The sequence below is a fragment of the Malurus melanocephalus genome, unplaced genomic scaffold, assembly GCF_030028575.1.
Source record: "Malurus melanocephalus ecotype Western Australia unplaced genomic scaffold, MMel_1.1 scaffold_232, whole genome shotgun sequence".
NCBI lineage: Eukaryota > Metazoa > Chordata > Aves > Passeriformes > Maluridae > Malurus > Malurus melanocephalus.
The window spans coordinates 928,019-998,400 of record NW_026623464.1 but is presented as its reverse complement, the minus strand read 5'-3'; the positions used below and the strand labels follow the sequence as shown (position 1 = coordinate 998,400).

Here is a 70,382-nt window from a genome sequence, read left to right as displayed (position 1 = left end):
AACTTCTCTTCCTGCCCTGCTTGGCTAGGGGAAGGAGGCTGACTTGCTACCTGCGGAGGAGAGCTCACCTGCTCTTTTTTGCAGAGACCAGTATCTCTGTTTGTTGGTTCCTGTTTGCCGCACGGTGATCTTCTCCCCTGTGCCTTGCTGGGGATCCCTGCGATCCCAGCTTCAGGGGTTGAGTCCTGCTCCATCCTGTCTCGCAGCTGCGGGATTCTGCTCGTCTCTTTGCCGTCCTGGGGTTTCTTGCTGTCCAGAGGAGCACTGAGATCGGCGTTTCCACTGTGAGTTTGCAGAGGAACTTTTCTCCATCCATCTCTGCCATTTTGTGTCAATCATTGGCGACACAGGAGATCTGAACCAGCCGGGACCCGCGCCACAGTGCTCCCATCAGGCGCCGGGGAGTCATCGCACCTGCCCTGCCCAGCCGGGAGYCAACAGCRCCCCTGCYGRCTGGGACTGTAACTGCACCAAATGGGAGGATGTGTCTCTGTAAGGCTGTCATTGGGTTTGGGACTGGGCTGGTTGTTGCTATTGTTATTGTTACTTGTTTCACCTTGTTCTACATATTAGTAAAAACTGTTATTCCCTTTTACCCATATTCTTGCCTGAAAGCCCGTGATTTTCAAAGCTATAATAATTCGGAGGGAAGGGGGTTCATATCCACCACTCCAAGGGGGATTCCTGCCTTCATTGGCAAACCCCTGTCTTTCAAACCAAGACAGATTTTGGTGCCCAACTATAAAAGTGTGAAGCCAGCTTCCTTCAGAGAAAGTACAAGCATGTATTTGTGTCTCCAAGTGGCTTATGATACTGATGCCTGATGAYTTTTGCTTTTCCTTTTTATGCTTTCTGTACCCTCTATGCATTCCCCTGCACCCCTTAGCCCACATGCTTGTAATTCCTGAAGCTTGATATTCCAGCTTAGTTTAGGAGTTCTGCTAGGCATAGAGACCAAACATCCTGAAGAAGGAGTCAGCGTGCCCTGTGCTATCTTAAACAGAAGGCTCCAGCCTTGGGTGAAGCCTTCTCTCTGGAACATCTTGTGTAAACTGGCCTCTGGCCTCATCGGGGAGGGGGATTCATTAGAATAGGGGGACATTACTGCATTTGTTAAGTTTCTTATTGAGGAATCCTAGATAGATACACTGATTCCTGAAACCTATAAAACTTATATCCGTGCTATACACGGTGTGCATTCTGCCATCAAGTTGTGCACCTGGGATCCCAAATACCGAAGGTAAAACCCTTCTTAACCCCTTAACCGTGTCTGTGTCATTATTAAATGGCATTTCAAGGCAACAACACAAGCAACCTCAGCAGTACCTGAGTTCCCAGACTATGAAAAATCTATGCTTTGGCTAAATTAGATGGTGATGATTGGTGTTGGTGGAAAGGAAAAGTCAAAGGATACTCTATTGTCAGTGGACTGCCTGAGTCTAATATTGAGTGCAAGAGACCTTGGACTTTATCACTGCTAATCTAATATCATTTTCCTTCACAAGAGTGCAGCTGGAATTTCTTATGCCTTCTTTAAAAGAAACTCAATATAAAAATAGAAATTTTTTATTAACCAGAAAAAGGATGCTCACTCTGCTATTTTGTCTTCAATGTAACAGTGAAAAATTTATTTTTATGAGAATATTAAGATAAGGATGGCAACATATTCAGACTTTATGCAGAAAATGACAGGTAGAAGAGAGATGAATGAAACAAAATCACACAAGAAATGTCTGTCAACGTTGAGTTGGGAACTGGAATTCCCTGATACATAACTCTGTACTTGAACTCTATGAAATTCTATCCTGACAAATATTTAGAGCAATCATTTGTGGATACCTGTTGCATATGCAGAACAGGCTTCAAGCTTATGTTGTGTACCTGTCCTGACATTCTTGGTGCTCAGCTGCTTGGACATTTGTGCACCCTGTGTCATAGCTCCACATGTGCCTTGTCCGCACAGCACCAGCTGCCACAAAATCTCATTCTCCCAAAGCACACTCATGTGCTATATATACCTGCACATCAGGAACTGTCAACACGCATTTCAGATTTCTACTTTTAAAGCAAAAATCCCTCTTTATTTTTTTTTTTCCACCTTAAAAAAAGTTAATAGGAAAAAAAGATAGCTAAACCCCTCAATTCAACTAGGGAATTGCCTAGCCCTTCTGTCAGTCCAAAAAAAAGCTATAAAAAAAAACAACCTATGATAAACACATTTCCCAAGAGTTATAGGGCTGCTCTAGCTCTGCACTAGATATGTGAAATTGTAGCACTATCCAGTGACTCCTAATCCCATAAAATGCTTTTGAAAGTAAGACACACTTCTTTCTTTGTCTTCACAAGGAAAGTGTCGGCTTCTTTCTCTCCTTTCCAGTGAGTATGATCTGATCTTTGTTTCTAAATCTGTCACAAACTTGATTTGTGGCCTTTCTAGTCTTTTTCTTCTCTGTACAATGGAGAACAAATATCCCATTATATGGGAGTTTTGTGCAAGTAGAGATTTAAACTAAAAAATCAGAAAAAAAAATTGAAAGCATACTTCATGGATTTCACAGTTCTGGGAAGGGGCTAAAATTATCTAAATTTTTCTTGTATTTTTATAGGCTGAATCTTTTGGAGAATCAGGATTATCATAACATCAGCAAAGAGAGAAGCCCTGTGTAGATTGTGCACACCCTGTGCTCTGCTATCATTTCCAGCAGCAACAACACCCCAACCCATTCCCAATTGTTGACGATGTCCTGCCTATTAATTAAAAAGATGACAATCTCACAGCTTTGGTAACATATCTGCCTCACTGAAATAAATTCCTAAATATCTCTTCTTTTTTTCTTTTTTTTTCCCCTTTTTTTTTTAATTAAAATACAGAGATGAACAGTTAAAATTGGAGAAATATCCATATACAACCACWCAAGCATACTCTTCCCTCGCATGAAAGATATTGTCTTGGCAAAGGATTTTTTTACAACTCCAATTATTATTTTTAATAGTACCTACAAAGGAGTGGAACTGTTTCCTCCATGTTGAAAGGAAGCACTTGCCAGCACAGATGAATTCTTTCCAGTACTGGTGATGATGCAGGTATATTAGCTCAATGCTAGACTGTCAACATAAATTAGGAACCAGAGCACTGAAAATAAAAAAGATACTGGCACACACTACACAGTTTGGCACAGTTATGTGTCTTGTGAGTCAGGATGTGTACTGAATGAAAGATTCAAAAACCAAAACCTTCATTCCGAATGGTTGCATAAAAATGTGTTGCCAAAGGATTAAACTGTATGACACCCGTTAAAGTAAATAGAATTTTAAAGCTTAAATCTTCTGTCCKACATTCAAGACTTTCCTCACTGTAGCATGAGTTTCCTCATACAGAGCAAGAAATAGCATATTTTCCCCTTAAAACCTGAAGTAAAAAAAATGAGGGGTTAATCCATTTGGTTTATGATGCACCACCTGACTCAACTCCTTAGCATCATATAAATAAAAAACAATTATGAAGAGAGGCATTGTTTTCTCAGTTTTGGAGGGGTTTACTTGTGTATTTTGTCTTTTAAGAAAAGAAAGTGAAGAGGAATATAACTGAGCATCATACTTGGTGTGTCATTTTCTTGCATTTTTCACCCCATTTTAACAATTGTCTTGAATCTTCTGAGGTTAGGGAAATGCAGGTGGGGCAATAGCAATGCTACCCYACAAGTTGCTTCTCCCCAAAAGGGCAATTGTAAGACTGTTTAAGATCTCTGAGACCTGGCTCTTGCTCTATTTGCATTGAAGAATTATATCTAGGTCTCACTAAAGATGATACTTCCTTAAATTAACATTTCTCAGTGAAACACTGTCTTTAGAGAACAGTAGGTATCTCCCATGGAGAATGTTTATGTATACTACTGTCTGTCAGTACTTTGCCTGAAGCAAAACCCAATTTTCTTCATTTCTAGGCACAGACTTAAAATCTGTTATACCACATGCTGAATTTCTGAAGTTTTGCCTGGGCAGCACTCAAAACTTCATATATGTCTGTAAATATGCAAAGAGTCAAATCTCAGATTTGTCTTTGGACACATTTGCAGTCTTTAAAGAAATGGTTTCCCATAGCTAAATAATAAATTTTAAATAAAATTAGCTATTCAGTATTATGACTGTGATGAKGAAAGGTCAACAGCATACTCAATCACTCTTCAAGACAGACAAACTTCCTGAGTCAGTTCAGCAGCAGCAAGCAAGCACAGCTAAAAACSAAATGAGTGGCAAATTATTATATTCACTTTGAAGACAGGATACAGCACTAACATTTCCCTCATTTTTTTTTCCAGAGATTATTAACATGCTTTAATAAGAATGTGTTTTATGAATTCAATACATATTGTGAAAATTATTATACACATAAGTGGGGCTTTTTAATGGTATAGGGGATTTGAGAATTGCTCCCTCTAGGCCTAAATTTAGATTATCCAGTCATACATCTCTGTCTTGTTCTAATGCTACATGATTGAGCTGAAATAGTAATTTCATTGCTACTAAAAGAGAGGTCTATCTCCTGTCCCAATCTGTTCCTTTCCTGACTGTACAGCACCTCCTCCCTCCTGCATCTATTATTGCACTCATTTTGTCCTGTGAGGAATCAGTTTGAGTTACAACTTAAGAAAAAAAAATGGAATAAAAGGTGAAGCAGTCTCCAGGGCTAATGAAATGGATCTGTCCATGAAGGTCTGATGAATACGAAAGTGGGCAGGAGTGAAAATAAGAAGATTAAAAAAACCTCCTCCTCCTCTTCACCAAATTGCTAGATTTGTTCAGTTGCTTGTTCAACACATCCCACAACAGGAGTTACAGCTAAGAGTGGTTTGAAGTGCTGCAGAGAATGAGAATTAGATCCCTGTGTCCTTTACACATACAATACAAAGAGATGCAGGATGTGTACACAGTCAGAATGTGATCTGGAGCAGACTCTTCCTGACCTGTGTAGCACTGACACAAGTGTTTTCTGTCCAGCACAGCAGCACAGGCTCAGCTTCTCTGCATTCAAACTGCAAAGACAATTAAGAAAACAAATGTAGATAATTCAACAGTGATTTTTATGTGTGTGTGTGATAAATGCTGGTAGGCTGCTTCTGCAAACTCCAGATACTTCAACAAACTATTGAGTCCTGAAGATTGCTGATTCTGTAAGGGGTGAAAGACAGACACGGAAAGATATAAAATGTAATCGCTGGAAACAGAAGGGAAAAGCTGCTTAAAGAAGCTTAAGAATTCTGATTTGGTTGCTTCTGTTAGTTTTTAATGAATGTTATAAAGTCCAGTGTTTTTTATATGGCTATATGGCCATTTATCTGTACTCCATGTGTTGTCTAATTTTCAGCTACAAATTTACACTGTAAATTATGTAAAAAACCCTAAAGAGACTGGATACTTCTGCAATTGTTTATTTGTACATAATGTATTTTTCATAGAGAGTACTGAATATTTGTAAAGCTGAAAGCAAAATTTCCCGTTTGTTTGGTGGCAGTACAGGTTTAAGCAATTTCTGCTCAGCCCTTCCTTCCTTCCTCTCCATACCACCACATCCATTGTGCCAGCACAGCTGTTTGTGCAGCTTGTGGTGAAAATGGGAACCATCTGAGAAATCCTGGGGCAGTAGAGAGGAATTAAAATAAAAAGGAAGCTTATAAAATTGTGGGAATTAAGATATATGAGAGGCTGACCTTGCATTGTGATGTCTACAGGTCTATGGAGGCCTTGTTGACCATAAAGGATCTGAGACCTGGGGAAAATTTTAGAGTTTCTTATGAAATTTCAAAATATGTCTGAAGAACCCTTTTATTTATCTAATTCAAAACCCCCTTCTCTGTTTGCTGCTTTGAAGATCCTTTATGGGGCAGTATTTAACTTATTTGAAAATAAACCTTCCTGAGGAGTTAAGCTGAACCTTAAGTACAAAATGTTCCATCCCCTTTGCTCTTCTCTCAGAAAGGTAGCTAGACATATGTTTATGTATACATATAGGTACAGGGAATGTGTACATATAATATTTGCAATATTTTTGAAAGCCACTCTAATTTTTTTGTGTGTCAGTAAGCAGTTTGTCTGGTTTCACTGCCTGTGGGAAAGCAGAACATTCATGATGTCTTTATTAAATACAATATCCACGCAGTTATATGGATAACTATGTAATTATAATACATGTAATAAACACAGTTTTATTCAATTTTGTACTTGAATCAAACTGTAGCCAACCAAACATTTCATTTCTGCAGCAACCCACAGACACTGATGTCTCACCTGCCTATCTGGCAGTTTCTCCAGAGTGCCTCAGTTACTCCTTTTTTTAATAACACGGGGTTCTGTCACACTTGAGTCTCACACCAAATGTTGCCCTTTTATAGCCATATAATTTTGGAACACTTCACTATCCAGATGCATTGCATATGGGAGGTTGGGGATCTGGTTTCCATTCTGAGGACCAGGCAGTAAAATGTATATCATTCAGGTGCTTTGAGATTTTGGCTATTTTCAAGTCTGTGAATAATGGTTGGAACTATTAATATCTTTGATGCTAGGCAAATGCCCAAGGGATTTACTAAAATGTTAAATCACAGTAACATGATGGTCTCTAACTCACAGCTTTTAGTCACAAACTCATTTTTCTTCACCTCATATTCTCATACATCTGTGCTTTTAAGTAATTACTTTTTCTTCTTAAATCTTAAATACATGGCAAAATTTTGTTGCTATTTTACCCTGATAGTTTTGTCTTCAAATCAGACAACTAAAATGAAATAATTTTGGAAGGATGTATTTTCTTAACATCTTTTCCCAGAACATCTCAAAAGGAATTATGAAAAATAATCAAGCTCTTCAGTAAGTCAGAGACACTTGAGTACTTAAAGGAAAATTAATTCTGGCACAGCTCAAGTCTTTCTTCACAGCCCAGCATTCTCCTGTCCTGAATCATTCCTCCTCTCTCCTTCCCCTCCTATACTTCTGTTTAACAGCTATATCKTACAGCAGACTATTTCTTCTAAAGGCTTGATTACACCATACTTCACACAGCCATCAAAAYCTGCTTTCCTTCTGAAGTCCTGTTTTTATTCCCCATATCCCTTTATCTTTCTGATCACCGACTACCTATTCAATTTACACTTTGTCATTTATTGACTGAGTCTTATTTCCTCAGTATCTTTTTCGTTCTTTTAATGTGTTCCATTTTAGTTCCACCCCCTTTCATCAATCTTTTGACATGTTTCTTAAGTCCTTATTTGCAAACCTTACTCTTTCTTTGCATGTGTTTCCTTTCTGTTCGAATCAAAATTCTGAAAATCAACTACACTTGCTTTGAAGGAAATTTCTTTTGCCTTTTCACACCATTCTTCTTTTCACAAATCAGTTCAGCTTCTTCCAGTTGAGAGAGCATCTCCTAACTTTGAACTTCTAGTGTTGGAAAACACATTCTTCCTTTTCCACCTGTTGAATTTGGGTTGGACATGAAAGATTCAGAGGACATCACAAAACCAGAAAATTACATGGTACAGTATAAAAAGGGAGAATGTCTATGTCTGTTTTTTCACTGTGTATGTTCTTTATGTTAGCAGCCTGATTTAGACTATGCCATGGGAGCTCTTATCATCATTCTGTGTACTTGGTTGAAAAAAAAACAAAAACCAACAAAGACATGTATTGATGCTGATTTCAGACAGTTAATGTTTTTCACTCCCTTAGTAGTCAGTAATGATGAATACAGTATAAATGGAAGATAAGGTGATTCTGTCATAGCTAGTGAAAAATGCTTTACACCTTCCTTACCAAAAGGGTTTAAAAGTTGCCCAAAGCATGTTTACTTGCTGCACTGCTTTTAAAACAGTACCAGAAATCCCAGTAGCTGCTTTCATCAGAAGCCATTTTGCAGGCTGAAGCCACTTCAGCTTCTGCCCCTTCTCACTATTCCTTGCTACCCACTCCTGGAAACTTTAAGCATTTACTGATGATGGCAGCGAGAAGCACTGAAGTTTTTAATATAATTATCAGTGTTAGCAGTAATATTATAGTCAAGGATTCACTTATTTCACTGATTTGTCAAATAATTAATTTGCTGAATTAAGAAATAAAATTAGTAAGCAATAGGATATTTAAAAAAAAAAAAGTAAAAGCATGTTAGAAAATACTGATTTCAAAATACTGACTCAAGAACTACTGCCTGCTCTCAGACCCCAAAGTATACTACTTGGCAATGGGACACCGACGGCTTGATTTTCCTCTCAATAGCATTAAAGATTCAGGTATTTTGAAAATAACCCAAACATGTATGAAAGCTGCTGAAGGTACAGCTTTGTAAAGCTCTGAGCTTTAACAACACCATGGTCATTCTGAAGAGTCTTGTCTTGATAGAGAATAAAAATACATTATTCTGCCCTTTTCAAAGCTACTGAACCTGCAGACATGATCTATGTGCCCCATCCAGTGGCAAACTACGTAAATTACAGCTTGTATTTAGAATCCTTTTCCTCAAACCATGGAATATGACTAGGCATTTAGATGTTTATATTAGATTTCCTGCATCTTTTTAAAATTCACATAACTGTATTTCTGCTATTTTCTCGAAGTTAGTAGAAGAGAAAGCTTTTTTTGAATACTCTGCATCTCAGCTAACGGGGGCATTTTAGTTTTCCATGGTGGTTAATAAAGTCAAGTATTTTCAGAGTATCTAAAACTCTTTTGCAAGCACGTTTTTTCTTTTTCTCTGCTACTGCTATCACAAGCGTAACTGATTCCTCCCTAGTGTGACAAGACCAGCAGCATGAGGATTCATCAGTTAATTTCTATCTGCTGTTTCCTGATAATAGGGTTATGATAAAATTTTTCCCCTTTTTCATTCTTACATATTTTCCTTTTTTGCCCCCTATTCTCTTTCTTTTCTTCACTGCTTGATACTCTGTAAGGTATCACTAAAATTTTGATCCATCAAAAAAGWCTAAAAACAGGCATCAAAACTGCATGTCTATCTTGCACTTCATTGAATTTGAGAACCTCCATTGAAGAGTATGGGGGTAATGACATGGCCTTCATTTGTGCCACACTGATGGTGACTGATTCTTTTAAATTTCTATAGCAAAATCAGATCCCAAGAAAAATATTGATTAGAGAAAGCTTAGACCTTCTGCAATCAATCATACTGGAAATCTAGTTTCACTTTCCACATGGATGATTATTTTCTTAGGCCATTTCTGATTATGTAAGACTCAATTAGGATTTTAATTTTAAGCATGACTGACTTTTGCAATGATCTTTTCCTTAAACACTCTGCCCCCACCCTGCAAATTAATTGTAGTTGTGACTGACATGACACACAGACATTCCAGTTTTTAAGTAGATAAATATGAAACCTCTTTCTTCTGCCCTCTCTTACTACTTTGCTCCCAAAGTTGAAGTGCCAAAGCAGTGTAAATTCCCTTGGCTTAAGAGCAAATGTACATAAAAAGTTTCACTTTGCTTCAGCAGCTCTTTCATTAATACATAAGAAACTGGATGTTGCACTTTATAGTAATTACTTTTAGGTTTTTTAAACCTGCACACCTAGCTATTTTTTTTGACCACTCGTACTTTTGTAGACTGCGCAGCCTGTGTCTTTYTAAGACCATACTAAGCCAGGCTAAAGAACTTCTGCACTTGAGGGTGTTCAATCATAGTTATTATCAGATTATGAACTGAACATCTGACAGTAGACAGGACATACATTCTGGGCTTTCTCAAGCCTGAAACATTTTATGAAGCTGAGGTGACACGTGAGAACTGGAATTTATAGGAAGCAACCAATTGGGAAGTTGTGGTTTGAATGAGTGGAAAATATTAATACTCATTAAAAGTGTTCAAGTAAAAAGCAAAAGGGCAGACATATATTCTCCAGCAGAATATTCTCCAGCAGTCTGCTAAAGTAAATTAGTCCCCTTTGTCATGCATTAAACAGAAGTAGCTATTGCTCTTTGATAATAAGATCTTGCTCACATCCATTTTAAGAGCTCTTCTGCAGCAGCAAATATTTGACCATGACTTCACACTGAAAACTAGGGTTTATGTAAGTAAAAGCATTTCAGTACAGGAAAATTGTCTGTAAGAACAGAATTCTGCACTCCATGGACTGGGCACAGAGGGATGCACAACAACTATCCCAAACAGTCACTTTAGAAGCCTGATGTGGTATGATGGTGGAAATTTGCTGATAGTCTGCCACACCAGGAGTATTTTGTACATCCTTGCTCTGTGTCTCTAATGCTGATCCATTATGTACATATTAATATTGCCAATTCATCAGTTATAAAAGAACAACCTGCTTCAATTATGCCAGCTCTATCCTCTGTATTCCACTACGTGCATTTTAGAGAACTACTTAAAATGCTTTTTTTATGTGTACAATTTCTATCACATGTAAAATAAGCCTGATAATTATATATAGTTTTTTGTCAACTCACGCTACTAGTTCAACTTTCACATGATTGGAAAATGATTTCAAAAGCTCTCAGGTTAGAAGTGGAAAATTATCTGGGATTACTCTCCTGTGACAAAAGTGTTACCCATAAGGAATTTTATCAAGTTCCAAAAGTGCTTTGGTTTAAGATTTTGGTTATTTCCATTTATTTGACATAGCTTTTCCATAATGACATCCTCAAAACTGTACTCTTGAGACACAAAGCTTCAGTGAAATAATTCTGGTGKTTTTTTTTTTTGATGCTGGGACAATGTAAGTAGGTTCTGTTCTTTGCTTATTACAGGTAGCAAAGTCAGAATTTATGCTGACTTTAAAATACTTTAAGGTAAGGAGCAGATCAGGTACTACTAGCTTCCAGAGTATCCTGCCAGTTTACAATGCTACATCAGCTTCTGTATTCACAGTAAATGTGCCTGTCCAAGAGTTTACCAAGATAACTGATTTAGCACTTCTGGTTTTCAAGATTTTTTAGCATCTCTATTCATCTGATAATTGTCATTCTTTCAGATGGTCCAGATGAGGAAAAAGCAGGCTGTGTTATAATAAGTGTATTAGGATACCACAGAGAAATACCTTATCAATCTCTTTATTTGTAGGTTAAAATGTAATGCCATACAGTTCTTAACAATTACTGACTGAAAAAAATTATCTGCATAAAACAGAAGCAAAACTGAAGGAGACTAATTAAAAAAGCCATCTTGCTTCAACTTTTGAAACGATTACATACAGAATAATATACATATTTACATTACAAGTATATTATATAAATATAATATATATGTAATCTTGTAACCACAATAAATATCAAGGTCTTTTTTAGGCACACAGCATAGAAAAAAATGCAGAATCTGCACAATCCTTAAGATTCTTGGAGTGACTCACTCTAACATTGTTTTCACACTGAAAAAGCAAATATTTTACACAAAATATACAGCCACAGTTTATGCAGTCCCCAGTGAACAGGGAATCTTTGATCATCTTCCTATAAGTCTACTCCTTGATTTTCTAATACTATTGCTCTATACAGCTATTACATAAGAAAATAGTTTGCAGGTTTGTTTTTTACTCAGCTAATAGCCTAAGTAATTATCAGTGCTAATAAAATAAGTACAGCATATCTACATAAGGTATATACAAGTGTTTACACAGATATGGGTTTGATGAACTACTACTGAGCTCACCACTAATAACTGGGAGTTAACCTGAAATTCAGCAGAAAAAAAAAAGGATTTTCAATGATATCACCTCAGAAATATTTTATCATTTGAGTGAGACCTGGGCTTCAGAAATAGAAAGTGTTACCCATTTAAATTTAAAAATTAATTAAAGAATCAAATTCTCAGCTGTGCTGGCAGATGTGGGCTGCCATTGAATTTAACATGTTTCCTCCAGTGCAAATAAAAACACAGAGAATTAATCCAAAGGGAGTTTTCTCAACCAGTAGGTACAGTCTTGACATTTTAAAGACTGTTGCTGTGGAGCACCTGAGATCGCATCCTAGCAAGTGAAGCTGACAACTTCTYGTAGAAGGGCCATGATCAGTGAGAGGAGAACAAACAGCACTTTTTTTGTGTAGTTACAAATCAGACTCTGGCATGTCAGGCATGTCTGCCATCAGGTACCCAATACCATAACGCCCGTTTGGAGCAGTGTCCAGAGTTGGAGATCCAGTCTGTTTTCGATAGATGTTTTTGCCAAAATTTGGAGATGGCACTTCACTTGGACTCTTCCCATGAATCAGACTTGTATTATCTCCCTCCAGATTCACTGGTTCCTTTATTATCCGACCTCTTTTGTAGGATACAGATGCCAAACTACCAGAACTGTCATCGATAAGGTTGCAACGGCGCACCATAAAGACTATTGGGACTGGCARTATGGCCAAGACCATCAAAGATATACAGACAATCATTCCCCATGTGGGATAGCTGTGGAACTCTTCCATAGCCTGAGAAACACAGAAATAGAAAATATATTAACACATCTTTACCTGCAGTCCTCACTGAGCTCTGTAGTTTTCAAGTGCATACTCACCTTTTTGTCAACCTGCACCYACAGTGTGGGCACCACTACAAGATCTCAAACTTGAACAGTCATGGAGATGTAGGATTGCTGACTTTCTGCCAGTGAGCAGGACTAAAATATTGTTGAACAGTTTCTGAGATGTTCAGAGCACTCTAGCAGCACACCAATCAAGATGCTCACTTTATACTTTCTGTTACATTTCTCTGTAGCTGTGCCCTGACCCTTTAAAGGATGTCCAGAACAGACAAGTGTGCAGTGATTCCTGTAACCATGACTGGAAAATTAGCCCTTGTTCTGTAGGCTAATAGCTGGTCTAGAAAGGGACCATCTCAGTTACTGAACCTTGCATAAAYTTCATGTAAACTATAATTCATTTATGGGGGCACCAATTACACCCCACACCTCTACTGCATCCATGCATCACGGACCAACAGGCTCCACTTGTCTAATTTTGTGCTGTTCAGCATTCTAATGTATTTCCARTTTTTGAGGACAGGAATCAAATATAACGAGCATTTCTGAGAATCATGCAGTTGTCTGAATAGAGGCTAACATCTACCTAATAATAAAGCTCACCTCCTGTATTTACCCTTTACCTACCTTTGCTGCAATTTCCCCTAATTTGGACAATTTTCCCAAGATGCATTTCTCTTACATTATGCTGTCTTTCCAGTTTGCATAAACAGCCTGTAGAACTAGCTCATGAGCCTACAACTGGCAGAACTCTTAGGAGTTACCTTGACTGAATTTCTTTTTGAAGCCAAAGCTCAGAACTAACTTGCTGCTCACCCTGACAAGTTCTTATCACAGGCAGGTTCTAATACATCTGCTACCTTCATTGTGACATGTGTTCCCAAAGGAAAAAAAATAGGACATGKCTAAATCTCAGTATTTAATTCCACACAAAAGACCTGATGTGATATCTGAAATTATTTATGCAGCTATCACCTGACTGTTTCCTGGCATAAAATAAGACTTAATGAATGCGAACAACGTCTCCCAACCTTAAGAGTTTCTTCATCATACTTCAACAAACTAAAAGGCACCCACAGCAAAAAGGGTTGTGTCAATCAGTTATATTTTAAAGCAGAACTACTCTAAAATTAAAAAACTGTTGGTTTTACATCAGTTACTTGAGATAAAGGGAACCATGTCATTATTTACACTGATTTACAATTTCTAATTGCAATTTTTCTGTCTGTTCATGCATTTCTCAAGTGCTTCAGATACGAACACTATGATGATGATGGTAGTGTATAAGCATACAAACCATACATACATATTATATACATACCATGTCTTCAATCCAAGCATTGTAACCAGGAGGACTTAACCCCATCTGGACGATGCTAGCTACCAGCAAACATAACAATACAAATGGTGAAACATACTTCCACATGTAGTAATAATACTGGCTTGGAGAAAAACCCAGCATATCCTTCAGGTCCTCCATAAATCTGTGAAGGGATTGAAACATTACTGTTAGTGCAGACRTTGTGATTTTGTGTCCTATAATTGGTACATAACAACTAATCTGAGGCAAGCAACGCACTGGAAAAGATGTGTATCTAGAAATAGCTGCAGTTCAAATTACTTGATGGGCTGAAAAATTAAGCTTATATTACCAGTTCAGACCAGATGAACTAAAGGAATTGTTACACAATGCAGCGACTTAGTAAGTTGCTTGCTGGACTGTGCTGGAAGATATTTAAACTCACCTTGTTTTTATAAGATTGTTTTTTGCATTTTCTTGTACGTCTACTGGGTTGTTTAYCAGCACATCTTACAGATTCTGCAATATTAATTTTGAACCACAAGTGCACTGCAGTCTAAAAAACCAACTTTATGCATAAGCTATGGTTTGCATCATATAAGCTCCTGAAATAAAACTTTGCCAAGGTATAAAACTGYCTCCTTGTTCCTCAATACACTGTTATGACATGAACAAAACTCCTATTTTTGTACTGATGAGAGAGTACATGGTTCCAGAGCCAGTAGAARAAGTGAATGGCTTTAGAAATAATTAGTTTGGACTGTGCACAAGCAATGATTTTTTAAACTCCCTTGTGGTTGCACTCCCTATTGAAATGTGCATCTCCAAAAAGCTCTTAGAGGAGTAAGTATGCTTTCAAAGCAGTTACACGTGTGAAGATTCTGTCATGTAAACTCTCTGAAAAAAATTTTAACTGCACAGCTTGAGTCATTCTATTGTGTATTTATACTGAAATTACATCATTAAAAAGAAGCTGAACTTACAAATGGATTGTGCCCTCTCTAGATAGCCTTCTCTCTCAGAGCTCTCCAGTTCTTCTTCCAGCTGAACATGAATCTGTTATTTTTACTTTAATGCCTTCCATTGTCTCCATCCTACTTATCCTCTCCTAAAAGTCTCCTTCAGCTCAGGCTCCTTTTAGCACTGATTCCAGCATACGAATTTTCCTTTTTGGCTGCCTGGAATACTACACTGAAACACTCATCCTCATCTGCTGCTTAGACTGCGGTTATTCTTGAAATCTTTCTCTTGATGTCTTTGTTGATAAAAATTCCCTATACTTTCATAACCAGCCTCCTTCTAACTTGCCTAATTTGGTCTCTTTTACTGCATATTCCTCTCTTTGGACCTGTTGCAATCATTCTTTGGATTTCAGTATACTGTCCTGATGTAGAGTATCTTGCTCCAATCCTGTTCTTAATAACAGACCAGATTCTTGACCAGACTGACATGCTTTCTACTTACTTGTATTTGTGTATATCACAAGTATTTCATACAACATAATCAAAATAGCAATGATTATTGTAATGAATCATGTTGATATGGACAGGGAGATACATTTCCTTCACTTACTTGTCTATTCCATAAATTCGGATGACCGCAATATTTTCCAAAATGACCACAATAAGCAGGGGCAGAGTAGCTGAGTAGTCATCAAACATTGTCACAAAATAATTTCCAGAGCGTTGCACAAAGATCAGGCCAATAAAAAATGCTATCAAGCAGCAAATGACTGGAATAAAGGACAGAAATGTGAGCTATAACCACAACAAAGTTCCACAAAGAGGAACTGGCATTTTCTTTCACATAAGTTGAAGACATTTTATTGTATTCAGAATCCTACCTCTTCCTCACAAAATGGAAAGTAAGTAAATTAGAATTACTAGAATTGCCATATTACAGCAGTCTGATTAAGCAGCAGAGATTAATCAAGTGACTATTTCTCACTAAACATAATGTGAATGCAAGGGTGAAATCAATAAGTAGGCAAAGCATTATATACCATGTTAACTGGTCCCAGGTCACTTTTTGGAATTCAAAAGTGAAAAGAACTTAGAAGTGAAAACATTGGGAAAAAAATTAAGTGAAAAAGTTTCAGACTGTGATTCTCAAAAATACAAAGGCTGAATAGACATCCCTTAGAAGATAATTCATGGCATGAAGTTTTATTAGGATCTGTCTAAATGTGTTTGTGYATCGAGCAACATTTCTGCTCCTTCTTCAGGAACAACCCAAAACACAGTTGTTGAAAAGCTGATCCTGTATAAGGGATCTCAATGTAATTTTCTCCTACTAAATCTGTCAGTAACATGACTTAATGCTTAAGTAAACATAAAGGAAGTCAAAGTTCAATAAACTGTGAAATCAGTTGCAGGCTGACCATCAATAAGATTTAACTGAAAGAATCAAACGCCCTCTTTATTCTTCTCAGGGAACTTAGGCTAAGGATGCACCTAATACTCCAAAATTAGGTGAAATTATTATCATCCATTGCACGAATCTGAGATAATCAATTATTATTGATTATAGTACTGAAAGTAAGACAACGACACTGTTTCAAATACTGTGGTAGAAGACTAATCTCTTTTTTCAACCTTGCAGGAACTATTAGATAATGACTTTCTGAGCTTTCCACCACTCTGCATAGGGCACAATGTTGAATGCAAAATAACTTCAAGCATTCAAGCTGGTTTCCCTGAACTCAAAAGGGATTTAATTGGAACCAAAGAGTTGCAAATGCGCTCACAATTCTGTAAAAGGTGAAAGTTTTTGTCTTGTAAGCACAAAACCTGTTGCAGCCATAATCCATAATAATATAATCCATAATACTTGACACCAATACTGCATGAAAAATGATCCACATGTTTCATTATTATAAGTTAATTATAAAACCACATCAAGTTGTAATTTTTTGAGTACAGCGGAGTTTACTAAAATCATGCATGAACACCACTTAAAAAAGTTACAAGAGAAAGGCAGTTCTTGAATATTCCTTTTTGGTTTTTTTTGGTCAAACAGAGCAACAAGGAATTACTGTAAAATGCTCCAGTATTCCTGTGTAATGACTATTACACATTATGGTATTTGCATACCTGCTTGGGAAGAACAGCTAATTTCTAACTGCTGCATTGGTTATTCAGCAAGAATTTACKATCTTATTAAAAAACCCACAAAGACCACTAAATGCTCAATAGCTTAGGACTTCTGAAAAACCAGTTGATTTACGTTTTTGAAGAATTTGATATTTTTATATATCCTATATTACTTATTATCTAAGTAAGGCAAGGAAAACAGCTGRGTGAAAAGCGGTGCTCTTCTGCATCACAGTTCACTCTTATAAAATCTTTTATTATTTCTCTCAGAGAGTTATTTCCTTCATAGAGATAGATCATGTTAAAACACCTTTTTTAAAAATTTTATTTTCTATCCCACCTCTCACAGGCATCACTATGAAACCTGAATTTGTGCATAACACACCAAGTCCCTTACAACTGTCCTGAAGGTCTTCAGAAACCTAACTTTCACACTTTTGCTGGTATTTTATATAAAAAAGAGAAATCCCTACAAGTCAGAGCTACATGAATACGGTACACCTCAAATAATTTTGGGATTTAAATAATTAAATCCCCCCCAAACAAAACAACTAGACAGCTTGTTTAAGATTTTGTAAACATTCAAAAGAGAAAAATAAGTTGCTCTAGARAGAAACTGCACTGATTTTGGCATAATAAAAATTTCATCATAAATTAAGATTTCATTTGGCCTACTTAGGAATAATTTGTAGTAATTTACAATGTATTTCCATTCTTTCTTTTTCCTTTGTTTCTCTGATTTGTGACTAAAAAAGTATTCTGCTAGAGCCCAAAAGGACTGTGCAGAAACTTGTAACAGAAATCAGTGCTCCATTAAAATTTAAGATTTAGGCTGTTTATGCTACAGTAATAATCAGGAAAAGGTTTAATGTGRAAAGATATTAATGTGCCTATGCATGGAAGTACAGTCTGGAATACAGTGATTTACTGCTTTGCAAAACGCTCTGTAAACTTTCATGTCAAAAAAAAAAAAGAAAACAAAATAAAAGACTTCATACTCTCAAAAAAAAAAAAAATTAGCTTACTGCCCTGCAAAAAAGAAAGTTTGTATAACTTACCAGTAAGAATTTCCTTTCTGACTTTGAAGGTATCAACAATGGGTGTGATAATGCCTTCAATGGTTCCAAACATACTTCCAAGTCCCAAATTTACTAACATGAGAAAGAACATGACTGACCAGAAGGGAGAAGCAGGGAAATGGGTCATTGCTTCTGTAAATGCAATAAAAGCTAAACCAGTTCCTTGAACGGCCTRTCAGTGAGGAAAAAAAATTATGTCATTATTCAGATATTTGTTTTTTGGATTTTGGTAGTGTGACAGCCTGACAGTCTGACTTTGTGTTCATACAGTGTCATTGATTACATCTTGAAGGCTGAGTGGGAAGTTGCTAATATGCAGTTCTCCCAATTAATACTATTTACTGAAACATGAGAATTTTTTAGTTGATTGACATTAGCACAATTCCCTCATAGAATCATAGACTATTTGGTTTGAAGTTATCTGAAGGATCATCTGGTCCAAGCTCTCTTGGCAAAACCAGTCTAGAGAAGATGGCCCAGCACCCTGTCCAGCTGAATCTTGAAAGTGTCCAATGTTGTGGAAACCACCACTTCCATGGAGAGATTAATCCAATGGCTGATTGCTCTCATTATGAAATTTTCCTCTTGTGTCCAACCAGAACTTCTTTCTTTCTTTCACKGATAATTTTGTGTGAGAGCTACTATATAGGACTACTACAAAATACACTCTTGCCTTCTCCAGTAAGCATATAAAGGACTTAATTTCTATACTTCTGTTTAAAATTTAAATTTGGCCGGAATAGTATAGGAACTTTTAAAGCCTAAGTCACCAGTTTTATACTTCATCTTCAGACACTGGTGCAACTATACAGAAGTCAGTGTTTCAATTTGCTATTCCCACTCTAAAGCTATAAAACTATAATTTCTATTACAGATTTGGCTTAGTATAAGATTTCAAAATAGGATGACAATCGTTAAATAATTACCTAGTAAGTAAAGATTTTTTTTTTATTTTCAGTGAAGCAGTATTTCTATCTAATAACCGTATCTTAACATTAGAATACATTGCAGTCTGAGACATAGAACAGGTAACACCTCTTGTTTAGTCTTTGGAAAAACCCTCATGCTCAATCCTTCTAAAAAACAATGCTTTAAAAACTTATGACCTCCTGAGAAGAATTATATAATGATCAAAATATAAATCAGCAAAATCTATATAAAGACATCAGACCCAAAAGTCCTCAAGTGAGCTGGAATGCAATCATGTTTTCACCCAAGTCTGTACAGGTGCACGGCTCACAGGGACACTGTGCTGACACTCTGTGTAGGTACACTTCACAGTTTATTTCAGGCTTACAAATACTCATCTGTTCATAATCTCAGTATTTAAAACTTGATAATCTCACCTTGTTAAGTTCATCTTCAATTTGACAAGATTTTAGACCAAGAGAACCAAACTCTTCTTCTTTAACTTTCTGTATAATGTCATAAACTAAATTGTAATCTTCTGCTGTAATGCTTGAGAAATTGATATGATGTGGGATCATATCCTGGCTGAGATTGCCCATTTTCAAAAGTTTTAAAATCTTCTCTGAATTTCTGTAAAACACAATAAAACAGAGAGATCAAACTCAGTGATCTGTGTTAGTTTATAAATTAAATAAGCCATAAAAATAATTTGAAAAAAAGAAATGGATATTCATACTGGATAACACATTTTTCATTTATGATATTGGCTTTGAAGCCCAGAACTGCAAACACCACCAAAGTTGCCAGCACAGAAGTGAAAAAATTGATGAAGGACACCAGTACAGCATCAAAATGGCAGTTGTTGTCTCTCTTGTTGTAGCTTGAAAAGGCAATGACTCCACCAAATCCAAGCCCTAAGGCAAAGAACACCTGAGTAGCAGCTTCTCTCCAGACCTTGGGCTCCAGCATTATTTCAAGCTGTTTGAAATTAGATATAATATATGTCAGCTATAAAATGCATTTCTATTATATGAAAAAAAACCAACAGAAAAAAGATCAGGAAGACAACCTACATTATAAAATGCTAGTACTCCACTACAAACATATTTTCATTATGATGAAATGAAAGCTGAATGAGACACCCAAAGYTGGCAAACTTATGGGCCAGAATTTCTATTTATTTTATATTATCTAAATATCAAAGAGAAACATGGTATACAGTATGTTCCCAACAAGAAGACACTACTGGAGCTATGTAACTGAAATAGCAGCTAGATATACCAAGAAATAAGAGAGAATTATTGTTTTTTACTGTATTAACTATCTTTTATTTATAGTATATGTATTGAATTCTATTAGACTTAAAGATGTATTTTAGGTTGATCGACCCACATAATACATGCAACGAATATGATTGAAATTGCTTTGCTATCACTTTTCAAACAAATAAAAAAATGGTGAACATGAGATACACATGCTTATATGGAATTCTATTACATGCAAGTATGAAAAGCAAAATGAAATATATGAAATGAATGCTAGCCACCACAAGTTGTATAGTCCATGAGTCAAATCTTTTAAGTCAGATGCCTTGAACTTAACCTTGTGTTAAATGGGTCATGTATTTCATGGGCAACTAAGCCTTTTATCAAAAAATTGAACAGTATTGCTCACTATGATCAACTGCACTGCTCCTTCAAAAAGAAAGTTTTGTTACAAAGTTATGAGTCATCATCTGTCTATCTCAAATTCTTCTAGATACTGAATCGCAAAAAAAGAAGTAAAGAAGAACATTTAAATTTTAAATATTCGATTTTCTCAAGTTGATTCAGGGCCTCTCTTAATGCATGTGATTTTTTTTAAGTCCTAGATTTATTCATATAAATAAAACTAAAAAATATCAGCATAGATGCCAGAATAATTAGACTGACTGTCTTACTCTGAAGAGAAATAAATCTGCTATTGTTACAATATTTTGAATGAACTGTCAGTTTCCCRTAAATATTTTTTACAGATAGGTAGCAGATAGCTTCTTTATTCATTTATATGTAGCTGAAATACAATATAACTGGGAAAAGAAAAGGTGTTTACAACAGTAAATATGTTTCTGACTCACAATTTGGATCATAATTACAATGCACAAGTAGCTATTGCACGCAGTTCTACCTCTGCATTACACTGTCATGCCACAGCTTTCCCACGAGAGGGAGCCCGAGAAACACCCTTTACCAAATCGAAATGGTTGAAATAACAAAATCTCGCTTTCCTCCATGTATCCTTTGGTACCATCACAAGTAGTGTGTTCTCGGATAAACATAGCTTGGACTTCCAAAACACATTTGCAATTGATTTTATATTAGGTATTGTCTGGGAAATTTTGGAGGGTCTGTACTTCACCTTCATGCAATCCTATAGTTTAGCGGCAGTAGCTGATTTCAGTGGGTTTTTCATACCTTTCTTTAGCTTTTCCATGAAGTTTCTTATCTAGGCTTTCTGCTTTGTTCAACTGCCATGCCAAACAGAGCAATTCTCCCCTTGTACATTAGTCCTGCGTTCTCACACCTTCACCAATGTGTATCAGTCCTCTCCCATTGTGGCATAATTTATGGGAATTTGTTGCCATCATCTGCGCTCAAAAATGTGGTCATTTGCTCAGCTAWTTGGGCTGAAAAGATGTTTCTCCCTCCCTTCTCACATCTGTGTACCTGGACAATTTTCATGCCACATTGGTTTAGCACTCCTTTTAGTAGTCTGGCTGCCCAAATGAAGTGTTAGCACAGTGGAGTGAATGAAACAAGTGGGGGAGTTCTGAATTTATCCAGGTAGTCTCTTATGAACCTACAGTCCAAATCAGTGCTCATGTACGAAATATTACAATGAAATACATTTTAGGGTTTATATTCACATATGCACGTGACATAACAGGTTTCCTAACTTCAAATTTAAGCCACAATTTAAAATTTTGATACAAAATTAGAAACTGGCGAATAAATTAAGAACATTTTTTCTTTTGATATCACTTATCTGAACAGTTGAAACGATTCCATAATTAAGCATAACATAATTATAAAGTAAGCATCAGCTGCAACTTATTTTAAGTCCACCTCAGATGAAGCAGGGAATATAGAAGAGGTGTTGGTATCTGGTATCCAAGGGGAGATTTTATATTTGTTTTCCCTCAGTACCTAGTGATACTTATCCAGTCAAAGAAAATATTAACACTGTGGTTGAGAAGCCAGGTTGTATGTTAAACAGGCCTGCATTTCACCTCTGCACTAGACTTTCTCTTGTTAGCAGGCATTACATTTTTCTGTTCCTCAGGTCTTCCAAATTTGCCTGACCAGCCTGCAAGTTCCTGCACAACAATGACTCTTTAAAGCAGTGACAGTGAGTGAAGYGGAACATGACTACATCAATGTGAGAGCTGACAAAGGTCATTTTTATAGGATGACAATTCTCCAGACTCAAAACACCTGGAATCAAAACAACTGACATAACCCTGTCATGTAGCATTAGCCACTATGTGCATTGATTTTGATTATCTTATTATTTAGCTTTCATTTTTGAAGTAATTGTCCTATTCTTCTCAACTGTATTGTGAAGTGGACTTGTTGGAAAGTCCATTTCGCAACACAATATGAACCCCAGTATTATGCATTCCTGAGTATGGCTCTGACTATTCAAACATGCTTCTCCTATAGTATAGACGTAGTTGCAAGCATTTGAGATAGGTGTGGGTAGAATTCAGATCTTCAAGCTAAACAATGATTCATAACACCCCTTATCACCTCCATAGTTAGAAAATCTAAAGATGTGTAAGGCATGTTCCTGGTAAAAATATTGGCAGTAAAAATACATATGCTTAGAACTGCTGCTATCCTCGCATGTCATAAGAAAATTGCTAAGGAAAGCCGAGTTGTGAGTACTTACACCACTTTACTATTAAATACAGTACTGTACTTTGGGCTACTATGTAAACAGCTTTAATTTATTTCTAAAAAGGAAGAAAAAAATGTACTTTTTCAAAAGGGACAAGATAATTATGTATGCCATGACAGTTCAAAGTAAGGCATTGACATCCTAGAACTAGACATTTCAATATTAGAGAATGGCAAGATTGAAGATTCATTTCTCTTTTCAGTATTTAAAGCTCTCTAAACATCCTGAATCCTCTAACTAGCACTTTCAGTTGCTTAGGTTTTTAGAGGCATATATCTCTGGGAATCCTCACCTAAGGGAGGCAACTCCACAGACCTTTGGAACACTTAGAGCCTTTGGACTTTAGGGCTTGGCATTTTGCCACTGAGGTAAACAACAATCTTGCAGTTTAAGCAAACAGAAATGCAGCCAAATGTTCTATGAAGACAATAAGCTTAAATGAGAGCGTTCATAAATGGTCACATTGCAACTGAAACTTTAATACTCTGCAAACAGAAATTAAGCACACACCTTAGGGGTGAACATGTGACGAATTCCATCCACTGACCCGTTAAGGAGCAGTCCTCTGATCAGAAAGCATAAAAGTACCACATATGGAAAAAGGGAACTAAAATACATGATCTGAAATATAAGAAGGTAAGAAAAAGTTTAACATGACATTTAACATGGACTTTCTTTTCAATATCTTCATTCACTACTGAGTATCCTTAGGATATATGACTGAATTGATAAACATATGCCCTAAGAAACATGCAGAACACTTCCCATTACCCTTGTTTCTGCAGAAGAAAGTAAAATCACATGACTGTAAAAGAAGTTAAATTCTATACTGTATGAAAACAATACAACTGTTATTTATCACTAACTGATAAAGAATCATCGGACTTCCAGGGAAATTCAGTATGAATTCAATGAAATGAAAACAAAGACAGAAGTAAACTGTTGCATAATTGCTTCTCTTTATTAAAACCACTTTGACTGGGTATGGTAAAGTTATGCAGTATGAATAGAAACTCMTTTTGTCTTCTGAAGGAAAGGGGACAAGAATCCATGGAAAGTACATAACCAGTGAATTCAATCACTAAGCAAAGCTTACTGGCAAAACAACAAAAACTAGCAATCAAATTTCATCTTTCATTACCCATCACTGAAAAGACAATTTATTCTGTCAAGTTTAGAAAATGATGTGCTCATTAAACTTGCTTCTTGTTTCTTTAACTAAAATGCTTTAAGGAGGTCACAGAAATTTCCATATCAGTGCCAAACTTTTTTATAGCAAGGAATTTTGCTATTGGAACTAATTATTTTTCCTCTGAAATATCACMGAGATCAACAGATCTAGCAAATCTTTAACCAGACAATCCAGCCGGCTGCACAAAAAGGAAAGAAGACAAGGTAACAGTACTCAGATGCAAAGGGATGGTAAGTCATCAGTCAAAAGGAACAATCCAGAATCCTGGAAAACAGCTGTGTTAATGACAGAAGTATGCATATGTGGGAAACTTATTTCCTTAGACACTCAAAAYACACAGACTCATGCTCCACAATAAAGCTGAGCTACAGTTACTTGCAACAATTATGCTGATGAGAAGCAAAATGATTCTTCTTCAGATTTCACTCCATTCCCAYTAAATCACTACAATTTCCAAGAACATTGCTAGAATTTTAATGCTTAACTATTAACAGTCCTCTACTTGAGATTATATGAACAYAGGTTTGAGTCACAGCACTAAACCTGCTCCTCCAGATTTCATCAGAGTAAAGAGAGTGTTTGGTGAACAGAAATGCCCTGAAATGCTTCAAAGTAAACCAATGTCATGCAGGTAAACAGTATACTCACTTTGCCTGAAGACTGAATGCCTTTGATCATTGCTAAGCATACCATGACCCAGGCAGCCAGCAAGCAGATAGTCATCTTCCAATTTAAACCTCCACTCTCTGACAGAGAGCTGGAAATATTCAGTGCTTCTCTGTACCAGTAGTAAGTGGTTGCAGAACTTTTCTCACACTCTGGCTCCACAACTGTCAAAGAGATTTTAGCAMGTAAAGAATGGGTTCAGTAGAAATATTTCATAACAGTGTTCTACTGCTTCTCAATATCTCTAATTGTGCCATCATCACTTACTAAGAAACTAAACTCACAAAACAGTCTTAAGACATTGTCTAAAGGAAAAAGTGATTACTAATGGTGAAAGCTTCTGGCTATAGCTTTTAAAACACCCTTTTGGGATAATGTATTATGGTATATCCTACTCCAAGGCAGAATTTATTCATCACTTCAGAACAAAGTAGTAGGCAGGCCTAGATGAAGACACACATTTCATTCACACATAAGYTTACATAATTTTGCATATGATACCATGAATTACATATTATGAAAACTATCTCTCTTCAATGAACACAAATTTGAAGACATATGGAAAATAAATCTTTGATTATGTCTGCTTTGATGTGAAACTCAGATAAACAGGGACTTAATTACTATTATAAACAATAAAATAATAACATAATGATACCAAAGTGATGAGAAAAGGAAATAAATGGTTCCTGCAGATGTGTTTAAGGAAAGTTGCTATGCATGTTCCAGAAGTGATTCTTTTGGTTATACTGTAATCCTCATTATACTCATGTTACCAAACAGTTTAAGAAATTGCATGTATCTAGATATAGAGCATATAAATAGAAACATTTAATCAGGGAAAATATTTACTCAAAGTCTTTCTTTATAAATTATTTATACCTGATGATTAATCACATATGTAAGGTAGGTCCTGAGTCAAGATTAATTAATGGAAAAAAAGAGAAAAATACACTAATTTAAATAAACCTAAGACAGATGCCAGATCTTCACTGAAATAACCTATTAAAATTGGCAAGATGCTATCAAATACAATAGTCTTCGTTTTTAAGCTTAATTCAGATGGTCTCTCCTGAAGTTAGGCTGACACACTGTATCTTAATATTTAGGCAAGATAAGAGTACATAAACAATTACTGCTGCTTGATTAACAGATAATAGCTTGTGGAATACAGTCAATTTGACTGTGTGTCAACATTCAGAAGTACTGACTATTTCTGTATAACAACTGAAGCAAGCAACTCTGGGAAATACACTATAAAAAGGCACAAGTTTTCAAATGTCCCTGATTGTTCTTTATTCAAGTGGAAAATGAACACACAAAAGATCATTAAAGGAAATTTAGGATCTGAAATGAAAAGAAACAAAAAAAAAATCACGTTTAAATAGCAATAATAATACAAAATGTGTAACTGTTACAAGATAACCAAACCAAAGARATAAAGAACTTTTCATGCTGCTTTAGATTACGTCCATAAGAGATCATCTCGTTACAGCAAAAATCCAATGACCAATTATCTAATTTCTATGAATTTACAACTAAAACAGCACTTTTATCACTTGCATTTACAGTTTTCCATTTTCTCCTTTGTTAGTAAAGCAACAGCTTTTTGCCAGGAAGTATCCAACTAATTTAAATGTAATAATATCCTTCTTCCACCTTTGTTTTTCACCAAGTAAGTATAAAAAGTAGTATCAACATCAGAAAAAAAGAAATTGGATTATTTTTCTGCAACACACTAAATAGCATTCTTAATTTTAGTATTCTTTAAAATGCTGTTGACAGTGATGCTTTTTTCTAAATATATCTTTGATTAAGCTTTTGTWGTACTTTTCAAGTATTATAACGTGACATTAAGATAGAAAAATAGTTCTGCATATAACACTTTTGCACACAAATACCTTTTTAAATTTTATTTTTTCTCCTTTTTGTTTGAAAATCTCAAATTTTATACACTTCCAATGATTTTTAAGAACCTTATATTAATATAGACTTACAGGTATGAGATGCATTTTTAACTAAAGGACATTGATCCCATGGTAATGGATGCTGAAAAGACTGGGAGAAGTAAAACAAACTCCATCCAATAATGACATTGTAGTAAAGAGCCACGAAGAAACATACCTAGTAAAAACAAAAAAAAAAAAGAAAAACCAGAAAGTTACATATATGAAGTGAATCAAAAAATCCCTGCTGAACTTCTGCCTATTTCTGTACATCAGCCAATGAACCAAACTTTAATCCAACTAAGTCAGAAGAAGGGAATGACTTGTCCCAATGCAGTACCTGACATTTTCTAGATTTTCACTTTTCTCCATATTTCTCATGTTACACCTATAATTTTACAGGCATTTCTTYCTCCAGATGACTAGTCTGTTCCACAGTTCCTAATTTCAAAAGAACCACAAAATACAAGTTGACTGATTCAACTGACACACATATATAAACATTTTAAATGGATCAATTAAAGTTTTAAGATCTTCAAAACCATTATAAACTGACTTTTTGAGTCTCAGCTACAAATCAACAGCCTTTCCTTGCAGCGAAACAGGAAATCTAAATTGTAACACCTGAAAGCAAATGACACAATGTTAAAAAAAACTTACTACACAGCTTGCAAATCCAATTCCTCCAAGTTTGGGGCTGATATAATTCCATACACCRATACTCCCTCGGCGGATCCTCTGTCCAACAGCAAGCTCCAAGAAAAAGAGTGGAATCCCTATTATCAGTAGCAAGATTAAGTATGGCACAAGATAGGCACCTACGAGGGGAACAAGGCATAAATCAAAGTAAATGGAGGAAGAGTCAGAACTTGACAGAACAAATGTAAAAACTTCTAATAGCTTCAAGTTTGAAATAATGTCCTTCATTGCAAAGCTTTTTTGATCACATGCAAGAGCGATCAACCTAAACCTTGGTCATAAGTCTTGTAAGATACCAAAAACCCTGAAACACATAATTCATAAAGCACCACCGTAACATTTTTGAGGCAAGCCTTACTGAAAGTGAGATATTAATGAAACGAGTTGTTGAAATTTTAGATATTCAAACTCTTTAGGTATATAGAATCATCAGGAGCCAAACCAACGTTTCTTAAAGTACCTTGCAGCTTGGCTTGTAACAGAGGAGCAAGGCTGAATATAAAGGACATACAGAAAATACTCTGTGTACAGCATTCTGGGGCTCAACTGTAAGTGGTTTCAGAAGATAACTCTTGATTTCTCCATTTCTCAGATGCTCAAAAAACTATAAAGATGCTAAGCAAGAAAACTGTATCAGCCTGTTGCCACAAGGCTTCAGACTGAAAATAGAAACATGAGGTGGAAGTGAAACGGAGTATTGTAGATCCCTATCTTGCAATACTCACCAACTCCCTTCCTCGAGGCATACTTGAAAATGCAACTGTCATTTCTCCTTTACATAAATACATATATATTAAAAACCGTCTTTTTTAAGATCTTATTCCCAGGAATTGATCATACACAACTCTAACTGAAGGATGTATCTCCCTTTATTTCATCAAGTGTGATTGTAAGCAAATATATCCATACACTAAATGCACTGACAAGTTYCAAGCCTAACTTCCTCCTTGATGTGGTGGAGGATTTAGTACCAGAGCTAACAACACGTGTAGGCATCAGGAATAAGCAACAACGGTACCTGACTTTATGTGGCTCTTATGCTGCAACATAGGCTACTGTGCTGGCCAAGAAGCTYAAAGGGCTTAGAACTTCTGTTTGAAACTATTGTAAGGCTAAGGAAAATCACTTGAGAGGTGCAGACTGCAGCATGTTGAAGCAAGCTACAAAGCAAAGATCTAAAGACCTAAGAAGCTTAGATACAGGGCTGCTAACTTTTGTATCATCACAGTCACTTCATCTCTGTGATGAGAGAGATGCTGAGCAAAGTTCAGAAATCAATTTTGCATTTATCCTCAACTCCAGCTAAGTCCTWCTTCAAGTTTCTTCATCCGGGGTCAAGTTTCTGGGGCTTTTTTTAGGAGTCTATCACAATACACTGGCATTTTCATATCCTTAGTGGGCAGGTTATCTCATGGAATACAGTTTATTATAGAAAAGCTAAACTTTCCTAGGCTGTGCAGGAGGTCTCAGATGTGCTGGTAGCATTTGTTCCTGTTTAGGTCCACTTGCTATTTTGCTCCTCATGAAGCAAACGCTAGTTGGACAACCTCTTCTATTACAAAGATCTTACAAAGAYATTAATCTTGAAGTAACTGCAATCTCGAGTCCAGGACTAGTGGGGAAAAAAAGAAGAAATTAAATCTGAGAAAAACAGGAGCCACAAAATGCTGACCTCCTGGAATGAGCCCAGAGGCACTAAGCTGATCACGGGACTRAAAGACAGACTGGAAAAGTTAGGGTTATTCAGTCTGCAGAAGAGAAGGTTCTGGMGAGACCTTATAGCACCTTGCAGTACCTAAAAGGGGCCTAAAAGAGAGCTGGAGAAGGACCTTTAACAACAGCATGGAATGACAGGACAAGGGGGAATGGCTTTCAGATGAAGGAGGGTTGATTTAGATTAGATATTAGGAAGAAATTCTTCTTACTATAAGGTTGGTTAGGTACTGGAACTGGTTGCCCAGGGAGGTTTTGAACTCCTCGTGCCTGGAACTGTTCCAGCGCAGGTTGGATGGGGTTGTGAGTAACCTGGTCTAGTGGAAGGTCCCTTGCCTACAGCAGGGCAGCTCGAACTAGATAATCTTTTAAGGTCCCTTCCAAACCAAATCATTCTATGATTCCATGAAAAACAACTGGTAGACCAGACAAAGAATATTAATCTCATGTACCCCACAGTCTATAGGGTACMTTATCAGTGATGTAGCTCCTGTATTTGATTTTCTTGACATGATGATATGCTATGCAATGACACTGTCTGAGCAGCATTTAGAGAAAACCTGTGTCAGGTTCTGGAAAATCTACCTGTTTTGAGCTTACAATACTCCCTTCATAGAACCAAACTTCATGGTCTATCTAGTTTCAGCACACCGGAGTGTCTACTGAAGCACTGTTTTTACAGAGGTAGCAGCTACATTTCCACCCAGTACTTTGGTGTCTCTTTTGGTTCATCTTCCATGTGCATGTAATGGAAAGAATGTAAAGGGATTACTTTCTGTTAAGAAAAGAGATAGAAAGAAATAAATGTGAGGAAAACTGAGGAACAGAGCACAGCCACATTCAAAAATGAGGGGGACAATCTGTCTTAAGAACATGTAACACAAAAAACATTAAATACCCTTGATTTACCCTCAAAATTTCTGCAAGATAGAATTTACATTGCAAGCGAGAAGCTTTGGCATCACCATCTTAAAAAAATTGGTCATACAATTCACTGAAAGCCAAGAGTACATAGATTTTATATCACATAATGCTTCTGTAAATGATACCTTMGATCTTAGACAGGTGTGGCATAGCTGAGCAGAGACAAACCTATACAGCTCAAAAAAATTGGGGCCTAGTGACTTACCCTGAATCCCACTGGATGACTGTACAAGAGCAGGAACTGAACCCAGCTCTTCAGTGTCCCAGTCCACAACCTTAATCACAAGGCTGCAAAGTTAAGCACATGTTTAAAGACTGGGCTGATGTGGGTGTTTTACGGTGCAGTATCAATGTAAATTGCAAGATTTATCAGTTAGATTCTACCAAATGAGTTAAATAAATGTGGTGTTAAACCCACACAACATCAGAAATAGTCAACCCTGAGGMACAGACAGCCAGACAGCAGAGTTCACCTTTATTCTGCTAGGCTTAGGCAAAGCACCTGAAGTGCTGACCTTCTGATTATTCAAACCTGCTGAGCTTCATTCTGACTTTCTTCCTCTCCCCCAAAAAAGCATAATGAAAAATTGTGCATGTTTGAGYTTCAGTATGATAGAGCTCGGGGATTATAAAGTTGTATCACAGCTGCAAGGGGCTTCTGTGCCCTGTAAGCAACCTGAAACCACAGCACCTCTGGGCAAGTATTTTGCTGAAGTCTTCCCTTGAAGCTAGACATACTTCAAAGAACGCTAGGACATCTTCACTTCATCCTAAAAAAGAATCACTATGGAAACATCTCAGCATGTCTCTTATTTGCCAGTTCATGAAAACATGGGTCCTTGCAGTTACAACATTGGATAAAGACCATTCTTACTTGAATTTGAATAATAATTTGGCCTTAAACAGCATCCTACAATCAACTATCCGCTACACGTACCAGCTAAGCTGCCTTCTGAATATTAAAATTCTTGATAGTTCGGATCCCACGGTATCTTTTCTACTGTTATAAAATTATTCTACTTTTGCATGTTTTGGTCTTGGCTTCCACATTAAAAAACTCACCTCAATAAGGAAAAAAAAAAAAACCCTCATCTTTCTTCACTGACAAATGAATGACAAAGATACAAGATTTCAGAAAGATTTCATGATTGTTAAGACTGTGCACAGCACTTCTTTGATTTGTTATTTTGTTTATTTAATCAAACACCAGAATAGGACAGCTGATGAATTGTCCCTCTTGAGATTACAATAAGCACTGCATTTGGCAACTTTATTGACAGAAGCGGAATGATGACATTGGTTTGGATTTAAGCTCTTATTAATGCTAAAAAAATAATGAAATTACATGATTCATTATGCTTAAAGACTTGGAAAGTATTTTCAAAAGCAATAACACAATGCAACAYAAACATTACCAACTTGATACTACAGAAGAATTTTCTTCTCCTAGCAATTACTGGTGTAACCTAAAAAATGTATTAACTTTACACATTTGTTTCAGCAGCTGCTGTGCTAGATTTTATTTAAGTGTCCCACGTCTGATTTAACTTTTATTCAATCAAGGTGAAGTTTATCACTCTCTTGAAGAGAGATCCCAGCTCTTATTGCTTACTAGACAATTACTAAGAGAATGGAAGCAAGAAGCTGATCTTCAGATGAATTTATTTCCAGTGTCAAATGTTAAATTTTCAAGGTTATGACAAGTGAGCAACAAAAAACTGYGAGTTAACAGTATATTAAGCTTCACTAAGTGAAATTATTTACCACTACAAAACAGAAACTGCTTTTATCAGGAAAACTCTGATAAACGGTTTTATGTTTTATCTGCAGGTTTATGGTCTATCCTACTGATAGGATAGTCTTCCTGTCACCAGTTTTTTTGTGCCTGAGTACAAAACTGTGCTCAAAGGGTGAAAATCCCCTTAGCCAGTAAGCTTTGATGAAGAAATACACTTTCAAAATAAAAACAGGATATTTTCAGTACACTAAACTAAAACTAGAGCCTCAAAATACATAACTCACAAAATTATACTGAAGTCATCAGTGAACTCAAGGCACTGAATATAAATTAATGATCCAAAACTACATAATAAAGTCTCTGAATCCATACTCACGTGTTGGAATACAAGGGAATACTTGCTTTGCTCCCATTCCTCTTTATTAGATAACCAGGCTGTAGCTTCGAACAATTTCAACCACAGAACTTTAATGTCAATCTGCTGCTATTTCAGTAAAAAATTCAGACTAATTAACCATAAAAATTCACAATGTGACTCTACCCAGGTCAATCTTTTCAAAACATAATGACAATATCATCTGCTACAATTTTTCCTATTTTGCTCACAGCCTTTATCTTCAATTGTTTAGTAGTTCTTTTGACTTTTCACATCACAGAGATATTAAAAAACATATCTTAAAAAAATCAGACAAATTAACTTAATGCTCATAAAAATGCAAAACAAAATCTTTGGGCATGCAAAGTACCTTGTAGACTACTCACTTTTCTTCATAGTAACACTCATGTTAGCAGAACAGCTAATTTAATTTGCTTTTGTAACTTCCAATTATATAGAAGCATCATTATGCTCCTGCTAATCCTAAAGAAAAATGACAACYAAACAAAAAAAAYTTTAAATATTTTTTTTCTTTGAAAATAGTGTCATGTGTGCAAACTGTCCCCCGGATGACAGCAAGGAGTAGAAGGAAAATAAAAGTCTAGTTTGTCACTATTAGCCTCCTGTCAAGACTGGGTAGACCTGAGCAGTTTATTTTTAAGGCTATCAACCACAGGAAGCTCTTCAGGTAGCTCTGAACCTATGTTATGCCAACAGAGGCTATGAAATTGTTATATAGGAACTGTGCTTATCTGAACAAACTCACATATTCACCTTCATGTAGCAAAGCAGTAATAAATTGTACAGTTCAAAAATGATGAATTGAGCGAACTCTGCTCCAGTGCAAATTGTCTTTATCAAGAATCAAGGATGAAACAGCTTTTTGATCTGTTAGGCTGCAAAGAGTGGAAGAGGTGCCCTAAGTGCCAGATGGGGTCTGGGAATTACCTGCCAGGGGTAGGAAGGGCCTGTGGTGAGGACAGATCTCTAGTCAGAGAGGTCCCAAAACTTTACCAAACATCTTCAGCCCCTCTTTCACAGAGCCTAAAACTCCTTTGGGCCCTCTTGCTCAAAGCCAAGAAAACCAGCACCCCAGAGTGCTCTCAGTCCCCTCCCAAACCTTTTTTTGTACATCCCCAATCTCAATCCAAGTACAACCCAGCTGCACACCAGCCTTTCTCTCACCTCTCCCAACAAATGTTTTTCTGGGAATGAGTCAAGTGTGAAAATCAGCAAAGAACTATCAGATATTACTCTAAATATTTTTGAGTTGCTATGAGCTAAAGCAACAGGAATAACTGTTGTTTGCAAAGATATCCACAGATGCCCAAATTGTCATTTAAGTGCAGTGCTACTCAAGTCACTTTTAAAGATGGTATCACTTCTCATTGAAGCAGTAAAGAGCTCAGACRTCAGGAGTGTCATCATACCACAGGCCACAGCCATAAACAAACCAAATCTCTCTAGAGAACAGGGCAGAAAACAACCAATTTTTTCTCCACAAAATCCTAAAATAACATATATCTATTTGGGCTAACCTCGTTGTGTGTTATCATGTTTATTTTGTTACAGAAGTTTAAAAGTAAGACAAAATAGAAGATTACTACAGAGCTAGGATTTACCTTTCTTTTACTGGTGGCTTTAGAATACAATGTTGCAAGAAATCTGTGAAAGGAAACTAGTGAGTAACTCTGGGTTTTGCTTACTTCTTTTTGGTTTAAATTGGACCTGGATTTCTTGGTTTACTACTTTTTAATATACTGCCCTTACCTAATGGTATTTTCTAGATATAAGTTCCTTAAACAGGGAAGAAAGTGAAAAATATTTGGTCTAAACTGAAGGTAGAGACCTAGTCATAAACTTCACTGAAACAATGAAAATCCACAGAAAGGCTGTTTACTTTATATCAAGAGACTTTAACAGGTGTTCACAGCAAAGCTCTATCAGCAGAAGATTACAGAAMAGTTCTGACACTGATATTTACAATGGGTTACATAAAATCACTCCAATTTTACCTAGAATAAAACATAATTGAAACAATACGTGTAGCAGAAACACAGAACCTAATATAAAACATGTGTAGGTTTTTTACTGTGCATTTGAAGTTTTCACTCCCTCCCCCTATTTTTATGCACTTTTTTTATGCACAGAATTATCTGTCTGCACACACATGTACAAGCACCAATGTACTTTACACATTTCAAAGTTGCATGTCACCTTCTCCACCTTGTACTGCTGTAATGAATTATCTTTGAGACTGCATCTTGACACCTGCTTAGGATGAAATTATAGAGAATACACACATTTGAATAGCTGTACCTTTAACTATGAATTGGTTTCTTTTAAAAATTAACTAAAAAATGTACTATTTTTCAATTAGTAGGGATAAGGGATAAGTGATTAATTCTATATTCTGTCTAGTAGTCCAGACTGCCATTCACTGAAAAGCTGTGGTTTTTGAGAAACTACATTTAGAATGTTTTCTCATTTAATACTACAGATTAAGGAAATTTTAAATTCCACACAAATCATGAAATCACTCATTTAATGCCTTTCTCCAGAATAAAAGGAAAAAAGAAGAAACTTTAATGATAGTAAAAAAGAAATTCAGTAACTAGATGTAAAAGGATCTAGACTTTATCCTGAAGATGGAATATCTGAAAGCATAAACTTAATTTTTATTGCTTGAACTGAGAAAAAACAAATAAAGAATTACACTTTTACTGCATTCTAGGCTCATTTCTATATCCCTCAATTACATCAGTTGTATCATTCAGCTTTTAAAATCCACCAGGACTAGAAAGTTGTTCTTGATTTTCAGTATACATTCAATTTCTGTATCATAAAAGTGACAGATTGGGTTTGCATTCAGCTTAGTCATTAGCTACAATAAGGTGTGCATTGATGTAGTACACTTGTGTACGGTATAGCATTGGGTAAAATACTAATCCTGCATTCACACAGGAAGGAAACTATCCAGTCTCATACTTCAAACTGCATGCAAGACCACAGATGGTCAGCTAACAAACAACTTGATGTTATTGTTTTAAGTGAAAGATACCTTGTTATTCAGGAAAACAGTAAACTGTCTAACAGCACAGAACCAGATGCAGTCCCTTAATGTAATGATTTAAATTATTCAACATCAGGTAAAAAAAAAAAAAAAAAAAAAAAAAAAAAGAAAAAAAGAAAAAACCCAACAACTTTTTTCTGCTTAAGAGTATTTTGAAGTTCTTGCCAAAAGTAAATCGTGATCAAATAGCCAGGAGCTAAAGAACAAAGGTGTGAAGCTTAGCCGAAATACTAAAAGACCAAATGCTGCTTTGGCCTTTAAAGTGGATGCAGTTTTAATGCCTTGATTTATTGTCCAAATACTATAAAGAACACTTTAGCACAATAACCAGGTCCTAAACAATGCAACCCTCCATAATTATGTGTTTTGGTTAGCTACTGGTTCAATCAGTAATGAAGGTCGTGTCAAGATCTTTCTATCCTAAAATGAGGAAATGGCACCTTAGAATGCATCTTTCTAAAAAAAGAGAATGTGGGTTTTTCCTCATAGGCTCCAACAAAAGTTAAAAGAAAAACTTGACATGTTGGAGCAGGTTTTACTGTGGCTGTCTCTGCTAACTTTGAATTCTGAAAGATTAGCATCTTCATTTAGGTACAACCAGCTGTAGCACAAAACTTACCTCCACCATTCTTCTGACACAGATATGGGAATCGCCACACATTCCCCAATCCCACAGAAAATCCAACTTGTGCCAGAATATATTGGAGTTTGCTGTTCCATGCAGGTCTTTCATCTTCTACATCTGATCCTTCTTCAACATCTACATCTTTTTCTTCCTGATCATCAACCATAAGCTCACTCTTCTTGAAGGCATCATCTGAAGAGTCCTCATTAGAGAGCAGGTCCTTGACTGACTCAATGACCTCATCATCTAGCTCTCTTTTCACTACCTTGCTGTTCTTAGGCATTTTTAATTTGAGACAAAAATCAGGAAATGACGTTCAGCTGAGACAGATGGACAAACACTGAAGAAAACTCTCCCTCTGCTTGGGCAAAAAATTGAATAAAAAGACTGAAGATGGTGCCTGATGAGTCTTTGATGCCAGAGATTCAACTGTAAGGACTTCTGTTTATGAATGCTTGTTCTACTGAAAGTATCTGTGGAAAAAAAAATTAAAAAGGGATATTATACTATTACATAGAAGAAAGTTAATTTTGAAATCATGTGCTTTGTTTTACCCATTTCTGCTTATCTTAGTGATTTGACAGGAGGAGAAAACAAAATGGGATGTTAAACCACTTTCAAACTCTAGGGAATAAGTTCACTGATTGGTCTTAAATATTATTCTATAATACATTTCATTCACTTGCTAAGGGTTTTGTTTTGGTCTATTTCCTAAAGACTGATAGGCTAATTGCTCATATTTTCATATCATAACAAGATTATTCTTATCAGACATAAAAGGGTACGCACTTTACATAAAATTTAGGAGCTCCACTCCATTACTTCCTGACTTAACAGCTGTACTTGAATTTATTAAAAGTATATTTTAACCAAAATAGATTAAACTTTTCAGACCATTTCAGACAGTCATGCAGCAACTGAATTTTTGATACACAGGATGCCCCTAGTAGTTCAAAAGCAATGGTGACTTATTCTGTTGTTATTCTTCATCACAGACCATATAATCAAAGTCATAGTTTGAAAGGAGAGATGCTCATCTCTTATGAACTTTGATGTTTTGATTATTTTTAGTTATTTCCTATTTCTAAGAAACTATCTGAAATATGTGAAAAGCTAAATCCATTTAAAAAGCTCACTGTTTCAACTGTATATCTGCAGAAACAAAAATGCCTGAGTTTGAATATATGTTTTTCTTAAACACAATGAATCATTTAAAAATACACAAACACTTGCAGCTGCCACACAAAAGGAAACCATAAGATTTTGGGGAGGAATGTTTTTCAATAAATTCTTCACTAATCACATGGGATAAAACTAGGGTGTGCAAAGCTATCTGCACAATTAAGAGTCTTAAAAGGGATTTAGATTATGTGTTAAGCTTCATGAAAACCCTAAAGAGGGCTTCTGTAAAGAATACACAAGAAGTCTAATCAAGAACTGCTAACTGATGAGAAACAGAAATTACTGCATGAAACATAAGACCTTACAGTTTTCTGCTTATAGACCTGCTGCAACATCAGGCTGCATCATGTCCTGACCAAATCTCACACAGTCATTGACATCAAGCACCTCATGGCTGCTTCTGTGACAGACCAAAGGAAAGACCTTAAGACACTGGGACCCAGCCCATGGTTTTTCAACATGAGACTTCACAGCACCAGGAATAAAACCTCTGCCACGATAAGTACTATCACCAGTCTCCTAGCCAACAGGGCAATATCCTTCTGCAGTAATTTACAAGGATTTGGAAGTTGAACTTCACTCCAATTGCCTACGAACTCCCTTGTAACCTCTTTTCATTGATTCCCTAGACTCTGGTCACTGTCTTCTCACTTTCCCTTCTGTTACTGCCTCTCAGCAACTCGAGCACTGGCAGTCAGCCCAATTTTTTTAAGCATAGTATAGTCTACTTGGCTTGTGATCTGCTTCATGTTCACCACTGTCACTGAAGGGCTCAGGGTCCTATAAACCTTTTTTTTGACATGCAGTGGGACTAGGACCAAGCTTTGCTTTGACTGATACCAGTTCTTCAAAATAAAAAAAAATTAAAATATAGTGTATGAGCTATACAGAGAACAGTAGAACAGGGAAAGAGTTGTTTATACAAGAGAGAAATCCTAATACTCTATCCTGTATATCTGGGCTAAATGAATGTCTGTTTGGGCCTCTTTTCATCTGTTCTTTTGCATTGTGAAGTCTTCAAAGGATTACACCCTCTTCTAGTTCATACATGATTCAGGCTCTTCGTTCTGACTGAGATCCCTACATAGAACCAAAATGTGAACTTAATGTATTAAGTTGGAGCATTTAAAAAGTCCTAATAGAGCTTTGGGACTATAAGACACAGCATCTGATACTTCAAACACTACTTTTAGTCACATTTCAAACTTTTTTTTTTCTTTTGTTCCACTKATGTAAATTAAGAGAGCAGCCTCTCAGTTCCAGTAATTAGTAGTAAGTTGAGGGATTACATTAAAATGAAACAGCTGCACATGTGAAACTACCTCAATATTTGTCTGTAGGCCTGAAAACCTTCTCTAATTGTAATAAACAAAAGAGATTTTCAGTCAAAAAGACACAAGTCATCCATCAGTATTTACTGCAATGTTTTAAAAGGTCATACCTGGTTTAATTATTTTAGATAGAGTAACTTGCGGGGCAGCAATGATTTATCTGGAGCTCTCAGTGATGAGTCAATTCCAACAAATATTGCATCATTCTGTCCTGTCAGGCATTAAACATTGCACTGCTACACTTCAGGATAAACCGGCCTTGATACTTTCACTCCTAGCACAGTATATTTCCCTTTCATTAACCTTCCATGAGGAAGTATGTTATCCACAGAACTATCGCTGTATAGATCTGCAGCATTTGCAGGGCTTCAGAAAATGTGGGAGGCATGCTCAGCAGACTGGTGCATGGTCCTAACAGCGCTTTCCTAATTCAAAACATCATCGTTGGCCAGACTGCACCAAGGATGGAGCACAGCACTTCCAGACACATCACAAAACCTAAGGCACTCTCCAAGTGTCAGATTCTTCTCTGTGTTCAAGGAACTGATACTAAACCAAATAAGAAGTCCTGTGTCAAGATAAGCTGCCATCAGGTACAAATGTCTGAAGTGTAGTCCCAGCTGGTTTGAGCAAGGCTGCCGTTCCGTGCCCGGCATTCCCAGAACACAGTCAGTAACATGCACAGAAGCTCTGATCCAGAAAAACCTGCACAGAACACTGATATCAAACTACTCAGCTTGAATCAGGTCTAGATATGAATGCTCCCAAGTGAAGTCTGAAAAGGGAAAAACAGAATAAAGTTATTCACCAGCACGTTTAACTAAACATGAACCACTGAACAAGCTTTCTTTACCTTTTTTTTTTTTCCTCATCAGAGTATTAAACTTGAGCACTTCATCATATAAAATGCTATTCTATGTTCCCACATCATTTGGATGTAGTCTGGTATGGAAGTTCATCAGCATTAAACTAGGAAGTAACACACCAAATTCAGTTAAACATCTTCTTCAGTTAGTTCCACTACTAGTTACCTTCTACACTACCTAGTACAGTAATACAACACTTTGTGATGAGACAGTTTCTCCTAAATATCATTTCAAAATCTACACAACAAATCATCATTTTACTAAGGATTTCCAAAATTAACTATCATTATTAGGACTCCACACCCTAAACCATGTCAGATATTTTTTAAAAATTACCACGCTATTACTAGCATCTCAGATTAAAAGTAAAACATCTAAAATGTATTTCAGCCTTATTAAAGCTGTTTGTTTGTATGTTGGATTTTTTTTTTTCTGTCTTGAATCTAGATCATGGAATTTGATCAAGTGATTCAGTTATGGTTTCCAGGTGGTTTCTCATCCTTTTCATGACTCAAATGATGAAAACATAGAAGGGAAATTTTTATTATCACATTTACTGGAGAATGTAATACTTCTCTGGACTTTTCCACAACTGAAATGAGCAAATAAGGATGGTACCCCTTTTCTAATGTAAAATTCCATTTATAAAAAAATCTAAAATTATTCTTAAACTGACCTGACAAGTATCTGTATTGTTTGAGGGTATTTACCAGAATGGAAATCGATGAACAGTATACGATTCAATTAAAAGAACATTTATAAAATTATTCTGTCACTAAAATAACAACAATCATTAATACTGAGGTGCCACAAAAAAAACTTTTGAATAAAAACTTAGTAAATCAAACATATGAGCTTGATTTTAATTATGTCTTATTTGTCCTTGATATGCTAAAATATATTTCTTTAGCATACTGAAAGATAAAACAGTAAGGATTTTTTAACTTTTTTGGTATCAAGCAAACTGTAGACCCCAACTTTCTCTCTCAAAACACAGTGGGAGTTTTGGGTTTTTTTTTTTCCTATGGAAAAACGTCTTAAGGCACCAGCATGCAGAAGTAAAGTAACCTGATTAGACTGCCACATTACTGGTGGATTAAGCAATAATAATCCCTTGCAACAGGGAATTCAGACCCAAATTACCTCCCTGGGAAATCCAGCCTCACTAGAAGTTTTACTTCAGCTCAGTCCCACATTCAGAAGTGCTGGCACAGGGAGATAAGACTTGCAATGCCTCCACTGACTGAACTTGCAAGTATTTGTGGAAGGACCCAAAGGAACATCATTACTCAAAGCACCAAAAGACACATTGAAAAAAGACAAAGTCCTTTCCTCACAGTCTCTTTTGTATGGAATGCTTAGTAAGGGAGTGGTACTGGTTCTGTTCAACACTGCTGCCCCGCTTCACCGCTACATTGGTAATGGATCTCACATCGGGCTCCTTCCAATGCACCTCTATCAGACACATCTGCATGCCAGTAGATGGACACCTACTAGAAGAACATCGTACTGCTGGTTCTCTCAGCTGTGTAATACCAATAAACAATTTAAAGTTACGAGGTTGGAGATTTTCCCAACATGTACAGAAAAACAGGCACAAAAACACCTCATGGATTTGAAAGTATAATGAGTACAGCTGCCCCATGTTCTTGGAGACTCAGCACAAGGGTCTATAAAAAGCCATTTGTAAGGCAATTTTATGTTTAAAACAACCCACAGTAACACTGCAACAACTGATATAACTAAATATTAATGAACTTAAAGCAATGCTTCTCCAACTTGAATCAGAACACAGTAATTCTTACATTGTGTTTCTTCTTAAAGCCAGCACTCCCCTCTGAATAGGAAAGCCAAAAATATTCTTTTCTAACAGTGTACTTTTTTCTTTTCCAGCACAGTGTACTTTTTCCTTTTATAATTTTAACTTTATGATTGAAACACAGCAATTTGGCAAAATTATTTACATTGCATTTTTAATGCATTACAAATAATCCTCAGATCCTCATGGAACAGTAACTGTTTCAATCATCAATGTGACTTGGAGGGATAGGAAAAAAGAGAAAAAAATTAAAATCATGTGTTACAAAAGACTATCTAGAAAGTCCAGAAAGAAAATAACTTTCTAGAAAGCTACTGTGACATCATTAAAATAAAACAAAAAAAAGGGGGAAAGAATTGATACCTTTTTTAATTCAATGTTTGATATTGAAAGGATTAAAAAGATCATCACTCTGCTCTTCAGACCACTGTGTTCTTTCCTAAGGAAGTAGTTACATACCAACATGCTGCTGTGAGGGTGACAGAATGCAACAAAAAGCTGCAGCCAGTTCACGTTACAATAATCTCAGTTTTGAACRTAGGTTGTGACAATGTGGTGAACCTGTCCAGTCCCACAAGCTTACATCTTATGTTCCTGCTCACTAGATCTCCACCTTGACTCCCAATGAAGAAACCACTATGATTAATGAGAGGATACGGAACTAAAGGTCAGGATTCTCACCATGGCACATGTTCATAAAATACCTTTATTGATATTCATGTCAAAAGTTTCAGTCTGTATGAAATCATGGGGACAGAATAATATGCAAAAGTGAAGAGGAGCCTTTTGTACCAAAGGAGATGCACATCAAACATAATGCATACATTGATGCAAACATCAATGCATATCAAACACAAGTCTATGAGCTGGGAACAAAAAGCATGATAGGAATAACCAATACAGAAAACAAAAACTGAAGTTTTAGGACCAACAGACTGCTGTGAGTCTGCAGAAAGGGAATATTTTTGCAGGATGAGGCGAATACCTAGTGACCATCATATTTGAAAAAGAGAGGCAGAAAACTGCAGAAGCAAATCAGGTTTCACGGGAGCACCGTGACTGTGAAGAATAGCTATCGCTGGGGGAATCTGTGTACAGATAATTATTTCAGGAGTTACACTGTGTTACAGTACTCATTGTACAGACCGAATTACTGCTGCAATGCAGCACTGTGTTCTTTGGAGGAAATAGGAATACACTCCATAGCCCTTTTGCCCAGTCAAGCCCATTGCTATCCATGTACTGAAGCAACCATTAGGCTGTTCTTCAGCGTGAACTGCGTGATCTAGCATTTTTACCTACCTAGTTCAACAGAGCCTGTCAGCAAACTATATATTCAATAGGAGCTTAACTCAATTGCAGTTAAAGATAGTTATATTCTATACAATTATACTTGCATTAGCATGTCTCTGAAAACATAATGAAGAATGTAGAGAAATCTGTTATGCATACATAACACTAAAAAAAATAAGAGCTCTGTAGGTTATGGGAGACAAACACATTAGAAAAGGTTTTTATTCTGGTGTCTACAACGAAATAATTTATACTCTAGCAAAACTATTTAAAAATGAAAGAATAAATTCACACCTGCTGCAGACACAAGTAGTTATACAGACTTCAGTGACAAGTGCCTCTGTTTCATATTCTGGGAAATTTGTTCTCTGTTCCTACAAAATTTTGTTCTTGGCTTTATCCTATAATAAAACCCTGCACAGACTCAAATGCAGACAATTTCTGGTCCAGATTAGTCTCCTTGAATTTTAGTCAAGAGACATGTTACAATCTARAGCCCTTAGATGTCTTTCTTTTTCTTTTCATTGCACATAATCTCTAAAGAATTTACATGCCTCACTGTAGTTTCTCACTTCTGCTTTCACAGATCTCACAGTATTTTCTTCTCACAAATCAACKTCACTGAAACACTTCACAGACTTACAGGATGAAAATGGAGAAAATGTGTCACTTATTCAGCAGTCTTCTCTTATTTGTACTTTACTGAAGGAAAAAATTCAGTAGTTACCACTCCTCCAAGTGAAGTAATCTCAGCAATTATGAAAAAACTCTACCTCTGGTTGGTCAAACTCAAAAGGTGAGTTTGACAAAAGGCAACTTGAAGCAAAATCTGCATATTTTAAGTTCACCATATAAGACACAAGAGAACCMTGAGTTTAATGTACAACTTTATCACATTTCTCATCAGAAATCTCTCACAGAAGTGAGAGGATATAAAAGTATATTTAATATTCCAATAAAGTATTAAAGTTATTTCAGTTGCAAAATCAATTACTGAAAATTAGACATTACCTGATACACAGTTGTCCCAGGACCCTAATTCTCTGACCTCTGTGCTTTAGAATGGATCAATAAGTAAATCAAGTTGTCCTTGGGAAGAATTTCTGTTATTACTTCCTGTTTTTCATATTACAAGAAAAAAGCTGACTGATCATATGGGTTACAGGAAATCATATTTCTCACATCTAATTATTTAGTGTCACTATATGAATCATGCCTTCAAGATATGTTAAAAAGAAAATTATTAATGCCAATGCCACTATAGAAAATCAAACACTGTAAATGTCCTATTACAGTTTTCATACCTTCTCCATTTTGGCTTAAGGAGCATATGTGAATTATTGATACTGCAGTACACATTTCTGACACTTGCAAAAAGACCATTTGCCAGCAGCAAGAAACTACTTTCCCGAAGTGGGAAATAGACTACCGGCACCATGACTCAAGGCACTGTTGTCCACAGAATTACACAAATTTTTCTTTGTTTTCTCTCATACAAACAAGGAATTCCAAGTCTTAAAGAGTGAAGGATAAGAATGCAGAACTCTATTTCAGTATAGGCTTAGAGGAAGCTCAGTCCAGTTACTGCCACTGCCTGATGCAACCATTCTGGCAGCTACCATTACATTTTCATGCTACTTTGTACCATCTTGCCACGATTTGTGCTTCCAGCTCTTCAGTAGAACAGCATTTGGTTGTCATTTGTCAATGACACTTTTTTCCATAAATTATTTCCTGAGTAATTGCAAGGTTACTTTGAATCAAGTTCCAAGGACAAATGGAGCTGGCTCAAGTTTTATCTGCCACCTGCTGATACGTCAAAGTTATTAAGCAACTGAGAATTCAGGAATCTTGGAAGTCGCGTGGAAATGCTACCATTGCTATGCTGATCTATAAAATTTAGGACAGAAAACTGTTCTTCCAAAATCAACAGGTATTATGTCTTCTAATTACAACATTACTCCTTGAGATGAGTGAAACAAAGCAATGGAAAGTAGTTGGGAAAAAAAGTAAATATGTCCTTAATGTTGTGAACACTTCTAGTACACTACTCTACAGGATTTTTAAAAAAGCAAAAAAAAATTTAAAAAAATCTTTCCAGAAAGATTCTACCTACTAATACTTCTCAAGTGATGTAATTCCGTACTACATGAGCAGCAACTACTCCAAAGTAATTTACATCAAAAGGAATAGCTGTAATTGATTGTTTTTCTGAATAACCTGTGATTTTTTTTCTAACAAATTTAGCATTTAAAAAGTTTTGTGCATACAGGCTTTTGCAATATGAAAACAAAAAAAAAAATAACTGGAAGAATGACAAGACATGAAAGGCCAACAGGAATCAGATTATGCTGCAAAACTAGTTTCAAGATGCCTAGATAGTTTCACACACTCAGCTTTCTGTACTGGTGACACATCTGAACAGCTATGAAATGGTTTGGTTTTTCATGCTCAGATCAAAACCAATAGGATTTTTTGTTCTTGAGTCTGAAATGCAGAGCTGAGCCCAAAGGGAGTGTCTGATATGCACTGAACGCAGGCTGTAATTCTATGGTTATCTTAACATGGAGCATGTGTAAACCTTGTATATAAGCCAAACAAAATTAAGCAATCTTTCCTAAGTATTTTTTATAGTTTCCTTTCTAACGTGATGTTGATAATAGGAAATACTCTGCTAAATAGAAAGAAACTTAGTATGCTGACATCATTTTTTTTTTAATCAAATGGGGTAAACTGGCTGCATAATACATCCTGAGTACATTTATATGACATCAGAAAACAAAAATCTTTACTTCTGCTATTCTTTGGATGGGGGAAATTGGGTCTATATCCTATGGTATGCCACAGTGACACACTGATGGTGAGATACTGTTTTAAAATTATTGGGCTTATCTTAGAAAACACTACAGCAGTGAGCTTGTTATGTAGCAATATCACACTGAAAATAAAATACTTGATGATGTGGTCTTTTACAAATAAAACGAAGCACAATTTACTTCAATAGATGAAATCCCATCACAACCCTCATGTGTGCCAGGTTGGTGTGACTGTGCAAACGTATTTAAATTATCGCATTTACTTCCACAGCAAAAGCAAAGCGTTGCGAAAAAAACCCAATTTGTTCTAAAACTAGCAAAATCAGATCAAAACCAGGAAATAGTGCAATAGGAAATCAGGATTAATAAGCAGATCAAAGCAAATAAAGAATCACTAGGAGAAAGCTGCAGGTATGAACCTACCATGCGGAATGCCGTGGTACACGGCGGGCTACTACCACCAAAATCCCGCACAGAAAATAAATCCATGAGGCACAAAGGTTGGGAGAAGATCCTCATTACCATACCCACCCAAACATGGCTGACACCGGGGCGCACCAGCCCCCGGCCGCGGGGGTGCCCCCGCCTTCGCGGGGCGAGACTGGGTGGCGCGGCGCGGGGTGGCACCGTGCGGCCCCGCCGGGCGACGCCCACGCTCCGCAGCAACAATGCAGCGCCGGGCCCGGCCCTCGCCCCGCTGCGCCTCTGCCCCCGGCACATGGCGGGATGGAGCCCGGGGGCCGCTCCCGGCGGTACCCGGCTYCCGCAGCAGCCGGCTCTCCCCGCTCTCGCCGAGCCCGAGCCCGTCCGCGCTGCGAGGCGCATTACCGCGGAGCTCCCGGGATGGAGACAGCCCGCGCCTCCGCTCCGCCCGGAACACGCGTTACACATACATCTGAGATTTTTTACGCAACACACGGAAGATGAATGAAATTTCTTTCACTCAGAAAAAGATACAAGTTCCTCGCCCTTCCCAGCGGCCATAGTAATAATAAAGTTAATTAAAACAGCCCCGTACATCCTTTTAACCCACCGCCGAGTTAAAGCATATGGGCGGCTTCTAAGCGGCGCTCGCTATTGTCTCCCGAGGGGCCGGCTCTCTCCCCGCCAGTGAGGGGCTGGCGCCAAGGCGAAGGCAGCCACCCGGGTGGGCTAGGGGGAAGTTCAGGCCCACGGAAAGGAGGACAGCGGGCAGAAAGKAACCCCCTACACATCCTGTCCCTTCCCACCCGGCGACGCGCACGAAGCGGCGGAGCGGCCACGCTCCCCTCGCGGCCCCGGGCGCACGGCAGAGCTGGGAAAGCGCGGGCAGAGCCCCGCGCACCCACGCTCAGCGCCGCGCCACGCCGTGCCGGGCCGGGCCGKGCCSTGCCSTGCCGTGCCGTGCCTTACCTCCGCCCGCCGGGCGCCAGCTGCGGAAAGGGGGGGCCAGGTGCCCCCGCGGGCGCGGATGGCGAGCGGGGCCGTGCGGGTGCGGGGTTCAGCAGCGGGCAGGCGGGAGCAGCCACATGTGCGCAGCCTTCACTGCGGCGGCGTTTAAAGACAGACATAAATGCGGCGGGGGGAGAGGAAAGGGGAGGGCAGCGCCGGGCCGGGGGAGCCGCACCTCCTGACGCAGGGAGGAGCGCCCACCCACCCGCCTGCAGCAGCATCTCCGCCGCCGGAGGCGGGCGGGACGAGGGAGACGCGGCAGCGAGAGGAGGAGGAGGAGGAGGAGGGAGTGGCCGCCGTGCCAAAATCCCCGCGGCCACGCTTGGGCACCGTGGGTGCCTCGCTTCTCTGCTCATCTGCATCCCCTGTCGCCTCCGCCTCCTTACATATTCGTGACGGTCCCCAGCTCCTTGTGCCGATCGCACCCTGGGCTTCCTGTTGGTGGGGTGGTGGGGTAGCGGGGTACGGGCGGGGTGGCCTCCGGGGCGGCCTGGAGGCGGGAAGCAGGCACACAGGTGGGAGCTTCCTTGGGAAACACGGAGGTTTTCCAAAAGAGGGGGTGAGTGGGAATGAGGGCGGTGGGACCGAGGAAGGAAGAGAGGTTGGTCGGAGGCAGGGGAAGGCCGCAGCGAGTACATGTGCGTGCTGGAGGCAGGGAGGTGGCTGGCAGCGAGCTTGGGGTCTGAAGGGAAGGGGAGAGACGGTGAGAAGAATGGAAGGCAGCTATTATCCCCTTGGTGATGGTGCACGGGTCTTGCAGCCCAGACTCTACAGTTGCTTCAGTCGCAGATAGGTGGTGTTTCGCTTTAGCGCCTCCCCTAAACATTCAGTCATGAAGTGTTCTGTCAGTTTTTTTCTCTGTTTGCATTTTTCGTTGCGAAAAAAAAAACCCAAAAAAAAAACCCCAAAAAACAAAAGAACCCAAAAGGCACATCAGTCCTGCCTAGCAAAGAAGGCTTGTGGTAAAGGTGAGGAAGTGAGCTGTTCAAAGGCGCGGCAGCCAGAGGGGAGGCACTTTGGCTTTGATGTGAATAGGAASGATCGAACGGAGAGTGAACCGGTGTTAGTGTTCACTATGTGAACAATTATTGCAACAGCTTCAGTCTTAACACATACTGAATGGAAACACCTTATTTCCTTATTACACCTTATAACCTTATTACACCATGTGAATCAAGGACTTTCCTTCGAACATTAGGGAAGATAGTCTGCCTAGATGATTTGCATTTCCTCGTATTCTACTGAGAAACCTGTGATACAGAATAAATTTCATTTCTGCTTCGTTATTAAAATTAATTCATCAAAGCACTGTGAATTTCTTGCTATTGGTGCTAGTTCACTTAACTAATAATTTCCACAATGTATTTCAATTGCGTATAAAAACACCCCTGTAGACTATAGGTTTGTATTTACTGATTGAATATTGTTTGGAACTCAGTAAAAATGAACTCGCCTTGAGTAAGTTTCTAACTGTGAATTAAACTTCTTTCGTAGTAAGTGCTAAAAGAGGAAGAATTTACACTTTCATTTGCCAGATCATGAGTGATACTTTTATTTACTAAATTAACTAGTAATGTTATCAGATGACTGCGTAGTTAATTGAAACAGGAAAAGGTAATTTCTGGATCCCTTTGAATTCTGTGTACCATAAATGATAGGCTTAGATCTGAGAGAGCTACACACACACATACAGAGAGAGACAGAGAGAGAGAGAGAGAGAGAGAGAGAAAGCCTCATTTGCTGGTCAGACTCTCCAAGTGTTTGCTTGTGACTCAGGAGATTTGAGGATAGAGAGAAAAAACCTGAGTGGAAAGCAAGAAATGCCAACAAGAGAAAAATCATAAAAAAGCAAAGCCCAAATGCTGATGTACGAAAGCTCTACACTGTCAAACCTTTAGAGAAAAAAAAATCCACAAGGAGAGAAAATAATTGGAATAAAAGCAGTTATGCCAATTTTATTTTTCTGCTAGGTTATGCTATCTTGTCACTTTCATAGAGATTTTTAATATTGTGGGTTAGAACAGACCCACAAGCATTGTTTGAACACTTCTTGAACTCTGTCAGGGTTGGTGCTGTGACCACTTCCCTGGGGAGCTGTTCCAGTGCCCAGCCATCCTCTGGGTGAAGAACCTTTGCTTAATATCCAACATAAACCTCCCCGCCACAACTTCAGGCCATTCCCTCAGGTCCTGTCACTGTCCCTACAGAGAAGAGATCAGTGCCTGCCCCTCCTCTTCCCCTCACAAGGAAGTTGTAACTGCAGTGAGGTCTCCCCTCAGTTTCCTCTTCTCCAGGCTGAACCGAACAAGTGACCTCAGCTCGTCCTCATGTGGCTTCCTCTCAAGACACCATCCTCATGTCCCTCCTCTGGATGCTCTCTAACAGTTTCATGTCTTTCCTAAATTGTGGCACCCAAAACTGGCCCCAGCACTCGAGGTGAGGCTGCCCCAGGTCAGAGCAGAGTGGGACAATCCMYTCCCTTGCCCAGCTGGCGATGCTGTGCCTGGTGCCCCCCAGGACAGGGTTGGCCCTCCTGGCTGCCAGGGCACTGCTGGCTCACATTCAACTTGCCATTGATCAGGACCCTCAGGTCCCTTTCCATGGGGCTGCTCTGCAGTGTCTAATTCCCCAGTCTGTCCGTACATCCAGGGCTGCCCCATCCCAGGTGCAGAATCTGACACATGGGCCTTTGCATGCAAGTATCATTGATACTCTCAGTGCATATAAATGATATCTTTTCATATACTGCATAAATGTGAAAATAGATAGTATTGCATTATACACCTTTTGAATCTGTCACTTTTGTTAATATTCTCTTTGTCTCAATGTTAGCTCAGCATTGAATTTTAGCTTAAGATGTAGCACTCCAGAATATGGTGGATTGTAAATTGAGTGATATCAGTAATTACCAACTATACTAGTTTGTGTAAGAAGCAGCCATTCCTATTTTCCCCATATTTTTTAAAAAAACCTCATGATCTAATAATTCTAAGTCACAATCCTTTTCAACATTTTTTTTTATTTAGTTAAATGTAACCTCTTTGGTAAAGACCTGTAGTCATCTATTAAAAGAAATAAAAATATGCTTTGTTACCAACAGTAGCAGAAGAATAATTTAAAAAGCCAAAACAGAGAATAAAGATGTTTTATATAAGTTGCCTATTATCACTGATTTTATGATAATGAACATGTTGAGGAACTTCAGCTGAACAGAACAGAACCACTGACAAGTCACTGTGACTTCTCCTTGCTGTACCATTCTGCCTGCTCTGAGTTCTCTAGGAGATGACATCTGGTCAAGATTCTGAAGGAGATTCTGCCTTATTGCTCAAGACACAAATTATCCCTTTGGACATAGCAAGCATAGTAAGCATGGATTTCCTGATTGCGGCACCTGTTTTTGCATTCTTCAGACATTGAGAAAGGCACCTTATTCTCGCCTGTCTGGGGCAAATCAGAGTGCATTGCAAACATTGGGCCAATATTGAGATTAAAATACTCAGTTCCAGGAACACTGTCAGTTGAGGCTATGGCTAGCTAGGTTCTGAGATTTGAAATTTAATTTTCACTGAATTGAAATTTTAGGTATAATTAATGTAATGGTATAGTGACCATCATTTCTCCAGCAGAAGAAATTAAATAAGTATCTTATTTTACTCAGAGGAGAAAGAATTAGCCTTGAAAATATTCAGATAGATAGCAAGTATCATGCAAAGTATAAGTGTAGTCATAAACCTATGAATTTTGGTTTTGAAAGTAATACAGAACCTGCTGCTTACTAAGGAATGCTTCAACGTATTATGTTCATCTATATAACACATTATGAGAATCTCACTAGCTATATTCTCCACTGAAATCCAGTGCTTACCAGAAAACCATAGCTCTTTTTGATTCCCAAAATTAACTGAGACTAGAAGAAAAAGATTATAGCAGCTTAAAACTCTGCATGAGTTAAAAATAATTTCCTCTCCTGATGTGTTTTATCTGTGATGATGCATTCCCCAAAAAATTGTTGGGGATGTATTTTTTAAATAAATTAATACTTTTACAATAGAATTAAACAAGTAGCAACTATTATTTCAATTACTGAAATTCAGAATACCATTAAATAACAGAATCTAATGTTAAGTCAAAAGAAGAGCATATATTTTCAGAAATCCCCAGAAGACTTTTGCATATTGAATCAATGATACATTATTTTTTGTGGCAGCAAGGAATAAAAAGCATAGGATGTTCAAATGCAAGCCTTTCATGAGAGATTCTTAAATGTATTTAGGCATGTATATGGACATTTCTGCACAGTGTTTGAGACCATTAAAGGAACCTCTGGTAACTGTGCTAAGGCACATGGAAAAAAAGGAGGTGTTTGAGGAGGAAAAAAAGGAGCCATGGATGCATTGGAGTGAGTCCAGAGGAAGGCCATGGAGATGGTCAGAGGGATGGAGCACCTCTCCTGTGAAGACAGGCTGAGACAGTTGGGGTAATTCAGCTGGAGAAGAGAAGGCTCCAGTGAGAYCTTACAGCACCTTCCAGGAACTAAAGAGCCTGCAAGGAAGGTGGAGAGATTTTTTACATGAGGGCAGGTAGGGATGGAACAAGAGCTAACAGTAAGTTGAAAGAGAGATCAGATAATAGGAAGAAAAACTTTACTGTGGCCTTGGGGAAGCACTGAAACAGGTTGTTCAGAGAGGCTGTGGACTCCCTATCCATGGAATTGTTCAAGGCCAGGTTGGATGGGGATTTGAGCAAACTGGCTTTGTGGAAGGTGTCCCAACTCATGCTGGAGGGCTGGATGTGGATCCTTAAGGTCCCTTCTAACCCAAACCATTCTATGGTTCTGTGGTTCTGTGAATGTACTTTTGTTCAGACTGTTCTCCATGGCCTCCAGGACAGAGGGAAGAGAACAAATCCTCTGTTCCAGAACACAGAAGAAAAATGTTGCAGCCATGGGTGTCAYCACTGTGGCTGTGCTAAAACAATGCTTGACTTGAAAATTAAGAACCCAGCAGTTTACTGAGTTGTTTCCTTTACACCAGAAATGGATTTGTGTTGCAATGCAACATTCAAAAAATAAAACATTTACATAGAAGTCTAATGTTTTCAACTTTTCATATACTCAGCTTTAGCATATTTTATGTTAATATAAACCAGTCATATAGACCTTTATATACACACATACATAAACATTATGTAACAGTCCAACACATGGGCCAAGCACAGTGATCTGTTCATAGATGTACTATGTCTTCAATGAAAATAAAATTATAAGATGTTAGAAAGTTTGTTCATTTTTTTTTAAAGCTTGCAGAGTAGTAATCTAAAAATTATTTTTGATGTAGAACAGTGTGCCAAATTTTTGGTATTACACTAAATGTTAAGTTCCTGCCTAAAATGCGCATGATACTCGGAATTGTTCCTTATGTTTGAGCTAGGTAAACTATTCTAAATATAAAGTTTTGCTATGCTTTGGGGTTTTTTATCATGTTATAACGTGGTGAGCAAGAATGGAATCCTAGCCTCCTCAAACTGAATTTTAAAATTCATGGATCTAGGATAACGTGAGCTATGTTAATCTATACATTGCATGAAGAAAAGTGGTTTAAAGAAAAGTTGCAAAATGTCTCTGTCGTGTGCTATGTGATTTGAGAGCAATCCAGTCTGCTAGTATGTTTTAGCGTATGTCCTGTGATGACAGGCTTTTGGGCTGAGAMAATCCAAGCATATTTCTTAATCCCAGGACTGACAAGGGCAAATGTGAGGCTCCACTCATGTACACAATCCTGTGTGTCATCACTGCCCTCATTCTGTACTTGTGGCCTAATAACTGGGTTACTTCATAATTATATGAAATCCATATTAAATTTTGCTCATGTCTTACACATCCTGTGTCATATTTAGTTATTGATGGGCAAGGGTGGAAATTATTTTTTTCCTTCTGCATGGAATTTTCTTTAAAATCTGTGGTACAAGGCACTGGTATATTCCATATGCCTTAAGCTGAAGACCTTATGAATCAACCACAACTTGACCCTTGTGTCAAAAGACACAAGGAATTCAGGTGAAATAATTTTATTTTAATACATTAAAGTCATAAAGCAAATCTGAGATTATATAAGATTATAGTACATTAATAGAATTAGAATGTAATTGTTAGCCATGAATTAAGGCCAGGGAGTGAGGACCAGGATGTATGTTTCATTCACAAGACTAAGAGACTGGAGGGGACAGCTGGCATTAGCAAATATCTGTGATATCCTAGTTAACCTACCTGTATAAACCCATCCCTAAATTTATCATGTTCAGTCTTAAAACCACTTAGGTTTCACCACAGCATCTTGTTGAAGTTTCTCTAGAACTTCTCTCCTTAGATGGTTTAAAACGTACTTTGAACAGACACAGCCTATTCGTCATTAATTGCTCTTGTGCCAAAAGGTTTTAAACTTCTTTCTGTCTTTTTGTTTGGTGTATCATTACGTATTTATGGAGAGTAGCTCTATCATTCCCTCCCTTTGCTTTAGCGTTGTATAAAACTGAGGGTTTTTAGAACAATGATAGATGATACCAAACTACCACGAATATCAGTCATGCACATCATGCAAAGGTATTAGCTTGAGTCTTAAAAGAAGCGGGCATGTGATAGTTTACTCCAATATTGTAATAGAGAAATGTTATTCATGAGTAAATTTATTGCATCTGTGTGAAACAACGAGTAGCACCCATGTAGCACAGAGCTTACCAATTTTTATTTCTCTTTGAATACTTTTTTTCAGTTTGATTGAAAAATCTGCATATGATTGAAGTCAAATGAGTAGTCTCACTGTTTACCTTAAACATATATTTATTTACAATTCTTAATTTATTAATTTTCAAAAATTGCTAAGGAAATTCTTAGAAACATGTTTTAGAATCTTCACTCATAATGCTTCTTGGTATTTTGGGATGGAAATAATTAGGCTTTTTCCTCCCTCATCTCTCTCCAGCTACACAAAAATGGAAGTTTTATWGTTGAGATTTGCTCAATTTTAATCATTCTCATTAGCAAACCTGCCTTTGCCACCAAGAGTTACACCACCAATTTTGCTTGAAGACTCTGGCAAGCTGTCTAAATTTTTGCATATTTTACTTAAGAAGACTCTATACTTTGTTATTGTGTAAGTCCACAAATTTCTGTAATAAGTTTCCTAACTTCTTACTCTTGGCTCCTCTGAAATGAAAAATGTTACTTACAGAATTACTTAATCTCTCTGTTTATGTAGATGAACAAGCTTGTGATTACAAAATTCTATAGTTTCTTTTTTTTACTTATGATTTTACTTTTTCCCAAAACAAAATAATGTTAACCTATTTTTGTTTCATTATGTATTTTTAAATAAAAGAAATCTATCATCTGTCCTGCTCAGGTATAGTTACTAATTTTAATAATCAAGATGAGTTTTTGCTGTCTTGCTTAAAAGCCCTGAAGCTCCATTTGTAGACAGATTCTTGCTAGGGGTACTGATGGACTAGTATTCAATTGAACACTCTTGTGTTCAATAGCTTCCTGTTTTTATTAATTTTGCCCATGTCTAATATTCATGGTTTTCAGTGGAAATCAAGAAGTTGTTTGGCTGTACATGAAGAGCAGTGAGTAGCTTTTTGCATTTTAATCCTTTYCAGTTCACAGTCAGTATCATAAGTCTTTATTGCATCTGAATCTGCTCAATGGGCTCAAAAGACATTTTTCTGAATATAAGTTTTACAAATGCTGGAAATCTTTAACACTTATTTGCCTGAAAATAAAGTAAACACTATTTTCTGCACAGAGGAATCAAAATATGTAATATTTACACAGATTATATTACACTATGCTTTCTTTACAGAATACTCTAATCTGATTTCCCCTTGCTGCCAGACAAATGATAAATTAAGGAATTTGTATAATTTTGGTGAGACTTTTCTCTGAAATGATACTTAGACTTTGAAGAGTCATTTTAACAATACAGTTTAGGCTTTCAAAATGAGAGACATTCAGCTATACAGGGCTTGTGACTCAAAAGCAAACCTTAAAGGCAATTTTCAGAGGTGATAGGGAAATTTGTAGGGGTGTTAGACCAGGGTTTGGAGCCTGCGGTGACCTAGGTTAGTTCTTTTTCCCAGGGCTGTTGCTTTAGCCTGGACACTACTCTGTGCCTGAGAGCAGTTTGGGATGTTCTGCTGTGGAATTGAAATCACAGACTAATGAGTAGAGTATTAGCTAATTCTCTGTACATGTGCTTTTCTTAGGATATTGTTTGGTTTAAGCTGTTTGGGGCTCTGACGGCCAGAATTGATCCTGTTCTTAATGAAGTCAATGGAAAAATTTCCATTGTAAGTAGCAGTTTCCCAATCCTTGACAATGTTAAAGTATGCATGAACAAAAGCTTTACTTTGCTGCAGGTATGAACTAGCAAGAAATAACTCCACAGAGTAAGAGAAGTAGGCAGGAATGTGCAGCACAGCCATGTGTGCCTCAGGGCAGACAGACAGTGTACTTGTAAGCTCTGCTGCTTTGTGCACCAGACTTGCTTTAGGCCAAAAGCTCTCATGAAGTCAGCGCATGGAACCAATGTTTCAGGTGGTAACTGATTGAGAAAGTTTGCCAAAGTTGATGTCCGTGTTAGGTGAAGTATGCGATTAAAAAGACAGAAAACTTCCTTATATTTACATGTTTTGTTCACAAAAATCATATGTCCAAAGTAATGAATCCCTTGCAAATATGTACAAAGAGACAATTAATGCTGGATGTGTTACATGAAAGCACCAGTTAGAAAGCTGATTTTCCTGGTCTTTTATCTTTAAAAAGCAATGGTCCTACTTGAACATTACAAATGAGGACAAGACCTTGCAAAACAAGCCTTGTCTGCTTCATAGGGCTGATATTGTTTAATGCATGGAAAGGATAGATTTTGTTTTAAAAACTGAGAATATAATACTGATTTCCTAAGGGATCCCAGGGAAAAAAAAAGCATGCATATAATATTATTATTTTATCTGTAAAAGTAAACATAATACAAACATTTGAACTTCAGTTCTTAATTATGAGAAATTACTCATATTGGGGGCAGAGAGTTGCAAACATGTTTACCCAATAGAATTGATAAATGTTACTAAATTTAACTGAGTATTTTTCCAGCTGTTTTACAGAGGATTATGTGTTTACAAAAGCTTTTCATAAATCTGTCAAAATCTGTCAAAAGTTAATAGACAACAGATTGTCTTGCTCTTGCTAACCAAATAAGCTCATTTATATGCCAGAAGGTGGGAGGATGAGGTTTGGTACATTCTTCATGGTGGCAACTTGAGTGTTGTGTAATTTTAGCAGCCAGATTCATATATGCATAAGGAGTATGGCTGGAGCATTAATATAAACCATGGATTTGAAGAAGTAGCAGAACCAAGRGTTCGGTTCAGCACTTAGTGGAAGAGATAAGAGTGGACTAAGATGAAGAAGGTTATTGAGTTTAGCAAGTACAGTTCTTCAAATATATACTTATTTGCACTTTTGTGTAAGAGTAAGGTGCTGTGTTTCAGCTTTTATTTATCAACAGAAATTACATGCTCATTTGGGGATTTTTGAAAACAGAGAATTGTTAAAAATTTAAAGACAATTTTTTAAAATCTTAAATAATTTAAAATGGTTATTATTTTAGCCCAATTACTTTCTGCACCAGTAGAATATTTATGTGCTTGAAAATTTAACCTGGTATTTCAAAGAACAAATTATCTGTTGTATAAATTCATTAGGCCGGCTCTCTTGTTCATGTGGTTTGAATTTGGCTAAAGTACAGTACATACTTGGGAGATTGCCATTAAAAATTGAAATGGGGTTAGAGGAGGGAAAGGTGATTTCACCCATTTTAGCTTTGCATATTTAGAAAGTTTATTTAAAAAATCAAAAGTCAAACAAGCAGATATTCTTGTTTTCTCTTTGTAGGGTTTTAGCAGAATTTATGCTTGGTTTCTTTAGAACTTTCTCTCTTATGTCTGAGCTAAAACAATGTAATCTCTTGTATATATCATCCCCTTTAATGTGAAAAATAAAGGGATTATAAATCACAAAATTCCTTTAAATAGAATCTAGTATGTCCCTTGGCAAAATTGTGTAAATAATTTGGTTTCATCACTGTGAAGCCCAAACTGTAATAGCTTTTGTTCTAAGAAGGAAAATGAGATAGTTCTCAATATCTCACACCAGCCAAAGGAGGATAGCAATTTTGTGCAGAATGCTTGGAAAGAGTTAGCTATAGTTTTTACACAGATTAGCAGGTAAAGGGAAAAGTAGAAGGAAAGTGTTGTTATGAAAAACTTTTGTATAAACTAAAACACCTGTGGTTCATATTCAAGTTCATTGAAAACAAATGAGCTACTAAATATATACTGTTTTAATTTAGCAAATGGACTTGGTTTTATGATGGGGGAAGAAAGAGTATGACTGTACATTTGGGGCRCTTGGATAGTGATTGTATTACTCATCATCATATAATTTATTTTTTTATTGCAAGTCTGGCAGGAATAAGATCAGTCCCTTACAAATTATGGACTAACATGAAAGCAGCTTTAAAATGTAACTCCTTTTAACCAACAAGTGTTCTTATCAGATGGCTCTTATAAAATACTTATTTTTACTGGAGCTGACATATATTCTCTCTCTGTAAGGATGCATACATAAACTGTTTACCTATATGGACACCCGTACATATACATTTTCGGATATATATACATGGGTATCTCTCTATGGGGGGGCAGTATGTGTGTATTTATACATGCATACACTAACCTATGGATAAATCATATATTAGAGAGAGAGAGAGAATGACAGAAAGGGGGCGAGTGAGGGCAGGAGGGAGGCAGATACAGGTGTGTATCCATTTGTCAGGTCCACCAACTCCTGCAACTCAGCATTGATTGCTTGTGAAGACCGGGGCTGGCAAGCTGCTGTTTCTAAGCATAGTATGGATTTGCTTCAGGATTTTCATGCTGGCATTCAGGGGTGACAGACTAGTCAGGCCTGACAGTGGCATCAGTGGAGAGAGTCCAAAGGTGGCATCAAATTTGGAACTCTGCATCTTCTGGATGAGCACCTTTCCATTCATAATTACACAGATCCTGGAAGACAGTGCCTCCAAAAAAGGATAAATCAGGATAAAGTAGTGCATGATAGGTAGAAATGCTGTATGCTTTCCATATCTGTGTGAGTACATTCTCATGTGAATTATTTAAAAACAGGTCAAAGGAGGGTGATCATAAAACACCATGCAGAAAATCTACTTAATTGATATATTTGCTTATTTTATTTGACCGGCTTAATTCAGCAGCTAATGCCAGTTTCTATACCATATATTAGAGGACTTTATGTCTGCTGCATATAATCAAAAGAATGATATCCTGCCAGCTTCCCAGTTGTAAGCCATAAAATTTGTCCTCTGGCTACACAAATCTCAAATTTAAAATGTTGCCATAACTTGCAAATATGCAGAAATTATTTACTTTCTTCATCTTGTGAGACTATATACAAACTGTACCATTTWTTGTTCATTATCCAGTTATTTCTTTTCCCAAGGAGTAGAAGCAAATAATTCTAAAAGCTATTGGGGATAAGGGTCAGTGCCAAATGAAATCTGAAATAAAATCATCTGAAACAAGCAGCAAAGTTGTACATTCCTCTGCCGTGTTTTGGTATACAGATTTTAATCCTTTCCCTTAGGATATAACTCTGTTCTCCTGACAATAGCTATTTGCTTCTGGCTATGATTTTTAAATCATAAGTAAGTAAGTAAGTTACTTCAAAGCATGATCTTTATCAGTCTGAAATGGAGGCGTGCTTCTGAATTAGAGATATACTTTAAAATTGCTTTCCTTTCACCTTAGTGATRTATACTCAGATTCCCTAGTATATGAACACAGACTACTTTTTATCTTTTTACCCTTTCTACCTATGAGAAAGTATATCCTGTCCTTTTTTTTTGTTTGTTTGTTTTCATACTACACGTTCCTTGCTTTATTATCTGAGAAACAGATTATTTGGGTGATATATCATTTTAGATGATAGTATACAGAATACTCCAATTCCTCCCGTAGGATAAAATATACTTTTTGTCACATCTCAAATAAAACAGTGAAAATAGTAAAATAAAATTATTAGCCAACCCCTTTTTCAAATGACTGAATTATCCAATAAGCTAAAAGCAGTTTCACATATGATTTATAACAGGCACAGATTTCTAACCACAGAAACTTCTGAACTTGCTTTTGTTATAACCATTAATTTCAATATTAATTCAGTATTCTGCATATGGGGAGTAGGAAACATTTTGTATGTAAATTTGAATATTCTGTATTTTTTTATCGTGTCATTCAATTGTTTTTCTTCTCTCTTATTTTTAAGTTGACCACTGAGTTATGAAATGGAAAAATATACTGCAAATAGATGCTGGAAAAATGGGCAATGAGGGACTGTCTAAGGGCTACTGCTCTGTGTGACGAACAAGGCAATCCACAACATGCTGGGCAAACCTTGGAAGCAGAGACTCTAAGGAAAGGAGTTTTTCTATCTGATAATTTCACATTTACACTACAATAGAACAGTTACTACTCATAATCCAGTTTTATTCTCTTCTGTGAGTAAAAATATTGGGAGCATAGAAAAGCACCAAGTGGATACACCATCCTTTGGACAGTGTAAGATAACCAGAAAGGACATCCAGAATTTAATTTTCAGCTGCCAGGTTCAAGATTCTGAAGAAGGGCTCTGACAGGATACACCCATTCTGCAGTGCCATAATAGCAAGTCCAAGGTTCCCTTTCTGGTACTGAGGAAGGTGGTCACCTTCCTCACCTGTTTTCTCACCATTAGCATGTCTTTAGTGACCAGGTTATGGTGGGTGAATTCACAAGTGCTTTGTGCTTTGGTTGGGAATTTTCTTCTGCTTTAACATCTTGTTATGACTATTTCATCATGTTCAAAGCTCCGGGCAACATCACATGTTATTCTGCATGTCTTAGCCTGGCTGAAAGAGCTTTTTGTCTACACTTTTTCTCTCCCAGCGAAGGGAAATTGCAATTACTACTCTTTTCCATAACTGAAAGTTTATTTATTTTTGGCTGGTGCTGTAAATTTTGGTGGCAAGAGTAAACTGGTTTCTTATGCAGCTTCATTAGTGCAGGTAGAAAACCAGATGGATGTGTGTTCCTCCTGTCTTATCCTCCTCTATTTCCCTCTTTTTTTTCCCCCTGCTTATTACACAATTTGTTTCAAAATTCTATCTTGACGCTCAACCTCTGATGTTCGAATCAAAATGAGTACTTACAGCACTTTCTGCTAACTGCAGGATACTAAATGTGTATTGAGAAATTATGCCCAAAATGTTACTAGAATAAAATTTACAAGTTTGAGAAGCTTATGGAGAGGGAGAGATCTGAGGTCTAGAAATAAAACAAAGCCATGTCCTCCTGAATTTTTCACCCTGGTTTAACAGTATAGAAATTCTTTTTTTTTTTTTGTAAATTTCACTTTAAAATTAAAATATTACTAAAAATATTAAAATACTAAAGATACTAACTGGCTGAACAGTTACTACACACATACAGGGATAGAGTACTCCTAGAAAACTAGAGTTTTCCACTAGTAACAGAATTATTCTGGGATCAAGAAAATGTTGTTTAGACATTTGCTTCAAACTTTTTCGAGCACTGAAGAACTATCAGTTGTTGCTGCTGCTTAACAGAATTGTGAAGGTCTTCACAGAGAAGGATATATAATGTAAAAATACGGCTAAACTTGCAACGCAAATGCTTGCCTTTTCACAGCCTGAGCAGGCATCTCGTGCTGTGGAGGAGCAGCACTTGTTCCTCGTGACTCTGATTTGCCTTGCCCCGTGATTCACGGCCCCACGGCTGCCGCTGTGAGCTCTACGCTGCCCACGGTCACCCCTGGCGAGGCACCTGCGGACAAACGGGCCAAGGGCGAGCGGAGTGATGCTRTGACTCGCCTGCCTGCAGCAGAGCTTGCTGCTGCCATCTGCCCTCTGTTTAAYACGTGTTCATGTGCACTCTTGGGCATGCACTCCTTTTCTTGCTCAGAGATTTCCCTACCAAGGTGATGATAATAAATATGAAAACCAAACCTCAATATGCAGCCCAAAATGTGCCGCTTTTAGYCCATTTACAACATGCCAGTACTCACTCTAGTATTACTTGGCAGTGAAGAGAAACAACTGAAGTATAACCTCAGAGGATAATTAAGAAATAACATTTTTTTTTCTTTAGCTTTCCTTGACATATTTTCTTTACAAGACTTCATTCAGCTTTAATTAAGTTTTGCTTTGAGGTCCTGAACTTGGAACTTGGAAGTGTATTTTTTTTTCCTTGTAATAGAAACTTTACCTTGCAGGTAAAAAAAAAGCGAAGTCATGGAGCTATAATCATCAGATCATAGAATGAAAGGATTATGAGTTTTATACAGGCTAAAAAATAAAATCTTGGAATTAATTATCATTTTATGAGTTTCAGGTATGTGTGAAATACCAGATTAATTGGTCCTTATTCTATTCTTATTAGATGTTAGAAGAGTATTAAGTGAGAAAATGTAACTCATGTTCAATTTAAGAGTTCTTCAAACTAGGAAGATGTTGGAAAGTGATTGAGGGCTAGGCCAAGAATGCTTCACCAGTTTTAATAGTTTAAATTAATACAAGCCACAGGTTTGGGCAGTTTAACCTGAACATGGAAGAAATTCTACATTAAAAAAAMCCCACCTTTTAAAACTGAAATATCTTGTCTTCAAAGTTACTTTTCTATCTCTGATATGAGCACTATAATTTCTAATCTTTCCCTTCAGTGTAGGATTACAATGCCTGTACTACTGCTTGTTATTCAATTTTGTATGAGAGATGGAATATAAGCAAGTGAATTAATCAGTCAAAGGTAGATGTAGTTACAGCTCTGAAAAATCTTAGAGCATTGAAAATTACTAATAAGGCACACACTTTCTTGTATATTAAACAGGCAAATCATTCTTATTTATACTATATATGCATGTCAAGCATTTTAAAGACAGTATGTAAATTGCAATCTAAATTGTGATCATGAAATAAGTTAAGCATTTCTACAGAGTTTTATTTTTCTGAGTCATAATATTAACTTCTTTCATTGTTCCAACAAAGAAAATATGAATTTTCAACAATCAAAGAGTAGTTCAATCTAGGTATGACAATCAGAGCTAAAGGTTTTATTTTTCAATTCTAAATTCCTCTGCTGAAAATGCAAATAAGGAAGTGTTTCATATACATGGTCAGAACTCAAACTAATTTTATAGTTTTTCTACTAAAGGTGCTATAGATGGCTTTGCCATGTGATTTCTAGAACATTTAATGTCCCAATGACATCCTATTACTAAACCAAAAAACATAAATAGATATTGATCAGGCCAAAAAAGAAAAGCCAAACTACTAAAAAGTTACTTGGAGGGGTGCAGAAATGTGTAAATCGACACTAATTTCAGAGAATAGCCTGACACATTCCAAAGAATCTATTTTCCAGTTGTGCCAGTAAGGCTTATATCATGTGTCCTAATAACTACAAGAATAGCAGAGAGAAATTCTGATTAGAGATCAACTCATTTTTTGTAACTCTGCTCAACRAGGTAAAAATTGGTAAGAGAAATGAACACAGAGAGCACAATCCAAACATATGTTTATAGGTAGTATTGCTTCACTGTAATTTTGAATTGATGTTGAAAACCCTAGGTCTGAGATAACTATTTTGTCAGAAGCAGTGACACAAACTTAACTTTGTGGTCTTGCACTCTGTTGCTCATGAACTTAGCTTCAGATCCATCATCCAAATTTCTCTTTCAGTGCAGCAGCTTGTTRCAGCTCCTTTTTTAAGAGGAAGGTTGAGATTGTGCAACAAGGTAAGTGTTTGGAAAAAACTAGCAATTTCACAGAAACAGAGTGAAACTCAAAAATGCAGTGTTTTATCTATGTCAGCTATGAAGATTTCAAAAATCTTGCTGACAGGTTAAAGAGATCTATTTTAACATGCATATATGACTGCAGGCTATTTTTTTAACTGTTAAAACTATTCTACAGTTAAATTCAGATAAATATTCATCTATCACTTTTTTTTTCCTCTGTGAAGATAAGCAACTGTGGTGGCGCTATCTTCGCTTAACAGTTAAACTCATCCTCYTCTTTGTTCACTCCTCCAATCTCATTTGGCTTCCTTATGTGACTGCCAAAACTTACTCTGACCTGAACCTAAGAATAACATCAGACACATTTTGAGTCAGGTTTTAGTATTGTTTTGATCAGTAGAAGAAAATTATTATTTTATTTGCTTTTTCTTCGTTTGTACTTTGTTATTTGAGTAATTGCTTTATTTAACAAAATTTGGAATTCACAGATTTCAGACTTATTTGAAGATATTTGCCTTCTAAATACAATCTGGAGATACATTACACTAAGGAAAAAAAGATCCACTCTTCCTCCTTTTTAGACTAAAACTCTGGCTAGTGTATTTCTTTTGACAAGGTAATTTCCATTCCAAATAAGAAAAGTTGGCAACATCTCTGGCCACATTATGTCAACATGTCAATCCCAAGCAAACATCAGGATGTGATAAATCAGCACCTTTTAATGCAGATTTCTTCAGTGTAGCCCATTCCCCTTGATTTCTTTACTAAATCATGAGGCACTATACCCTCTGCTATGCGCTGTTTGCCTGGTCAGCGGACCCTGGGCTGCTGGAAGGGTTCAAACAGCTCCTTGACCTCTTTCGGGATGCTTCTGATCAGGGTCCATCTGGACCACAGGAGTACAGAAGTACAGAATCTTTCAAAGTCCAGGACAATATCCGTATCAGCATCTGAAGAAGGCTAAGCTCTATTTCCCCTGCTTTGTTCATAGCTATTACTACAAAGGGCAGCCCACACAATCCATGCTTTTGCTCAGCAGCCCTGCTATCCTTTGATCAAAATGCTTTTCAGTTCACAGCTTCCTCTGGAGCTTGCTGCAAAGGTGGCATATGCATAAAGTGGGAATGGAAATTTTGAGACACATGGTGAGGAAAGGACCTCACCATTTAAAAAACAGCATGAGCAAAAATGATTGGAAATTTTATAAAATGRCAGTAGATGTTTATCTTGACTACACAGACTAAGGTGTTTTTTCCCCGTAGCCATATATAGAATTTATATTAATCCCCAGAATGTGACATCAAATGGTACAAATTAATATGACCTTCTACACAGAGTTGAAGAAAAAGGACTCTCTTTCAAAGTGTTCAAGCAAARAGAAGATGGGTTATTTTACTAACAGGATCATGCAGATTCTTGTCCTGTTAAAATGTTTTTATTACTACTAATTACTTAGCTTCTAAAGGGCAAACAATGGTTTCTCTGTTCATTCTTTGACTTTTTCACACTGCCAGAGTGCACATGAGCCAGCTTGTATGTATTAAATGAAGTGCAGACTGTAGTCTTAATGATATTTTAGGTGCAAGACAGAGTGAAGATGTGACCAGTTCTGTGTGTTTGTCTCTGTAAGAAATTCATCCTATAACATTTGAAATTTCCTATTTACACATTTCACATAGTCTTAACAACAGATTCATATTTTTAACATATTTTAGATCATTTTCAATAGGCTAACAAAGCTAGATTTACAGGTGCTTAACTATCTCCATGAGGACCTTAGAATTTCTGAGATCATTTTCATTTAGTTAAAGTGATAATAGAAATTCCATTTTGAAACTAGATGTGCAGCTTTCAATCAGAAAACTGAAATTAGGGGCAAAGAAAACAGCTAGAATGCTTGCACACTTCCCTCTGCCATCTCTGTTCTTGAAGGTCAGACCTTGCTCTTGCTCCCTCAGTGGGTTTTTTTATTGACATTAGTGATTTCTCAGTGACACCACTTCTGATCTGGTCCCTAGGAGCACGAACTAGCAAGGCTGAAGTCTGTCTGTTCYTGCAGCCCATTGCACTGGCTTTAGTCTCTGAGGGTGAGCAGCTCTCACTGTAGCCTTTTTCCCCCTGTAGTTTCCAAAAGAATGATGTGATATCCCTCCAGACATCCCACCTGGTCTCCTCCTGTCAAGTATAAGTAAGGCCTCTTCAAATCAAGACAGAGCCAATATTTTGGCTTATTATTATTATAATTGCCTGCATTTACCAATCATTTTTACTCTGTTACTACCTGAAAGTTGGTCTCTGTGCTAAACACTGCATGAACATAACAGATGAGAAAGTGTGGGTCCCTAAAAGCATTCAGTCGGAAGGATAGGAAATAAATAGTAGATGAAACAATCAAATCAACTGGACAAAACTGAGGAAAACATGCTAAAGAAAAATTTTAAATCCACAGTTTAATACATTCGGCATCACAGCCACAATTTTCCCGTCTATTTCTGACTGATAACAAACTGAGAGGTACCATTTCCCCTGTTACTGCTTAATTTAGCAAAATGTTATTTTAGTTAAAAAGATGTTGTGTCTGTGGGGCGTTAGTGGAATGAATACAACTGAGTACAATGCTTAAGAGATTTTAGCTTCCCAATTAATCCAAAGGGAAATAAATGCAATAACCATCAATGTGATTCTTTACATGCTTCAACAACAATGTGATTCTTCTATGCTGTCAACAAACTGGCAAGTCAAAGAAACAAGTACTTCTCAGACTTTCAGCCTYTCTGTGTGTAATCCCACCAAAGGCAAGAGTTGTACAGGATTGGATTCAGCCATAATTCGGAAATTAAAGTTTCAATTCAGAAAATGGATGTAAATAAACCAAATCAAAGTGTAAAGAAGGGAGAGGTTCTTTTTTCCTTTAACATTTCAGAGGGAGGAAAAATATTTTAAAAGGTACCATCCAGCACAACTAAATCTAAGCAACTTTTGCTTAAAATAGCTAGTTGCATATTATATTTGAAACTCTTTTATCAATATTTTAACATATTACCATAATTTTTTCATCAGTGGAAGCCTGCAACTTATGACCATTGTAATTATGATTCACAATAATTGTGTTGTCTTAAAGAATGTTGTCAATATTTTCAGAGAATAGGAAGCAAATAGAAAAATTAAAGGCATTATTTCTATATTTATTCACCTTAGGAAAAAGATGAATTTTGATATGATAATAACATCCAAACAATTTTCCTTTAAGATAAATCTTAAATTTTAGGTTTATGTGCCAGTGACGGAGGTGGGATTGTGTCTTGTTGAGCTTCATAAGCAATATTTAAATGTTCAGTTGTATTTATCAAATTGGTTCTTCATTGATTTTTTTTCTACCATGTATCTCATTGATTTATTTGTTCAACTGAAAATTGCCTGTCAGCTGTTTGATTTGGCCACCTGACTTTACAAAAACTTAATTAGGAAGTGAACACTTCATCCTGGGTTTCGTCCATGTGAGAATTTCTGGCAGAGACAGAGGTACMTCGGGGGCAGCTGCTGCTTGCTAAGTGAGCCTGTGTCCAAGCCCACTATGTCCCTTCCTTCAACCAGATCATGTAAAGGTAATTCAAGCTCCTCTGTCTTGACTGTGATCCATAACATGATAAGTATAATATATTGCACTATATTCAGGTACAATAATTTATCTACATCTCAAAGGACTAGGTTGCTTTTGTGGTCCTTTCTTAGGTAAGAGGAAAAATGTGATTCCATCTTGTAAATAATTTAAAAGCAAAGACATTTTCTGCTTCTTTTTTTTATTTTTTTTTCTTTTCTTTTCTCTGTCCTGATCAATAGTCTTCGATCTGCCAGTCAGGCCATCTCATACTTGGCTGCTAATTTAGGAACTTCCGGAAATAGAATTTTTCACCTTCAGTACTCTATTTAACACACTCCAAGCATCAGTTCCCAGGTAACATGAAATATAATTTCTTTGTCATCACAAGAAAAAAGGAAATTTCTAGCTATTTTCAAAATTATTTTGAAAGTATGGAAGGTGGCTGCAATTTTTGACTGATAATATTTCTTTCTTTTTGATGGTTGGTTTGAGGGTTTTTTTCCTTGCTCTTTTTTTTTTCCTGGAAGATGCAAGACTGGTTAAAACTTTAGCTGTTGTGACAAAGTAATTTTGAAAGATTCATTTGATGTCTTATATTTCTTTAGTATCTTTTAATTACCCAGGTTAAACATAAGTTACCCAATCATATACTCGATAGCATAAACTACAGGAGAGATATGAAGAAATTATGCTCTTTACCTTATCGAATTTATTTTTGCTTTTGGAATATGCGCAGAGTGAAGGCACAAAGATATGTGTAGTTCATAGATAACCACAATCTTTAAGACTAAGTTTTTTTTAAGATTTTGCTCCCACTACCAGAAAAACAGGATAGAAAGCATAAGGTAAATAAATGTCAGAACATCTGACAAAAAATCTGTTAGAATGTTATGAGAAGAGGAATAATAAAAGAAGGAAAGGAAAATGAGAAATTAAAAGAGTGAACTAAAGCACTAAGAGAAGGAAATAAGGCTACAAGAATAAACTTGCCTGTAATTTCTTCTCAGTTTTGGCTTACATTTTTGAGGCAGAGACTGCTTTTAAATATTGTATAAAACATAAATATTTAAATATCTCTGATGATGGTCTCAGCAGAAAATAAGWTTATCATATACCCTTCCACATATCAACTACTAATTTTCACTTCAATATAGATCTTCTAGTTTGGAATGATTCACTAATCACGAAAGACCTTAAGCAGAGATTCACATACAATTAAACAAGCATAAAATTAAATTCCAGTTCCTGTTTTCTTTTACATATGCTATTAACCTGTCCTTACATTTTAGTAGATTTGACTGGGACTAAATGTCATTTATTTTGTTGATAAGATATATAGGTACCCATATATTACTTTTTCCTATATGTCTTTTCTTGAGGAATAAGAGAAATTACATTTTAATGAGACATTCATTGTGAATTGATCAACATTTGCATTTCTAAGTCTGCAGTTTTTTTTGGCTATATGCTTCTATGGAACTTGTTTATTGTTATAGTTCATAAGTCATTTAATTCTGTAAAACACATCACACTTTAAAGACAACAAAAGGAGAACATGTAGCTGCACAGTTTATCCAAACTGCAAGTAAAAGAATGTCTGATGAGCTGTTTTAAATACATTACTTTTTCTGTCAAGGCAAAGAAATGTGAATTTTTATTTGGCTTTAAATTATTTTGTAAAGCCTTACTGGAATCTTTATTCCTGATAATAATCATAATTCTTTTGAATTGCATGTCACTATTGCATATGGTAAATAGTGTCCTTTTCAAAGAAATTTATATTAAAGTCTACAACAACACCTTATTTTGAGGCAAAATTAATAGCTGCAATCAGTAGCAATATTTCAGTCTCTTGTTGTCTTGTAGCTGATAAAATATTAGTTCTTATGTCTGTCACAAACAATTGAGATTACTGAGCTACCACACTTACCAGCTATTATAAACTACTAAATATTTCATTAAAAATGATGTAGCAAATCAATGCTTTCAGGTGTTGCTGTGGGTTGTGGGTTTTTTAGGCACTGATACCATCATGCCCATACTGCCCTTGGCTAGGAGCTCCTAAAGAAGCCAAGAAGTTTCACACTAGGACACATGCAACCCACTGCATGTTGTCACTTAACATAAATCATGAGTAAGGGTGCATTGCTCAGGCAGCTACTTTTGAATTGCCACAAAATATAATCTGACATACTACAGAAAACTGAAATTGGTGGTGGTTTACCTTAAGATGTCAGGTTGTAATCTGCTGTGGTCTTTATGGCTTTAAACTGAAAGAAACTAGGTTTAGATTATTTACTGAGGATGATGAGGCACTGGAACAAATTTCCCAGAGATATTGTGAGTGCCCCATCACAGGAAGCGTTCAAGGCCAGGTTGGATGGCTTTGAGCAACCTGATCTAGTGGAAGGTGTCCCTGCCCATGGCAGGGAGCTTGAAAGTAGGTAATCTTTAAGCTCCGTTCCAACCCAAACCATTCTATGGTTCTGTGATTTCAGAAGCAGCTGAGCAGCCCCAGTAGCRGTCTGGTACCTGACAGGAGCAGAGAGAAACAGTTCAAACCCAAAGCTTCCAACACGGGAGACAAATACCAGAAGCTGGGAGGATGTCTGGGACTGCCACACTCTTCTGTGGAAATCGTTGTTTCCTGTGTCCTTTCACCCTTCACTAGAGAGTCACTTTTGGTTGCTACTGGAGGAATGTTACCTGCTCTTCTGTTACCTGCTCTTTCAACCTGATCAGGGGACTGCAATAGTATATCTACTCCCATACAGTACTGCAGGCATAGGGTTAACATCAAGCTTGATTCTTGGGTACCAAAAACTGTAGGAAATTACTGTTTGATGTTTTAATTACAATGCTTCTAATTACTGCTCTCATTCTGACCATAACAAGTCACATGCCTCTCTGATCACTCAGTCTCAGCTAACTCTATTCCGATTCTCTGCATACTGTCATTTCTGTGTGTGATTTCATACACTAATTAACTGAATTACTTATTGAATGAAGGCATCTTTTTTCCTGTTATTTTTCYCTTTACTCAAGCCTGTAGAGAGAAGCTGAACAGGAACATGACTAGGATGTTTTCCTGATCCTTTTGCCTGTCTCAACACTATCCTTTAGACTTTTAAGGTTGCCTTCACCTGATACAAAAATTACTTCTCTATTCCTCACCCTAATCCAGTTCTCTCAAATTTTATAGAATATAAATTCATACAAATGGTGTCACCTGTGTATCACACATTCACTGCAGCTCTGAGACAGAGGTGTTTATGCTCCATGACAACATTTGTTTCTGATTTAGTAGTGTCTTAGCCTGACTAGGACACATGAAATACTTATCTGCAACTGTTTTTCCAGTTAGATTTTAATTACATTACACACATGWATATGCCAACTACGCTCAATATCCGTATGGAGATGCCATTTTAATTTCATATTACATAAAAGTGCATATGAGTATTTTGAACAAGAACAGAAAACACATTGTCATCATTCACGCACAAAATGTTTATTCTTTTGTTATGTCTCCCTGACTCATGCTGAATTGTGTATTAACCCTCAATGGCTTCTATGGCAACCCTTTGGCACCTTGCAAAGCCATTTGAAGATGCATGAAATATCTCAAAATGTCTGCAGTTCTGATTTTCTTGCTGTTTGTGCCAAAATGGATGACATTTACAAGCTATGAAGTACAGTGGCCTGGCAAGAAATAGGCTAGAATTCACTCTTACTTACCTGTGTTAATAGTTTGTTTGGTGTTTCCACGGCTCCGTTCATGCATGTATGAGCACAAGCAGATACACATAATTTTAAAAACTGACAGGCTGTTCTGTTTTCCCTCTACATATTTAAGGATCATCCAGATTTTGCTTTACTCAGCAAGTTGGAATTGATTCACATGCGCTTCAGTTTGGTTTGTGTTTAAGAATCCAGAAAATCTAATTAGTTTTTCAAGAGATTGTTTGAACAGAGGTTCATGAGACCTCATCCAAATGTTTCTTGGAGGCTTTTAGAGCCACCAGGAATATTTTTTTGTAGATTGGCTAAACTTTTTTTATGAAGGCCTGACACATATGAGGCTACATGGGTCACCTGTTTCAGGGAATGTCACTGAATTCATACAGGCATTTTATTCACTTTTAGTTAAAGTTTGGAAAAAGTATGCTAAAGGCTGTTGATTAAGTGGTGTAGTGTTAGGGAGGGGGGAAGAGGATGTTGGCTGTGGTTATTTGTTTTATTTGTTGATTTTCCATTGGTGATTTGTAATCCTTTTGAATATTGCTGGGAAGTAGTATTAATTACCATGAAACAGTTCTGAGGAAAATATTTTTATATCACAAGAAAATTGCATATACAG

General features: G+C 37.0%; 1 protein-coding gene across 6 annotated transcripts; it reads right to left on the bottom strand.

Moving 5' to 3' along the window:
• Positions 1-10,906: 10,906 nt before the first annotated feature.
• SLC6A15 (solute carrier family 6 member 15) lies at positions 10,907-46,647 on the bottom strand. Of its 6 annotated transcripts, XM_057374764.1 has the most exons (13): positions 46,452-46,634; positions 38,376-39,040; positions 35,747-36,225; positions 27,265-27,422; positions 26,656-26,782; positions 24,641-24,822; positions 23,311-23,421; positions 19,598-19,839; positions 19,299-19,491; positions 17,932-18,124; positions 15,354-15,513; positions 13,803-13,965; positions 10,912-12,431 (listed from the first exon to the last, which is right to left on the bottom strand). In XM_057374764.1, exons 3-13 carry the CDS (start codon positions 36,033-36,035, stop codon positions 12,060-12,062), a joined length of 2,190 nt encoding a protein of 729 aa, XP_057230747.1. In that variant the 5' UTR covers positions 36,036-36,225; positions 38,376-39,040; positions 46,452-46,634; the 3' UTR covers positions 10,912-12,059. The 6 variants fall into 6 exon arrangements, with proteins under 6 accessions (XP_057230750.1, XP_057230747.1, XP_057230746.1 ...); XM_057374767.1 differs by lacking the exons at positions 38,376-39,040; positions 46,452-46,634 and adding an exon at positions 30,146-30,228 and having other exon boundaries at positions 10,907-12,431; positions 35,747-35,924; XM_057374763.1 differs by lacking the exon at positions 38,376-39,040.
• Positions 46,648-70,382: the final 23,735 nt, after the last annotated feature.